Source organism: Ambystoma mexicanum, chromosome 3q (assembly GCF_040938575.1).
Source record: "Ambystoma mexicanum isolate Mex_15411 chromosome 3q, UKY_AmexF1_1, whole genome shotgun sequence".
Classification (NCBI taxonomy): Eukaryota; Metazoa; Chordata; class Amphibia; order Caudata; family Ambystomatidae; genus Ambystoma; species Ambystoma mexicanum.
The window spans coordinates 1,306,760,868-1,306,832,956 of NC_090926.1; positions in this window are offsets into that span (position 1 = coordinate 1,306,760,868).

The following is a 72,089-nucleotide window of genomic DNA, read 5'->3' on the forward strand; positions in this document are numbered from 1 at the left end:
GGCCATGCCCTCCACTGTTACCCACCTACTCTCTGCTTGACATTTCTAATGAAATCTTTACTGGCCATACCCCCACTGTTACTCACCTACTCTCTGCATGACATTTCTAATGATATCTTTACTGGCCATGCCCTCCACTGTTACCCACCTACAGTCTGCGTAACATTTCTATTGATATCTTTACTGGTCATGGCCCCCACTGTTACCCACCTACTCTCTGTGACTTTTCTAATTACATACTTACTGGTCATGCCCCCAATGTTACTCACCTACTCTCTGCGTGACATTTCTAATGATATCTTTACTGGCCATGCACTCCACTATTACCCACCTACTCTCTGCGTGACATTTCTAATGACATCTTTACTGGCTATACCCCCACTGTTACCCATCTACTCTCTGTGTGACATTTCCAATGACATTGTTACTAGCCATGCCCTCCACTGTTGCCCACCTACTCTCTTCATGGCATTTCTAATGACATCTTTACTGGTCACGCACCCACTGTTACCCACATAGTCTCTGCATGACATTTCTAATGACATATTTACTGGTCACGCCCTCGACTGTTACCCGTGTACTCTGTGTGACATTTCTAATGACATCTTTACTGGCCATACCCCCACTGTTACCCACCTACTCTCTGAATGACAATTCTAATGACCTCTTTACTGGTCATGGCCCCACTGTTACCCACCTACTCTCTGCATGACATTTCTAATGACATCTTTACTGTTCATGCCCCCACTGTTACCCACCTACTCACTGTGTGACATTTCCAATGACATTGTTACTAGCCATGCCCTCCACTGTTGCCCACCTACTCTCTTCATGGCATTTCTAATGACATCTTTACTGGTCACGCACCCACTGTTACCCACGTACTCTCTGCGTGACATTTCTAATTACATCTTTACTGGTCATGCCTTCCGATGTTACCCACCTACTCTCTGCGTGACATTTCTAATGACATCTTTACAGGTCACGCCCCCACTGTTACCCACCTACTCTCTGCGTGAAATTTCTAATGAAATCTTTACTGGCCATGCCTTCCACTGTTACCCACCTACTGTCTGCATGACATTTCTAATTACATATTTACTGGTTATGCTCCCACTGTTACCCACCTACTCTCTGCATACCAATTCTAATGACATCTTTACTGGTCATGGCCCCCACTGTTACCCACCTACTCTCTGCATGACATTTCTAAAGACATCTATACTGGTCCTGCCTTCTGCTGTTACCCACCTACTCTCTGCGTGACATTTCTAATTACATATTTACTGGTTATGCTCCCACTGTTACCCACCTACTCTCTGCATGACATTTCTAATGACATCTTTACTGGTCATGCCCCCCACTGTTACCCACCTACTCTCTGCGTGACATTTCTAATGAAATCTTTACTGGCCATACCCCAACTGTTACTCACCTACTCTCTGCATGGCATTTCTAATGACATCTGTACTGGTCATGCCCCTCATTGTTACCCACCTACTCTCTGCATGAAATTTCGAATGACATCTGTACTGGTCATGCCCACCACTGTTACCCACCTACTCTCTGCGTGACATTTCTAATGACATATTTACTGGTCATGCCCTCGACTGTTACCCATGTACTCTATGCATGGCATTTCTAATGACATCTTTACTGGCCATGCCCACCACTTTTACTCACCTACTCTCTGTGACTTTTCCAAATAGATCTTTACTGGCCATGCCCTCCACTGTTACCCGTCTACTCTCTGTGTGACATGTCTAATGACATCTTTACTGGTCATGCCCCCCACTGTTACCCACCTACTCTCTGTGACTTTTCTAATGACATCTTTACTGGTCATGCCCCCACTGTTACCCACCTAGTCTCTCCTTGACATTTCTAATGATATCTTACTGGCCATGCCCTCCACTGTTACCCACCTACTCTCTGCTTGACATTTCTAATGAAATCTTTACTGGCCATAGCCCCACTGTTACTCACCTACTCTCTGCATGGCATTTCTAATGACATCTTTACTGGTTATGCCCCCACTGTTACCCACCTACTCTCTGCATGACATTTCTAATGATATCTTTACTGGCCATGCCCTCCACTGTTACCCACCTACAGTCTGCGTAACATTTCTATTGATATCTTTAGTGGTCATGGCCCCCACTGTTACCCACCTACTCTCTGCGTGACATTTCTAATGATATCTTTACTGGCCATGCACTCCACTATTACCCACCTACTCTCTGCGTGACATTTCTAATGACATCTTTACTGGCTATACCCCCACTGTAACTCACCGACTCTCTGCATGGCATTTCTAATGACATCTTTACTGGTATCGCCCTCGACTGTTACCCATGTACTCTCTGCATGACATTCCTAATGACATCTTTACTGGTCATGCCCTCCACTGTTACCCATCTACTCTCTGTGTGACATTTCTAATGACATCTTTACTGGCCATACCCCCACTTTTACCCACATAGTCTCTGCATGACATTTCTAATGACATATTTACTGGTCATGCCCTCGACTGTTACCCATGTACTCTGTGAATGACAATTCTAATGACCTCTTTACTGGTCATGGCCCCCACTGTTACCCACCTACTCTCTGCATGACATTTCTAATGACATCTTTACTGTTCATGCCCCCACTGTTACCCACCTACTCTCTGTGTGACATTTCCAATGACATTGTTACTAGCCATGCCCTCCACTGTTGCCCACCTACTCTCTTCATGGCATTTCTAATGACATCTTTACTGGTCACGCACCCACTGTTACCCACCTACTCTCTGCGTGACATTTCTAATTACATCTTTACTGGTCATGCCTTCCGATGTTACCCACCTACTCTCTGCGTGACATTTCTAATGACATCTTTACTGGCCATGCCCTCCACTGTTACCCACCTACTCTCTGCATGACATTTCTAATGACATCTTTACTGGTCACACACCCACTGTTACCCACCTACTCTCTGTGTGACATTTCTAATGACATCATTACTGGCCATACCCCCACTGTTACCCACCTACTGTCTGCATGACATTTCTAATGACATATTTACCTGTCACACCCTCAACTGTTACCCATGTACTCTCTGCATGACATTTCTAATGACATCTTTACTGATCATCCCCCACTGTTACCCACCTACTCTCTGCGTTACATTTCTAATGACATCTTTACTGTCCATATCCCCACTGTTACTCACCTACTCTCTGCATGGCATTTCTAGTGACATATTTACTGGTCATGCCCTCGACTGTTACCCATGTACTCTCTGCATGACATTTCTAATGACATCTTTACTGGTCATGCCCTCCACTGTTACCCACCTACTCTCTGTGTGACATTTCTAATGACATATTTACTGGTCATGCCCTCGACTGTTACCCATATACTCTCTGCATGACATTACTAATGACATCTTTACTGGTCATGCCCTCCACTGTTACCCACCTACTCTCTGTGTGACATTTCTAATGACATATTTACTGGTCATGTCTTCCGCTGCTACCCACCTACTCTCTGCATGACATTTCTAATGACATCTTTACTGGTCATGCCCCCACTGTTACCCACCTACTCTCTGTGACATTTCTAATTACATATTTACTGGTTATGCCCCCAATGTTACTCACCTACTCTCTGTGTGACATTTCTAATGACATCTTTACTGTTCATGCCCCCCAATGTTACCCACCTACACTCTGTGTGACATTTCCAATGACATCTTTACTGGCCATGCCCTCCACTGTTGCCCACCTACTCTCTTCATGGCATTTCTAATGACATCTCTACTGGTCACGCACCCACTGTTACCCACCTACTCTTTGGCTGACATTTCTAATGACATATTTACTGGTCATGTCCTCGACTGTTACCCACCTACTCTCTGTGTGACATTTCTAACGACACATTTACTGGCCATGCCCTCCACTGTTACCCACCTACTCTCTGTGTGACATTTCTAATGACATCTGTACGGGCTATACCCCCACTGTTACCCACCTACTCTCTGCGTGACATTCCTAATAACATCTGTACTGGTCATGCCTTCCACTGTTACCCACCAACGCTCTGTGACATTTCTAATGACATATTTACTGGTCATGCCCTCGACTGTCACCCATGTACTCTCCGCATGACATTTCTAATGGCATATTTACTGGTCATGCCCTCGACTGTTACCCATGTACTCTCTGCGTGACATTTCTAATTGCATATTTACTGGTTATGCCCCCACTGTTACCCACCTACTCTCTGCATGACAATTCTAATGACATCTTTACTGGTCATGGCCCCCACTTTTACCCACCTACTGTCTGTGTGACATTTCTAATGACATCTTTACTGTTCATGCACCCCACTGTTACCCACCTACTCTCTTCATGACATTTCTAATGACATCTTTACTGGTCACACACCCACTGTTACCCACCTACTCTCTGTGTGACATTTCTAATGACATCTTTAATGGCCATACCCCCACTGTTACCCACCTACTCTCTGCATGACATTTCTAATGACATCTGCACTGGTCATGCCTTCTGCTGTTACCCACCTACTCTCTGTGTGACATTTTCTAATGACATTGTTACTGGCCATGCCCACCACTGTTGCCCACCTACACTCTTCATGACATTTCTAATGACATCTTTACTGGTCACACACCCACTGTCACCCACCTACTCTCTGTGTGACATTTATAATGTCATCTTTACTGGCCATACCCCCACTGTTACCCACCTACTGTCTGCATGACATTTCTAATGACATATTTACCTGTCACGCCCTCGACTGTTACCCATGTACTCTCTGCATGACATTTCTAATGACATCTTTACTGATCATCCCCCACTGTTACCCACCTACTCTCTGCGTTACATTTCTAATGACATCTTTACTGTCCATACCCCCACTGTTACTCACCTACTCTCTGCATGGCATTTCTAGTGACATTTTTACTGGTCATGCCCTCAACTGTTACCCATGTACTCTCTGCATGACATTTCTAATGACATATTTACTGGTCATGCCCTCCACTGTTACCCACCTACTCTCTGCATGACATTTCTAATGACATCTCTACTGGTCATGCCCCCACTGTTACCCACCTACTCACTGTGACTTTTCCAATTGGATCTTTACTGTCCATGCCCTCCACTGTTACTCGTCTAATCTCTGCGTGACATGTCTAATGACATCTTTACTGGCCATGCCCTTCATTGTTACCCACCTACTCTCTGCATGAAATTTCTAATGACATCTTTACTGGTCATGCACCCACTGTTACCCACCTACTCTCTGACATTTCTAATTACATATTTACTGGCAATGCCCCCACTGTTACCCACCTACTGTCTGTGTGACATTTCTAATGACATCTTTACTGTTCATGCACCCCACTGTTACCCACCTACTCTCTGTGACATTTCTAATGACATCTTTAGTGGTCATGCCCCCACTGTTACCCACCTACTCTCTGTGACATTTCTAATTACATATTTACTGGTTATGCCCCCACTGTTACCCACTTATTCTCTGCATGACATTTCTAATGACTTCTTTACTGGTCATGCCCCCCACTGTTACCCACCTACTGTCTGTGTGACATTTCTAATGTCATATTTACTGGTCATGCCCTCGACTGTTACCCATATACTCTCTGCATGACATTACTAATGACATCTTTACTGGTCATGCCCTCCACTGTTACCCACCTACTCTCTGCGTGACATTTCTAATGACATATTTACTGGTCATGTCTTCCGCTGTTACCCACCTACTCTCTGCGTTACATTTCTAATGACATCTTTACTGTCCATACCCCCACTGTTACTCACCTACTCTCTGCATGGCATTTCTAGTGACATTTTTACTGGTCATGCCCTCAACTGTTACCCATGTACTCTCTGCATGACTTTTCTAATGACATATTTACTGGTCATGCCCTCGACTGTTACCCATATACTCTCTGCATGACATTACTAATGACATCTTTACTGGTCATGCCCTCCACTGTTACCCACCTACTCTCTGCATGACATTTCTAATGACATCTCTACTGGTCATGCCCCCACTGTTACCCACCTACTCTCTGTGACTTTTCCAATTTGATCTTTACTGTCCATGCCCTCCACTGTTACTCGTCTAATCTCTGCGTGACATGTCTAATGACATCTTTACTGGCCATGCCCTTCATTGTTACCCACCTACTCTCTGCATGAAATTTCTAATGACATCTTTACTGGTCATGCCCCCACTGTTACCCACCTACTCTCTGTGACATTTCTAATGACATCTTTAGTGGTCATGCCCCCACTGTTACCCACCTACTCTCTGTGACATTTCTAATTACATATTTACTGGTTATGCCCCCACTGTTACCCACTTATTCTCTGCATGACATTTCTAATGACTTCTTTACTGGTCATGCCCCCCACTGTTACCCACCTACTGTCTGTGTGACATTTCTAATGTCATATTTACTGGTCATGCCCTCGACTGTTACCCATATACTCTCTGCATGACATTACTAATGACATCTTTACTGGTCATGTCTTCCGCTGTTACCCACCTACTCTCTGCATGACATTTCTAATGACATCTCTACTGGTCATGCCCCCACTGTTACCCGCCTACTCTGTGACTTTTCCAATTGGATCTTTACTGTCCATGCCCTCCACTGTTACTCGTCTAATCTCTGGGTGACATGTCTAATAACATCTTTACTGGCCATATCCCCCACTGTTACCCACCTACTCTCTGTGACATTTCTAATGACATCTTTACTGGCCATACCCCCACTGTTACCCACCTACTGTCTGCATGACATTTCTAATGACATCTTTACTGGTCATGCCCCCACTGTTACCCACCTACTCGCTGCATGACATTTCTAATTACATCTTTATTGGTCATGCCTTCCGATGTTACCCACCTACTCTCTGCATGACATTTCTAATGACATCTGTACTGGTCATGCCTTCTGCTGTTACCCACCTACTCTCTGTGTGACATTTCTAATGACATTGTTACTGGCCATGCCCACCACTGTTGCCCACCTACTCTCTTCATGACATTTCTAATGACATCTTTACTGGTCACACACCCACTGTTACCCACCTACTCTCTGTGTGACATTTCTAATGACATATTTACTGGCCATACCCCCACTGTTACCCACCTACTGTCTGCATGACATTTCTAATGACATCTTTACTGATCATCCCCCACTGTTACCCACCTACTCTCTGCGTTACATTTCTAATGACATCTTTACTGTCCATACCCCCACTGTTACTCACCTACTCTCTGCATGGCAATTCTAGTGACATATTTACTGGTCATGCCCTCAACTGTTACCCATGTACTCTCTGCATGACATTTCTAATGACATATTTACTGGTCATGCCCTCGACTGTTACCCATATACTCTCTGCATGACATTACTAATGACATCTTTACTGGTCATGCCCTCCACTGTTACCCACCTACTCTCTGCGTGACATTTCTAATGACATATTTACTGGTCATGCCCTCCACTGTTACCCACCTACTCTCTGCGTGACATTTCTAATGACATATTTACTGGTCATGTCTTCCGCTGTTACCCACCTACTCTCTGCATGGCATTTCTAATGACATCTGTACTGGTCATGCCTTCCGCTGTTACCCATGTACACTCTGCATGACATTTCTAATGACATCTTTACTGGTCATGCCCTCCACTGTTACCCACCTACTCTCTGCGTGACATTTCGAATTACATATTTACTGGTCATGCCCTCAACAGTTACCCATGTACTCTCTGCATGACATTTCTAATGACATCTTTACTGGCCATGCCTTCTGCTGTTACCCACCTACTCTCTGTGTGACATTTCCAATGACATTGTTACTGGCCATGCCCTCCACTGTTGTCCTCCTACTCTCTTCATGACATTTCCAATTACATCTTTATTGGTCATGCCTTCCGATGTTACCCACCTACTCTCTGCATGACATTTCTAATGACATCTGTACTGGTCATGCCTTCTGCTGTTACCCACCTACTCTCTGTGTGACATTTCTAATGACATCTTTACTGGCCCTATCCCCACTTTTACCCACCTACTGTCTGCATGAAATGTTTAATGACATCTTTACTGGCCATGCCCCCACTGTTACCCACCTACTCTCTGCGTGACATTTCTAATGATACCTTTACTGGCCATGCCCTTCACTGTTACCCACCTACTCTCTGCATGGCATTTCTAATGACATCTTTACTGGTCATGCCTTCCGCTGTTACCCACCTACTCTCTGTGTGACATTTCTAATGACATATTTACTGGTCATGCCCCCACTGTTACACACCTTCTCTCTGCGTGACATTTCTAATGACATCTTTACTGGCCATACCACCACTGTTACTCACCTACTCTCTGCATGGCATTTCTAATGACATATTTACTGGTCATGCCCTCGACTGTAACCCATGTACTCTCTGCATGACATTTCTAATGACATCTTTACTGGTCATGCCCTCCACTGTTACCTACCTACTCTGTGTGTGACATTTCTAATGACATATTTACTTGTTAAGCCCTCGACTGTTACCCATGTACTCTCTGCATGACATTTCTAATGACATCTGTACTGGTCATGCCCTCCACTGTTACCCACCTACTCTCTGTGTGTCATTTCTAATGACATCTTTACGGGCCATACGCCCACTGTTACTCACCTACTCTCTGCATGGCATTTCTAATGAGATCTCTACTGGTCATGCCCCCACTGTTACCCACCTACTGTCTGTGACTTTTCCAATTAGATCTTTACTGGCCATGCCTTCCACTGTTACCCGTCTATTCTCTGCGTGACATGTCTAATGACATCTTTACTGGCCATGCCCCTCACTGTTACCCACCTACTCTCTGCATGAAATTTCTAATGACATCTTTACTGGTCATGCCCCACTGTTACCCACCTACTCTCTGTGACATTTCTAATGACATCTTTACTGGTCATGCCCCCCACTGTTACCCACCTACTCTCTGCTTGACATTTCTAATGAAATCTTTACTGGCCATACCCCCACTGTTACTCACCTACTCTCTGCATGGCATTTCTAATGACATCTTTACTGGTTATGCCCCCACTGTTACCCACCTACTCTCTGCATGACATTTCTAATGATATCTTTACTGGCCATGCCCTCCACTGTTACCCACCTACAGTCTGCGTAACATTTCTATTGATATCTTTACTGGTCATGGCCCCCACTGTTACCCACCTACTCTCTGTGACTTTTCTAATTACATACTTACTGGTCATGCCCCCACTGTTACTCACCTACTCTCTGTGTGACATTTCTAATGATATCTTTACTGGCCATGCACTCCAATATTACCCACCTACTCTCTGCGTGACATTTCTAATGACATCTTTACTGGCTATACCCCCACTGTTACTCACCGACTCTCTGCATGGCATTTCTATTGACATCTTTACTGGTTATGTCCCCCACTGTTATGCACCTACTCTCTGCATGACATTTCTAATGACATCTTTACTGGCTATACCCCCACTGTTACTCACCGACTCTCTGCATGGCATTTCTAATGACTTCTTTGCTGGTTATGTTCCCCACTGTTATGCACCTACTCTCTGCATGACATTCCTAATGACATCTTTACTGGTCATGCCCTCCACTGTTACCCATCTACTCTCTGTGTGACATTTCTAATGACATATTTACTGGCCATACCCCCACTGTTACCCACCTACTCTCTGAATGACAATTCTAATGACCTCTTTACTGGTCATGGCCCCCACTGTTACCCACCTACTCTCTGCATGACATTTCTAATGACATCTTTACTGTTCATGCCCCCACTGTTACCCACCTACTCTCTGTGTGATATTTCTAATTACATCTTTACTGGTCATGCCTTCCGATGTTACCCACCTACTCTCTGCGTGACATTTCTAATGACATCTTTACAGGTCACGCCCCCACTGTTACCCACCTACTCTCTGTGTGACATTTCTAATGAAATCTTTACTGGCCATGCCCTCCACTGTTACCCACCTACTCTCTGCATGACATTTCTAATTACATATTTACTGGTTATGCTCCCACTGTTACCCACCTACTCTCTGCATACCAATTCTAATGACATCTTTACTGGTCATGGCCCCCACTGTTACCCACCTACTCTCTGCATGACATTTCTAAAGACATCTGTACTGGTCCTGCCTTCTGCTGTTACCCACCTACTCTCTGCGTGACATTTCTAATTACATATTTACTGGTTATGCTCCCACTGTTACCCACCTACTCTCTGCATGACATTTCTAATGACATCTTTACTGGCCATACCCCAACTGTTACTCACCTACTCTCTGCATGGCATTTCTAATGACATCTGTACTGGTCATGCCCCTCATTGTTACCCACCTACTCTCTGCATGAAATTTCGAATGACATCTGTACTGGTCATGCCCACCACTGTTACCCACCTACTCTCTGCGTGACATTTCTAATGACATATTTACTGGTCATGCCCTCGACTGTTACCCATGTACTCTATGCATGGCATTTCTAATGACATCTTTACTGGCCATGCCCACCACTTTTACTCACATACTCTCTGTGACTTTTCCAAATAGATCTTTACTGGTCATGGCCTCCACTGTTACCCACCTACTCTCTGCATGACATTTCTAAAGACATCTGTACTGGTCCTGCCTTCTGCTGTTACCCACCTACTCTCTGCGTGACATTTCTAATGACATATTTACTGGTCATGCCCTCGACTGTTACCCATGTACTCTCTGCATGAAATTTCGAATGACATCTGTACTGGTCATGCCCACCACTGTTACCCACCTACTCTCTGTGTGACATGTCTAATGACTTCTTTACTGGTCATGCCCCTCACTGTTACCCACCTACTCTCTGCATGACATTTCTAATGACATCTTTACTGGTCATGCCCCCACGGTTACCCACCTACTCTCTGTGACTTTTCTAATGACATCTCTACTGGTCATGCCCCCACTGTTACCCACCTGTTACCCATCTACTCTCTGTGACATTTCTAATTACATATTTACTGGTTATGCCCCCACTGTTACCCACTTAATCTCTGCATGACATTTCTAATGACTTCTTTACTGATCATGCCCCCCACTGTTACCCACCTACTCTCTGCGAGACATTTCTAATGACATATTTACTGGTCATGTCTTCCGCTGTTACCCACCTACTCTCTGTGACATTTCTAATTACATATTTACTGGTTATGCCCCCACTGTTACCCACCTATTCTCTGCATGACATTTCTAATGACTTCTTTACTGGCCATACCCCCCACTGTTACCCACCTACTCTCTGTGACATTTCTAATGACATCTTTACTGGCCATACCCCCACTGTTACCCACCTACTGTCTGCATGACATTTCTAATGACATCTTTACTGGTCATGCCCCCACTGTTACCCACCTACTCGCTGCATGACATTTATAATGACATCTGTACTGGTCATGCCTTCTGCTGTTACCCACCTACTCTCTGCATGACATTTCCAATGACATCTCTACTGGTCATGCCCCCACTGTTACCCACCTACTCTGTGACTTTTCCAATTGGATCTTTACTGTCCATGCCCTCCACTGTTACTCGTCTAATCTCTGCGTGACATGTCTAATAACATCTTTACTAGCCATACCCCCCACTGTTACCCACCTACTCTCTGTGACATTTCTAATGGCATCTTTACTGGCCATACCCCCACTGTTACCCACCTACTGTCTGCATGACATTTCTAATGACATCTTTACTGGTCATGCCCCCACTGTTACCCACCTACTCGCTGCATGACATTTCTAATTACATCTTTATTGGTCATGCCTTCCGATGTTACCCACCTACTCTCTGCATGACATTTCTAATGACATTGTTACTGGCCATGCCCACCACTGTTGCCCACCTACTCTCTTCATGACATTTCTAATGACATCTTTACTGGTCACACACCCACTGTTACCCACCTACTCTCTGTGTGACATTTCAAATGACATCTTTACTGGCCATGCCCCCACTGTTACCCACCTACTGTCTGCATGACATTTCTAATGACATCTTTACTGATCATCCCACACTGTTACCCACCTACTCTCTGCGTTACATTTCTAATGACATCTTTACTGTCCATACCCCCACTGTTACTCACCTACTCTCTGCATGGCATTTCTAGTGACATATTTACTGGTCATGCCCTCAACTGTTACCCATGTACTCTCTGCATGACATTTCTAATGACATATTTACTGGTCATGCCCTCGACTGTTACCCATATACTCTCTGCATGACATTACTAATGACATCTTTACTGGTCATGCCCTCCACTGTTACCCACCTACTCTCTGCGTGACATTTCTAATGACATATTTACTGGTCATGTCTTCCGCTGTTACCCACCTACTCTCTGCATGACATTTCTAATGACATCTCTACTGGTCATGCCCCCACTGTTACCCACCTACTCTCTGTGACTTTTCCAATTGGATCTTTACTGTCCATGCCCTCCACTGTTACTCGTCTTATCTCTGCGTGACATGTCTAATAACATCTTTACTGGCCATAACCCCACTGTTATCCACCTGTCTGCATGACATTTCTAATGACATCTTTACTGGTCATGCCCTCCACTGTTACCCACCTACTCTCTGCATGACATTTCTAATGACATATTTACTGGTCATGCCCTCGACTGTTACCCATATACTCTCTGCATGACATTACTAATGACATCTTTACTGGTCATGCCCTCCACTGTTACCCACCTACTCTCTGCGTGACATTTCTAATGACATATTTACTGGTCATGTCTTCCGCTGTTACCCACCTACTCTCTGCATGACATTTCTAATGACATCTTTACTGGTCACACACCCACTGTTACCCACCTACTCTCTGTGACATTTCTAATGACATCTCTACTGGTCATGCCCCCACTGTTACCCACCTACTCTCTGTGACTTTTCCAATTGGATCTTTACTGTCCATGCCCTCCACTGTTACTCGTCTAATCTCTGCGTGACATGTCTAATGACATCTTTACTGGCCATGCCCTTCATTGTTACCCACCTACTCTCTGCATGAAATTTCTAATGACATCTTTACTGGTCATGCCCCCACTGTTACCCACCTACTCTCTGTGACATTTCTAATTACATATTTACTGGTCATGCCCCCACTGTTACCCACCTACTCTCTGTGACATTTCTAATGACATCTTTACTGGCCATACCCCCACTGTTACCCACCTACTCTCTGCATGACATTTCTAATTACATCTTTATTGGTCTTGCCTTCCGATGTTACCCACCTACTCTCTGCATGACATTTCTAATGACATCTGTACTGGGCATGCCTTCTGCTGTTACCCACCTACTCTCTGTGTGACATTTCTAATGACATTGTTACTGGCCAGGCCCACCACTGTTGCCCACCTACTCTCTTCATGACATTTCTAATGACATCTTTACTGGTCACACACCCACTGTTACCCACCTACTCTCTGTGTGACATTTCTAATGACATCTTTACTGGCCATACCCCCACTGTTACCCACCTACTGTCTGCATGACATTTCTAATGACATCTTTACTGGTCATGCCCCCACTGTTACCCACCTACTCTCTGCATGACATTTCTAATGATACCTTTACTGACCATGCCCCTTACTGTTACCCACCTACTCTCTGTGACTTTTCCAATTGGATCTTTACTGTCCATGCCCTCCACTATTACTCTTCTAATCTCTGCGTGACATGTCTAATGACATCTTTACTGGCCATGCCCTTCATTGTTACCCACCTACTCTCTGCATGAAATTTCTAATGACAGCTTTACTGGTCATGCCCCCACTGTTACCCACCTACTCTCTGTGACATTTCTAATTACATATTTACTGGTTATGCCCCCACTGTTACCCACCTACTGTCTGTGTGACATTTCTAATGACATCTTTACTGTTCATGCACCCCACTGTTACCCACCTACTCTCTGTGACATTTCTAATGACATCTTTACTGGTCATGCCCCCACTGTTACCCACCTGCTCTCTGTGACATTTCTAATGACATCTTTACTGGCCATACCCCCACTGTTACCCACCTGTCTGCATGACATTTCTAATGACATCTTTACTGGTCATGCCCCCACTGTTACCCACCTACTCTCTGCATGACATTTCTAATGACATCTTTATTGGTCATGCCTTCCGATGTTACCCACCTACTCTCTGCATGACATTTCTAATGACATCTGTACTGGTCATGCCTTCTGCTGTTACCCACCTACTCTCTGTGTGACATTTCTAATGACATTGTTACTGGCCATGCCCACCACTGTTGCCCACCTACTCTCTTCATGACATTTCTAATGACATCTTTACTGGTCACACACCCACTGTTACCCACCTACTCTCTGTGTGACATTTCTAATGACATCTTTACTGGCCATACCCCCACTGTTACCCACCTACTCTGCGTGACATTTCTAATGATACCTTTACTGACCATGCCCCTTACTGTTACCCACCTACTCTCTGCATGGCATTTCTAATGACATCTTTACTGGTCATGCCTTCCGCTATTACCCACCTACTCTCTGTGTGACATTTCTAATGACATATTTACCGGTCACGCCCTCGACTGTTACCCATGTACTCTCTGCATGACATTTCTAATGACATCTTTACTGATCATTCCCCCACTGTTACCCACCTACTCTCTGCGTTACATTTCTAATGACATCTTTACTGTCCATACCTCCACTGTTACTGACCTACTCTCTGCATGGCATTTCTAGTGACATATTTACTGGTCATGCCCTCGACTGTTACCCATGTACTCTCTGCATGACATTTCTAATGACATCTTTACTGGTCATGCCCTCCACTGTTACCCACCTACTCTCTGCAAGACATTTCTAATGACATATTTACTGGTCATGCCCTCGACTGTTACCCATGTGCTCTCTGCTTGACATTTCTAATGACATCTTTACTGATCATTCCCCCATTGTTACCCACCTACTCTCTGCGTTACATTTCTAATGACACCTTTACTGGTCATGCCCTCCACTATTACCCACCTACTCTCTGCATGACATTTCTAATGACATATTTACTGGTCATGCCCTCGACTGTTACCCATATACTCTCTGCATGACATTACTAATGACATCTTTACTGATCATTCCCCCACTGTTACCCACCTACTCTCTGCGTGACATTTCTAATGATATATTTACTGGTCATGTCTTCCGCTGTTACCCACCTACTCTCTGCATGACATTTCTAATGACATCTTTACTGGTCATGCCCCATTGTTACCCACCTACTCTCTGCGTGACATATCTAATGACATTGTTACTGGCCATGCCCACCACTGGTGCCCACCTACTCTCTTCATGATATTTCTAATGACATCTTTACTGGTCACACACCTACTGTTACCCACCTACTCTCTGTGTGACATTTCTAATGACATCTTTACTGGCCATACCCCCACTGTTACCCACCTACTGTCTGCATGACATTTCTAATGACATCTTTACTGGTTATGCCCCCACTGTTACCCACCTACTCTCTGCGTGACATTTCTAATGATACCTTTACTGACCATGCCCTTCACTGTTACCCACCTACTCTGTGCATGGAATTTCTAATGACATCATTACTGGTCATGCCTTCCGCTGTTACCCACCTACTCTCTGTGTGACATTTCTAATGACATATTTACCGGTCACGCCCTCGACTGTTACCCATGTACTCTCTGCATGACATTTCTAATGACATCTTTACTGATCATTCCCCCACTGTTACCCACCTACTCTCTGGGTGACATTTCTAATGACATATTTACTGGTCATGCCCTCGACTGTTACCCATATACTTTCTGCATTACATTACTAATGACATCTTTACTGGTCATGCCCTCCACTGTTACCCACCTACTCTCTGCGTGACTTTTCTAATGACATATTTACTGGTCATGCTTTCCGCTGTTACCCACCTACTCTCTGCATGACATTTCTAATGACATCTCTACTGGTCATGCCCCCACTGTTACTCACCTACTCTCTGTGACTTTTCCAATTGGATCTTTACTGGCCATACCCCCACTGTTACCCACCTGTCTGCATGACATTTCTAATGACATCTTTACTGGTCATGCCCTCCACTGTTACCCACCTACTCTCTGCATGACATTTCTAATGACATATTTACTGGTCATGCCCTCGACTGTTACCCATATACTCTCTGCATGACATGACTAATGACATCTTTACTGGTCATGCCCTCCACTGTTACCCACCTACTCTCTGCGTGACATTTCTAATGACATATTTACTGGTCATGTCTTCCGCTGTTACCCACCTACTCTCTGCATGACATTTCTAATGACATCTCTACTGGTCATGCCCCCACTGTTACCCACCTACTCTCTGTGACTTTTCCAATTGGATCTTTACTGTCCATGCCCTCCACTGTTACTCGTCTAATCTCTGTGTGACATGTCTAATGACATCTTTACTGTTTATGCACCCCACTGTTACCCACCTACTCTCTGTGACATTTCTAATGACATCTTTACTGGTCATGCCCCCACTGTTACCCACCTACTCTGTGACATTTCTAATGACATCTTTACTGGCCATACCCCCACTGTTACCCACCTGTCTGCATGACATTTCTAATGACATCTTTACTGGTCATGCCCCCACTGTTACCCACCTACTCTCTGCATGACATTTCTAATTACATCTTTATTGGTCATGCCTTCCGATGTTACCCACCTACTCTCTGCATGACATTTCTAATGACATCTGTACTGGTCATGCCTTCTGCTGTTACCCACCTACTCTCTGTGTGACATTTCTAATGACATTGTTACTGGCCAGGCCCACCACTGTTGCCCACCTACTCTCTTCATGACATTTCTAATGACATCTTTACTGGTCACACACCCACTGTTACCCACCTACTCTCTGTGTGACATTTCTAATGACATCTTTACTGGCCATACCCCCCCTGTTACCCACCTACTGTCTGCATGACATTTCTAATGACATCTTTACTGGTCATGCCCCCACTGTTACCCACCTACTCTCTGTGACTTTTCCAATTAGATCTTTACTGGCCATGCCCTCCACTGTTACCCGTCTAATCTCTGCGTGACATGTCTAATGACATCTTTACTGGCCATGCCCCTCATTGTTACCCACCTACTGTCTGCATGAAATTTCTAATGACATCTTTACTGGTCATGCCCCCACTGTTACCCACCTACTCTCTGCGTGACATTTCTAATGATATCTTTACTGGCCATGCCCTTCACTGTTACCCACCTACTCTCTGCATGGCATTTCAAATTACATCTTTACTGGTCATGCCTTCCGCTGTTACCCACCTACTCTCTGCATGGCATTTCTAATGACATATTTACTGGTCACGCCCTCGACTGTTACCCACCTACTCTCTGCATCACATTTCTAATGACATCTGTACTGGTCATGCCTTCTGCTGTTACCCACCTACTCTCTGTGTGACATTTCTAATGACATTGTTACTGGCCAGGCCCACCACTGTTGCCCACCTACTCTCTTCATGACATTTCTAATGACATCTTTACTGGTCACACACCCACTGTTACCCACCTACTCTCTGTGTGACATTTCTAATGACATCTTTACTGATTATTCCCCCACTGTTACCCACCTACTCTCTGCGTTACATTTCTAATGACATCTTTACTGTCCATACCCCCACTGTTACTCACCTACTCTCTGCATGGCATTTCTAGTGACATATTTACTGGTCATGCCCTCGACTGTTACCCATGTACTCTCTGCATGACATTTCTAATGACATCTTTACTGGTCATGCCCTCCACTGTTATCCAACTACTCTCTGCATGACATTTCTAATGACATATTTACTGGTCATGCCCTCGACTGTTACCCATGTGCTCTCTGCATGACATTTCTAATGACATCTTTACTGATCATTCCCCCACTGTTACCCACCTACTCTCTGCGTGACATTTCTAATGATATATTTACTGGTCATGTCTTCCGCTGTTACCCACCTACTCTCTGCATGACATTTCTAATGACATCTCTACTGGTCATGCCCCCACTGTTACCCACCTACTCTCTGTGACTTTTCCAATTGGATCTTTACTGGCCATGCCCTCCACTGTTACTCGTCTAATCTCTGCGTGACATGTCTAATGACATCTTCACTGGCCATGCCCTTCATTGTTACCCACCTACTCTCTGCATGAAATTTCTAATGACATCTTTACTGGTCATGCCCCCACTGTTACCCACCTACTCTCTGTGACATTTCTAATGACATCTTTACTGGTCATGCCCCCCACTGTTACCCACCTACTCTATGTGACATTTCGAATGACATCTTTACTGGTCATGCCCCCCACTGTTATTCACTTACTCTCTGCGTGACATTTCTAATGACCTCTTTACTGGTCATGCCCCCACTGCTACCCACCTACTCTCTGTGACTTTTCTAATGACATACTTACTGGTCATGCCCCCCCACTGATACCCACCTACTCTCTGCCTGACATTTCTAATGAATCTTTAGTGGTCATGCCCCCCACTGTTACCCACCTACTCTCTGTGACTTTTCTAATGACATACTTAAAGGTCATGCCCCCCACTGTTACTCATCTATTCTCTGCATGACATTTCTAATGACATCTTTACTGGTCATGCCCCATTGTTACCCACCTACTCTCTGCGTGACATTTCTAATGATATCTTTCCTGGCCATGCCCTCCACTGTTGTCCTCCTACTCTCTTCATGACATTTCTAATTACATCTTTATTGGTCATGCCTTCCGATGTTTCCCACCTACTCTCTGCATGACATTTCTAATGACATCTGTACTGGTCATGCCTTCTGCTGTTACCCACCTACTCTCTGTGTGACATTTCTAATGACATTGTTACTGGCCATGCCCACCACTGGTGCCCACCTACTCTCTTCATGACATTTCTAATGACATCTTTACTGGTCACACACCCACTGTTACCCACCTACTCTCTGTGTGACATTTCTAATGACATCTTTACTGGCCATACCCCCACTGTTACCCACCTACTGTCTGCATGACATTTCTAATGACATCTTTACTGGTTATGCCCCCACTGTTACCCACCTACTCTCTGCGTGACATTTCTAATGATACCTTTACTGACCATGCCCTTCACTGTTACCCACCTACTCTCTGCATGGAATTTCTAATGACATCTTTACTGGTCATGCCTTCCGCTGTTACCCACCTACTCTCTGTGTGACATTTCTAATGACATATTTACCGGTCATGCCCTCGACTGTTACCCATGTACTCTCTGCATGACATTTCTAATGACATCTTTACTGATCATTCCCCCACTGTTACCCACCTACTCTCTGCATGGCATTTCTAATGACATATTTACTGGTCACGCCCTCGACTGTTACCCATGTACTCTCTGCATGACATTTCTAATGACATCTGTACTGGTCATGCCTTCTGCTGTTACCCACCTACTCTCTGTGTGACATTTCTAATGACATTGTTACTGGCCAGGCCCACCACTGTTGCCCACCTACTCTCTTCATGACATTTCTAATGACATCTTTACTGGTCACACACCCACTGTTACCCACCTACTCTCTGTGTGACATTTCTAATGACATCTTTACTGGCCATACCCCCACTGTTACCCACCTACTCTCTGCGTGACATTTCTAATGATACCTTTACTGACCATGCCCCTTACTGTTACCCACCTACTCTCTGCATGGCATTTCTAATGACAACTTTACTGGTCATGCCTTCCGCTATTACCCACCTACTCTCTGTGTGACATTTCTAATGACATATTTACCGGTCACGCCCTCGACTGTTACCCATGTACTCTCTGCATCACATTTCTAATGACATCTTTACTGATTATTCCCCCACTGTTACCCACCTACTCTCTGCGTTACATTTCTAATGACATCTTTACTGTCCATACCCCCACTGTTACTCACCTACTCTCTGCATGGCATTTCTAGTGACATATTTACTGGTCATGCCCTCGACTGTTACCCATGTACTCTCTGCATGACATTTCTAATGACATCTTTACTGGTCATGCCCTCCACTGTTATCCAACTACTCTCTGCATGACATTTCTAATGACATATTTACTGGTCATGCCCTCGACTGTTACCCATGTGCTCTCTGCATGACATTTCTAATGACATCTTTACTGATCATTCCCCCACTGTTACCCACCTACTCTCTGCGTGACATTTCTAATGATATATTTACTGGTCATGTCTTCCGCTGTTACCCACCTACTCTCTGCATGACATTTCTAATGACATCTCTACTGGTCATGCCCCCACTGTTACCCACCTACTCTCTGTGACTTTTCCAATTGGATCTTTACTGGCCATGCCCTCCACTGTTACTCGTCTAATCTCTGCGTGACATGTCTAATGACATCTTCACTGGCCATGCCCTTCATTGTTACCCACCTACTCTCTGCATGAAATTTCTAATGACATCTTTACTGGTCATGCCCCCACTGTTACCCACCTACTCTCTGTGACATTTCTAATGACATCTTTACTGGTCATGCCCCCCACTGTTACCCACCTACTCTATGTGACATTTCGAATGACATCTTTACTGGTCATGCCCCCCACTGTTATTCACTTACTCTCTGCGTGACATTTCTAATGACCTCTTTACTGGTCATGCCCCCACTGCTACCCACCTACTCTCTGTGACTTTTCTAATGACATACTTACTGGTCATGCCCCCCCACTGATACCCACCTACTCTCTGCCTGACATTTCTAATGAATCTTTAGTGGTCATGCCCCCCACTGTTACCCACCTACTCTCTGTGACTTTTCTAATGACATACTTAAAGGTCATGCCCCCCACTGTTACTCATCTATTCTCTGCATGACATTTCTAATGACATCTTTACTGGTCATGCCCCATTGTTACCCACCTACTCTCTGCGTGACATTTCTAATGATATCTTTCCTGGCCATGCCCTCCACTGTTGTCCTCCTACTCTCTTCATGACATTTCTAATTACATCTTTATTGGTCATGCCTTCCGATGTTTCCCACCTACTCTCTGCATGACATTTCTAATGACATCTGTACTGGTCATGCCTTCTGCTGTTACCCACCTACTCTCTGTGTGACATTTCTAATGACATTGTTACTGGCCATGCCCACCACTGGTGTCCACCTACTCTCTTCATGACATTTCTAATGACATCTTTACTGGTCACACACCCACTGTTACCCACCTACTCTCTGTGTGACATTTCTAATGACATCTTTACTGGCCATACCCCCACTGTTACCCACCTACTGTCTGCATGACATTTCTAATGACATCTTTACTGGTTATGCCCCCACTGTTACCCACCTACTCTCTGCGTGACATTTCTAATGATACCTTTACTGACCATGCCCTTCACTGTTACCCACCTACTCTCTGCATGGAATTTCTAATGACATCTTTACTGGTCATGCCTTCCGCTGTTACCCACCTACTCTCTGTGTGACATTTCTAATGACATATTTACCGGTCATGCCCTCGACTGTTACCCATGTACTCTCTGCATGACATTTCTAATGACATCTTTACTGATCATTCCCCCACTGTTACCCACCTACTCTCTGTGTTACATTTCTAATGACATCTTTACTGTCCATACCCCCACTGTTACTCACCTACTCTCTGCATATCATTTCTAGTGACTTATTTACTGGTCATGCCCTCGACTGTTACCCATGTACTCTCTGCATGACATTTCTAATGACATCTTTACTGGTCATGCCCTCCACTGTTACCCACCTACTCTCTGCAGACATTTCTAATGACATATTTACTGGTCATGCCCTCGACTGTTACCCATATACTTTCTGCATTACATTACTAATGACATCTTTACTGGTCATGCCCTCCACTGTTACCCACCTACTCTCTGCGTGACTTTTCTAATGACATATTTACTGGTCATGTCTTCCGCTGTTACCCACCTACTCTCTGCATGACATTTCTAATGACATCTCTACTGGTCATGCCCCCCACTGTTACCCACCTACTCTCTGTGACATTTCGAATGACATCTTTACTGGTCATGCCCCCCACTGTTATTCACTTACTCTCTGCGTGACATTTCTAATGACATCTTTACTGGTCATGCCCCCACTGCTACCCACCTACTCTCTGTGACTTTTCTAATGACATACTTACTGGTCATGCCCCCCCACTGATACCCACCTACTCTCTGCCTGACATTTCTAATGACATCTTTACTGGTCATGCCTCCACTGTTACCCACCTACTCTCTGTGACATTTCTAATTACATATTTACTGGTTATGCCCCCACTGTTACCCACTTATTCTCTGCATGACATTTCTAATGACTTCTTTACTGGTCATGCCCCCCACTGTTACCCACCTACTGTCTGTGTGACATTTCTAATGTCATATTTACTGGTCATGCCCTCGACTGTTACCCATATACTCTCTGCATGACATTACTAATGACATCTTTACTGGTCATACCCTCCACTGTTACCCACCTACTCTCTGCGTGACATTTCTAATGACATATTTACTGGTCATGTCTTCCGCTGTTACCCACCTACTCTCTGCATGACATTTCTAATGACATCTCTACTGGTCATGCCCCCACTGTTACCCACCTACTCTCTGTGACTTTTCCAATTGGATCTTTACTGTCCATGCCCTCCACTGTTACTCGTCTAATCTCTGCGTGACATGTCTAATGACATCTTTACTGGCCATGCCCTTCATTGTTACCCACCTACTCTCTGCATGAAATTTCTAATGACATCTTTACTGGTCATGCCCCCGCTGTTACCCACCTACTCTCTGTGACATTTCTAATTACATATTTACTGGTTATGCCCCCACTGTTACCCACCTACTGTCTGTGTGACATTTCTAATGACATCTTTACTGTTCATGCACCCCACTGTTACCCACCTACTCTCTGTGACATTTCTAATGACATCTTTACTGGTCATGCCCCCACTGTTACCCACCTACTCTCTGTGACATTTCTAATGACATCTTTACTGGCCATACCCCCACTGTTACCCACCTGTCTGCATGACATTTCTAATGACATCTTTACTGGTCATGCCCCCACTGTTACCCACCTACTCTCTGCATGACATTTCTAATTACATCTTTATTGGTCATGCCTTCCGATGTTACCCACCTACTCTCTGCATGACATTTCTAATGACATCTGTACTGGTCATGCCTTCTGCTGTTACCCACCTACTCTCTGTGTGACATTTCTAATGACATTGTTACTGGCCATGCCCACCACTGTTGCCCACCTACTCTCTTCATGACATTTCTAATGACATCTTTACTGGTCACACACCCACTGTTACCCACCTACTCTCTGTGTGACATTTCTAATGACATCTTTACTGGCCATACCCCCACTGTTACCCACCTACTGTCTGCATGACATTTCTAATGACATCTTTACTGGTCATGCCCCCACTGTTACCCACCTACTCTCTGCATGACATTTCTAATGATACCTTTACTGACCATGCCCCTTACTGTTACCCACCTACTCTCTGCATGGCATTTCTAATGACATCTTTACTGGTCATGCCTTCCGCTATTACCCACCTACTCTCTGTGTGACATTTCTAATGACATATTTACCTGTCACGCCCTGGCCTGTTACCCATGTACTCTCTGCATGACATTTCTAATGACATCTTTACTGATCATTCCCATACTGTTACCCACCTACTCTCAGCGTTACATTTCTAATGACATCTTTACTATCCATACCCCCACTCTTACTCACCTACTCTCTGCATGGCATTTCTAGTGACATATTTACTGGTCATGCCCTCGACTGTTACCCATGTACTCTCTGCATGACATTTCTAATGACATCTTTACTGGTCATGCCCTCCACTGTTACCCACCTACTCTCTGCATGACATTTCTAATGACATATTTACTGGTCATGCCCTCGACTGTTACCCATGTGCTCTCTGCATGACATTTCTAATGACATCTTTACTGATCATTCCCCCACTGTTACCCACCTACTCTCTGCGTTACATTTCTAATGACATCTTTACTGGTCATGCCCTCCACTATTACCCACCTACTCTCTGCATGACATTTCTAATGACATATTTACTGGTCATGCCCTCGACTGTTACCCATATACTCTCTGCATGACATTACTAATGACATCTTTACTGGTCATGCCCTCCACTGTTACCCACCTACTCTCTGCGTGACATTTCTAATGATATCTTTACTGGCCATGCCCTCCACTGTTACCCACCTACTCTCTGCGTGACATTTCTAATGATATATTTACTGGTCATGTCTTCCGCTGTTACCCACCTATTCTCTGCATGACATTTCTAATGACATCTCTACTGGTCATGCCCCCACTGTTACCCACCTACTCTCTGTGACTTTTCCAATTAGATCTTTACTGGCCATGCCCTCCACTGTTACTCGTCTAATCTCTGCGTGACATGTCTAATGACATCTTCACTGGCCATGCCCTTCATTGTTACCCACCTACTCTCTGCATGAAATTTCTAATGACATCTTTACTGGTCATGCCCCCCACTGTTACCCACCTACTCTCTGTGACATTTCGAATGACATCTTTACTGGTCATGCCCCCCACTGTTATTCACTTACTCTCTGCGTGACATTTTTAATGACATCTTTACTGGTCATGCCCCCACTGCTACCCACCTACTCTCTGTGACTTTTCTAATGACATACTTACTGGTCATGCCCCCCCACTGATACCCACCTACTCTCTGCCTGACATTTCTAATGAATCTTTACTGGTCATGCCCCCCACTGTTACCCACCTACTCTCTGTGACTTTTCTAATGACATACTTACTGGTCATGCCCCCCACTGTTACTCATCTATTCTCTGCATGACATTTCTAATGACATCTTTACTGGTCATGCCCCATTGTTACCCACCTACTCTCTGCGTGACATTTCTAATGATATCTTTCCTGGCCATGCCCTCCACTGTTGTCCTCCTACTCTCTTCATGACATTTCTAATTACATCTTTATTGGTCATGCCTTCCGATGTTACCCACCTACTCTCTGCATGACATTTCTAATGACATCTGTACTGGTCATGCCTTCTGCTGTTACCCACCTACTCTCTGTGTGACATTTCTAATGACATTGTTACTGGCCATGCCCACCACTGGTGCCCACCTACTCTCTTCATGACATTTCTAATGACATCTTTACTGGTCACACACCCACTGTTACCCACCTACTCTCTGTGTGACATTTCTAATGACATCTTTACTGGCCATACCCCCACTGTTACCCACCTACTGTCTGCATGACATTTCTAATGACATCTTTACTGGTTATGCCCCCACTGTTACCCACCTACTCTCTGCGTGACATTTCTAATGATACCTTTACTGACCATGCCCTTCACTGTTACCCACCTACTCTCTGCATGGAATTTCTAATGACATCATTACTGGTCATGCCCTCCACTGTTACCCACCTACTCTCTGCGTGACTTTTCTAATGACATATTTACTGGTCATGTCTTCCGCTGTTACCCACCTACTCTCTGCATGACATTTCTAATGACATCTCTACTGGTCATGCCCCCACTGTTACTCACCTACTCTCTGTGACTTTTCCAATTGGATCTTTACTGGCCATACCCCCACTGTTACCCACCTGTCTGCATGACATTTCTAATGACATCTTTACTGGTCATGCCCTCCACTGTTACCCACCTACTCTCTGCATGACATTTCTAATGACATATTTACTGGTCATGCCCTCGACTATTACCCATATACTCTCTGCATGACATTACTAATGACATCTTTACTGGTCATGCCCTCCACTGTTACCCACCTACTCTCTGCGTGACATTTCTAATGACATATTTACTGGTCATGTCTTCCGCTGTTACCCACCTACTCTCTGCATGACATTTCTAATGACATCTCTACTGGTCATGCCCCCACTGTTACTCACCTACTCTCTGTGACTTTTCCAATTGGATCTTTACTGTCCATGCCCTCCACTGTTACTCGTCTAATCTCTGCGTGACATGTCTAATGACATCTTTACTGGTCATGCCCCCACTGTTACCCACCTACTCTCTGTGACATTTCTAATGACATCTTTACTGGCCATACCCCCACTGTTACCCACCTGTCTGCATGACATTTCTAATGACATCTTTACTGGTCATGCCCCCACTGTTACCCACCTACTCTCTGCATGACATTTCTAATTACATCTTTATTGGTCATGCCTTCCGATGTTACCCACCTACTCTCTGCATGACATTTCTAATGACATCTGTACTGGTCATGCCTTCTGCTGTTACCCACCTACTCTCTGTGTGACATTTCTAATGACATTGTTACTGGCCATACCCACCACTGTTGCCCACCTACTCTCTTCATGACATTTCTAATGACATCTTTACTGGTCACACACCCACTGTTACCCACCTACTCTCTGTGTGACATTTCTAATGACATCTTTACTGGCCATACCCCCACTGTTACCCACCTACTGTCTGCATGACATTTCTAATGACATCTTTACTGGCCATACCCCCACTGTTACCCACCTACTGTCTGCGTGACATTTCTAATGATACCTTTACTGACCATGCCCCTTACTGTTACCCGCCTACTCTCTGCATGGCATTTCTAATGACATCTTTACTGGTCATGCCTTCCGCTATTACCCACCTACTCTCTGTGACTTTTCTAATGACATCTTTACTGGTCATGCCCCCCACTGTTACCCACCTACTCTCTGTGACATTTCTAATGACATCTTTACTGGTCATGCATTCCGCTGTTACCCACCTACTCTCTGTGTGACATTTCTAATGACATATTTACCGGTCACGCCCTCGACTGTTACCCATGTACTCTCTGCATGACATTTCTAATGACATCTTTACTGATTATTCCCCCACTGTTACCCACCTACTCTCTGCGTTACATTTCTAATGACATCTTTACTGTCCATACCCCCACTGTTACTCACCTACTCTCTGCATGGCATTTCTAGTGACATATTTACTGGTCATGCCCTCGGCTGTTACCCATGTACTCTCTGCATGACATTTCTAATAACATCTATACTGGTCATGCCCTCCACTGTTACCCACCTACTCTCTGCATGACATTTCTAATGACATATTTACTGGTCATGCCCTCGACTGTTACCCATGTGCTCTCTGCGTGATATTTCTACTGACATCTTTACTGATCATTCCCCCACTGTTACCCACCTACTCTCTGCGTTACATTTCTAATGACATCTTTACTGGTCATGCCCTCCACTGTTACCCATATACTCTCTGCATGACATGACTTATGACATCTTTACTGATCATGCCCTCCACTGTTACCCAAATACTCTCTGCGTGACATTTCTAATGATATCTTTACTGGCCGTGCCCTCCACTATTACCCACCTACTCTCTGCGTGACATTTCTAATGATATATTTACTGGTCATGTCTTCCGCTGTTACCCACCTACTCTCTGCATGACATTTCTAATGACATCTTTACTGGTCATGCCCCCCCACTGTTATTCACTTACTCTCTGCATGACATTTCTAATGACCTCTTTACTGGTCATGCCCCCACTGCTACCCACCTACTCTCTGTGACTTTTCTAATGACATACTTACTGGTCATGCCCCCCACTGATACCCACCTACTCTCTGCCTGACATTTCTAATGATATCTTTACTGGCCATGCCCCCCACTGTTACCCACCTACTCTCTGTTACTTTTCTAATGACATACTTACTGGTCATGCCCCCCACTGATACCCACCTACTCTCTGCATGACATTTCTAATGATATCTTTCCTGGCCATGCCCTCCACTGTTGTCCTCCTACTCTCTCTTCATGACATTTCTAATTACATCTTTATTGGTCATGCCTTCCGATGTTACCCACCTACTCTCTGCATGACATCTCTAATGACATCTGTACTGGTCATGCCTTCTGCTGTTACCCACCTACTCTCTGTGTGACATTTCTAATGACATTGTTACTGGCCATGCCCACCACTGGTGCCCACCTACTCTTTTCATGACATTTCTAATGACATCTTTACTGGTCACACACCCACTGTTACCCACCTACTCTCTGTGTGACATTTCTAATGACATCTTTACTGGCCATACCCCCACTGTTACCCACCTACTGTCTGCATGACATTTCTAATGACATCTTTACTGGTTATGCCCCCACTGTTACCCACCTACTCTCTGCGTGACATTTCTAATGATACCTTTACTGACCATGCCCTTCACTGTTACCCACCTACTCTCTGCATGGAATTTCTAATGACATCTTTACTGGTCATGCCTTCCGCTGTTACCCACCTACTCTCTGTGTGACATTTCTAATGACATATTTACCGGTCATGCCCTCGACTGTTACCCATGTACTCTCTGCATGACATTTCTAATGACATCTTTACTGATCATTCCCCCACTGTTACCCACCTACTCTCTGTGTTACATTTCTAATGACATCTTTACTGTCCATACCCCCACTGTTACTCACCTACTCTCTGCATATCATTTCTAGTGACATATTTACTGGTCATGCCCTCGACTGTTACCCATGTACTCTCTGCATGACATTTCTAATGACATCTTTACTGGTCATGCCCTCCACTGTTACCCACCTACTCTCTGCATGACATTTCTAATGACATATTTACTGGTCATGCCCTCGACTGTTACCCATATACTTTCTGCATTACATTACTAATGACATCTTTACTGGTCATGCCCTCCGCTGTTACCCACCTACTCTCTGCGTGACTTTTCTAATGACATATTTACTGGTCATGTCTTCCGCTGTTACCCACCTACTCTCTGCATGACATTTCTAATGACATCTCTACTGGTCATGCCCCCCACTGTTACCCACCTACTCTCTGTGACATTTCAAATGACATCTTTACTGGTCATGCCCCCCACTGTTATTCACTTACTCTCTGCGTGACATTTCTAATGACATCTTTACTGGTCATGACCCCACTGCTACCCACCTACTCTCTGTGACTTTTCTAATGACATACTTACTGGTCATGCCCCCCCACTGATACCCACCTACTCTCTGCCTGACATTTCTAATGACATCTTTACTGGTCATGCCCCCCACTGTTACCCACCTACTCTCTGTGACATTTCTAATGACATACTTACTGGTCATGCCCCCCACTGTTACTCACCTATTCTCTGCATGACATTTCTAATGACATCTTTACAGGTCACGCCCCCACTGTTACCCACCTACTCTCTGCGTGACATTTCTAATGACATCTTTACTGGTCATGCCCCCACTGTTACCCACCTACTCTCTGCGTGACATTTATAATGATATCTTTCCTGGCCATGCCCTCCATTGTTACCCACCTACTCTCTTCATGACATTTCTAATTACATCTTTATTGGTCATGCCTTCCGATGTTACCCACCTACTCTCTGCATGACATTTCTAATGACATCTGTACTGGTCATGCCTTCTGCTGTTACCAACCTACTCTCTGTGTGACATTTCTAATGACATTGTTACTGGCCATACCCACCACTGTTGCCCACCTACTCTCTTCATGACATTTCTAATGACATCTTTACTGGTCACACACCCACTGTTACCCACCTACTCTCTGTGTGACATTTCTAATGACATCTTTACTGGCCATACCCCCACTGTTACCCACCTACTGTCTGCATGACATTTCTAATGACATCTTTACTGGTCATGCCTTCCGCTGTTACACACCTACTCTCTGGGTTACATTTCTAATGACATATTTACCGGTCACGCCCTCGACTGTTACCCATGTACTCTCTGCATGACACTGTTACCCACCTACTCTATGTGACATTTCGAATGACATCTTTACTGGTCATGCCCCCCACTGTTATTCACTTACTCTCTGCGTGACATTTCTAATGACATCTTTACTGGTCATGCCTCCGCTGTTACCCACCTACTTTCTGTGTGACATTTCTAATGACATATTTACTGGTCATGCCCTCGACTGTTACCCATGTACTCTCTGCATGACACTGTTACCCACCTACTCTATGTGACATTTCGAATGACATCTTTACTGGTCATGCCCTCCACTGTTACCCACCTACTCTCTGTGACTTTTCCAATTAGATCTTTACTGGCCATGCCTTCCACTGTTACCCGTCTACTCTCTGCGTGACATGTCTAATGACATCTTTACTGGCCATGCCCCCCACTGTTACCCACCTACTCTCTGCATGAAATTTCTAATGACATCTTTACTGGTCATGCCCCACTGTTACCCACCTACTCTCTGTGACATTTCTAATGACATCTTTACTGGTCATGCCCCCCACTGTTACCCACCTACTCTCTGTGACTTTTCTAATGACATCTTTACTGGTCATGCCCCCACTGTTACCCACCTACTCTCTGCGTGACATTTCTAATGAAATCTTTACTGGCCATACCCCCACTGTTACTCACCTACTCTCTGCATGGCATTTCTAATGACATCTTTACTGGTTATGCCCCCACTGTTACCCACCTAGTCTCTGCATAACATTTCTAATGATATCTTTACTGGCCATGCCCTCCACTGTTACCCACCTACTCTCTGCGTGACATTTCTAATGAAATCTTTACTGGCCATACCCCCACTGTTACTCACCTACTCTCTGCATGGCATTTCTAATGACATCTTTACTGGTTATGCCCCCACTGTTACCCACCTAGTCTCTGCGTAACATTTCTAATGATATCTTTACTGGCCATGCCCTCCACTGTTACCCACCTACTCTCTGCGTGACATTTCTAATGATATCTTTACTGGCCATGCCCTCCACTGTTACCCACCTACAGTCTGCGTAACATTTCTATTGATATCTTTACTAGTCATGGCCCCCACTGTTACCCACCTACTCTCTGTGACTTTTCTAATTACATACTTACTGGTCATGCCCCCCACTGTTACTCACCTACTCTCTGCGTGACATTTCTAATGATATCTTTACTGGCCATGCCCTCCACTGTTATCCACCTACTCTCTGCGTGACATTTGCAATGACATCTTTACTGTCTATACCCCCACTGTTACTCACCGACTCTCTGCATGGCATTTCTATTGACATCTTTACTGATTATGTCCCCCACTGTTATGCACCTACTCTCTGCATGACATTTCTAATGACATCTTTACTGGCTATACCCCCACTGTTACTCACCGACTCTCTGCATGGCCTTTCTAATGACATCTTTGCTGGTTATGTCCCCCACTGTTATGCACCTACTCTCTGCATGACATTTCTAATGACATCTTTACTGGCTATACCCCCACTGTTACTCAGACTCTCTGCATGGCATTTCTAATCACATCTGTACTGGTCATGCCTTCCGCTGTTACCCACATACTCTCTGTGTGACATTTCTAATGACATTTTTACTGGTATCGCCCTCGACTGTTACCCATGTACTCTCTGCATGACATTTCTAATGACATCTTTACTGGTCATGCCCTCCACTGTTACCCACCTACTCTCTGTGTGACATTTCTAATGACATATTTACTGATCACGCCCTCAACCGTTACCCATGTACTCTCTGCATGACATTTCTAATGACATCTCTACTGGTCATGCCCCCCACTGTTACCCACCTACTCTCTGTGACATTTCGAATGACATCTTTACTGGTCATGCCCCCCACTGTTATTCACTTACTCTCTGCGTGACATTTCTAATGACATCTTTACTGGTCATGCCCCCACTGCTACCCACCTACTCTCTGTGACTTTTCTAATGACATACTTACTGGTCATGCCCCCCCACTGATACCCACCTACTCTCTGCCTGACATTTCTAATGACATCTTTACTGGTCATGCCTCCACTGTTACCCACCTACTCTCTGTGACATTTCTAATTACATATTTACTGGTTATGCCCCCACTGTTACCCACTTATTCTCTGCATGACATTTCTAATGACTTCTTTACTGGTCATGCCCCCCACTGTTACCCACCTACTGTCTGTGTGACATTTCTAATGTCATATTTACTGGTCATGCCCTCGACTGTTACCCATATACTCTCTGCATGACATTACTAATGACATCTTTACTGGTCATACCCTCCACTGTTACCCACCTACTCTCTGCGTGACATTTCTAATGACATATTTACTGGTCATGTCTTCCGCTGTTACCCACCTACTCTCTGCATGACATTTCTAATGACATCTCTACTGGTCATGCCCCCACTGTTACCCACCTACTCTCTGTGACTTTTCCAATTGGATCTTTACTGTCCATGCCCTCCACTGTTACTCGTCTAATCTCTGCGTGACATGTCTAATGACATCTTTACTGGCCATGCCCTTCATTGTTACCCACCTACTCTCTGCATGAAATTTCTAATGACATCTTTACTGGTCATGCCCCCGCTGTTACCCACCTACTCTCTGTGACATTTCTAATTACATATTTACTGGTTATGCCCCCACTGTTACCCACCTACTGTCTGTGTGACATTTCTAATGACATCTTTACTGTTCATGCACCCCACTGTTACCCACCTACTCTCTGTGACATTTCTAATGACATCTTTACTGGTCATGCCCCCACTGTTACCCACCTACTCTCTGTGACATTTCTAATGACATCTTTACTGGCCATACCCCCACTGTTACCCACCTGTCTGCATGACATTTCTAATGACATCTTTACTGGTCATGCCCCCACTGTTACCCACCTACTCTCTGCATGACATTTCTAATTACATCTTTATTGGTCATGCCTTCCGATGTTACCCACCTACTCTCTGCATGACATTTCTAATGACATCTGTACTGGTCATGCCTTCTGCTGTTACCCACCTACTCTCTGTGTGACATTTCTAATGACATTGTTACTGGCCATGCCCACCACTGTTGCCCACCTACTCTCTTCATGACATTTCTAATGACATCTTTACTGGTCACACACCCACTGTTACCCACCTACTCTCTGTGTGACATTTCTAATGACATCTTTACTGGCCATACCCCCACTGTTACCCACCTACTGTCTGCATGACATTTCTAATGACATCTTTACTGGTCATGCCCCCACTGTTACCCACCTACTCTCTGCATGACATTTCTAATGATACCTTTACTGACCATGCCCCTTACTGTTACCCACCTACTCTCTGCATGGCATTTCTAATGACATCTTTACTGGTCATGCCTTCCGCTATTACCCACCTACTCTCTGTGTGACATTTCTAATGACATATTTACCTGTCACGCCCTGGCCTGTTACCCATGTACTCTCTGCATGACATTTCTAATGACATCTTTACTGATCATTCCCATACTGTTACCCACCTACTCTCAGCGTTACATTTCTAATGACATCTTTACTATCCATACCCCCACTCTTACTCACCTACTCTCTGCATGGCATTTCTAGTGACATATTTACTGGTCATGCCCTCGACTGTTACCCATGTACTCTCTGCATGACATTTCTAATGACATCTTTACTGGTCATGCCCTCCACTGTTACCCACCTACTCTCTGCATGACATTTCTAATGACATATTTACTGGTCATGCCCTCGACTGTTACCCATGTGCTCTCTGCATGACATTTCTAATGACATCTTTACTGATCATTCCCCCACTGTTACCCACCTACTCTCTGCGTTACATTTCTAATGACATCTTTACTGGTCATGCCCTCCACTATTACCCACCTACTCTCTGCATGACATTTCTAATGACATATTTACTGGTCATGCCCTCGACTGTTACCCATATACTCTCTGCATGACATTACTAATGACATCTTTACTGGTCATGCCCTCCACTGTTACCCACCTACTCTCTGCGTGACATTTCTAATGATATCTTTACTGGCCATGCCCTCCACTGTTACCCACCTACTCTCTGCGTGACATTTCTAATGATATATTTACTGGTCATGTCTTCCGCTGTTACCCACCTATTCTCTGCATGACATTTCTAATGACATCTCTACTGGTCATGCCCCCACTGTTACCCACCTACTCTCTGTGACTTTTCCAATTAGATCTTTACTGGCCATGCCCTCCACTGTTACTCGTCTAATCTCTGCGTGACATGTCTAATGACATCTTCACTGGCCATGCCCTTCATTGTTACCCACCTACTCTCTGCATGAAATTTCTAATGACATCTTTACTGGTCATGCCCCCCACTGTTACCCACCTACTCTCTGTGACATTTCGAATGACATCTTTACTGGTCATGCCCCCCACTGTTATTCACTTACTCTCTGCGTGACATTTTTAATGACATCTTTACTGGTCATGCCCCCACTGCTACCCACCTACTCTCTGTGACTTTTCTAATGACATACTTACTGGTCATGCCCCCCCACTGATACCCACCTACTCTCTGCCTGACATTTCTAATGAATCTTTACTGGTCATGCCCCCCACTGTTACCCACCTACTCTCTGTGACTTTTCTAATGACATACTTACTGGTCATGCCCCCCACTGTTACTCATCTATTCTCTGCATGACATTTCTAATGACATCTTTACTGGTCATGCCCCATTGTTACCCACCTACTCTCTGCGTGACATTTCTAATGATATCTTTCCTGGCCATGCCCTCCACTGTTGTCCTCCTACTCTCTTCATGACATTTCTAATTACATCTTTATTGGTCATGCCTTCCGATGTTACCCACCTACTCTCTGCATGACATTTCTAATGACATCTGTACTGGTCATGCCTTCTGCTGTTACCCACCTACTCTCTGTGTGACATTTCTAATGACATTGTTACTGGCCATGCCCACCACTGGTGCCCACCTACTCTCTTCATGACATTTCTAATGACATCTTTACTGGTCACACACCCACTGTTACCCACCTACTCTCTGTGTGACATTTCTAATGACATCTTTACTGGCCATACCCCCACTGTTACCCACCTACTGTCTGCATGACATTTCTAATGACATCTTTACTGGTTATGCCCCCACTGTTACCCACCTACTCTCTGCGTGACATTTCTAATGATACCTTTACTGACCATGCCCTTCACTGTTACCCACCTACTCTCTGCATGGAATTTCTAATGACATCATTACTGGTCATGCCCTCCACTGTTACCCACCTACTCTCTGCGTGACTTTTCTAATGACATATTTACTGGTCATGTCTTCCGCTGTTACCCACCTACTCTCTGCATGACATTTCTAATGACATCTCTACTGGTCATGCCCCCACTGTTACTCACCTACTCTCTGTGACTTTTCCAATTGGATCTTTACTGGCCATACCCCCACTGTTACCCACCTGTCTGCATGACATTTCTAATGACATCTTTACTGGTCATGCCCTCCACTGTTACCCACCTACTCTCTGCATGACATTTCTAATGACATATTTACTGGTCATGCCCTCGACTATTACCCATATACTCTCTGCATGACATTACTAATGACATCTTTACTGGTCATGCCCTCCACTGTTACCCACCTACTCTCTGCGTGACATTTCTAATGACATATTTACTGGTCATGTCTTCCGCTGTTACCCACCTACTCTCTGCATGACATTTCTAATGACATCTCTACTGGTCATGCCCCCACTGTTACTCACCTACTCTCTGTGACTTTTCCAATTGGATCTTTACTGTCCATGCCCTCCACTGTTACTCGTCTAATCTCTGCGTGACATGTCTAATGACATCTTTACTGGTCATGCCCCCACTGTTACCCACCTACTCTCTGTGACATTTCTAATGACATCTTTACTGGCCATACCCCCACTGTTACCCACCTGTCTGCATGACATTTCTAATGACATCTTTACTGGTCATGCCCCCACTGTTACCCACCTACTCTCTGCATGACATTTCTAATTACATCTTTATTGGTCATGCCTTCCGATGTTACCCACCTACTCTCTGCATGACATTTCTAATGACATCTGTACTGGTCATGCCTTCTGCTGTTACCCACCTACTCTCTGTGTGACATTTCTAATGACATTGTTACTGGCCATACCCACCACTGTTGCCCACCTACTCTCTTCATGACATTTCTAATGACATCTTTACTGGTCACACACCCACTGTTACCCACCTACTCTCTGTGTGACATTTCTAATGACATCTTTACTGGCCATACCCCCACTGTTACCCACCTACTGTCTGCATGACATTTCTAATGACATCTTTACTGGCCATACCCCCACTGTTACCCACCTACTGTCTGCGTGACATTTCTAATGATACCTTTACTGACCATGCCCCTTACTGTTACCCGCCTACTCTCTGCATGGCATTTCTAATGACATCTTTACTGGTCATGCCTTCCGCTATTACCCACCTACTCTCTGTGACTTTTCTAATGACATCTTTACTGGTCATGCCCCCCACTGTTACCCACCTACTCTCTGTGACATTTCTAATGACATCTTTACTGGTCATGCATTCCGCTGTTACCCACCTACTCTCTGTGTGACATTTCTAATGACATATTTACCGGTCACGCCCTCGACTGTTACCCATGTACTCTCTGCATGACATTTCTAATGACATCTTTACTGATTATTCCCCCACTGTTACCCACCTACTCTCTGCGTTACATTTCTAATGACATCTTTACTGTCCATACCCCCACTGTTACTCACCTACTCTCTGCATGGCATTTCTAGTGACATATTTACTGGTCATGCCCTCGGCTGTTACCCATGTACTCTCTGCATGACATTTCTAATAACATCTATACTGGTCATGCCCTCCACTGTTACCCACCTACTCTCTGCATGACATTTCTAATGACATATTTACTGGTCATGCCCTCGACTGTTACCCATGTGCTCTCTGCGTGATATTTCTACTGACATCTTTACTGATCATTCCCCCACTGTTACCCACCTACTCTCTGCGTTACATTTCTAATGACATCTTTACTGGTCATGCCCTCCACTGTTACCCATATACTCTCTGCATGACATGACTTATGACATCTTTACTGATCATGCCCTCCACTGTTACCCAAATACTCTCTGCGTGACATTTCTAATGATATCTTTACTGGCCGTGCCCTCCACTATTACCCACCTACTCTCTGCGTGACATTTCTAATGATATATTTACTGGTCATGTCTTCCGCTGTTACCCACCTACTCTCTGCATGACATTTCTAATGACATCTTTACTGGTCATGCCCCCCCACTGTTATTCACTTACTCTCTGCATGACATTTCTAATGACCTCTTTACTGGTCATGCCCCCACTGCTACCCACCTACTCTCTGTGACTTTTCTAATGACATACTTACTGGTCATGCCCCCCACTGATACCCACCTACTCTCTGCCTGACATTTCTAATGATATCTTTACTGGCCATGCCCCCCACTGTTACCCACCTACTCTCTGTTACTTTTCTAATGACATACTTACTGGTCATGCCCCCCACTGATACCCACCTACTCTCTGCATGACATTTCTAATGATATCTTTCCTGGCCATGCCCTCCACTGTTGTCCTCCTACTCTCTCTTCATGACATTTCTAATTACATCTTTATTGGTCATGCCTTCCGATGTTACCCACCTACTCTCTGCATGACATCTCTAATGACATCTGTACTGGTCATGCCTTCTGCTGTTACCCACCTACTCTCTGTGTGACATTTCTAATGACATTGTTACTGGCCATGCCCACCACTGGTGCCCACCTACTCTTTTCATGACATTTCTAATGACATCTTTACTGGTCACACACCCACTGTTACCCACCTACTCTCTGTGTGACATTTCTAATGACATCTTTACTGGCCATACCCCCACTGTTACCCACCTACTGTCTGCATGACATTTCTAATGACATCTTTACTGGTTATGCCCCCACTGTTACCCACCTACTCTCTGCGTGACATTTCTAATGATACCTTTACTGACCATGCCCTTCACTGTTACCCACCTACTCTCTGCATGGAATTTCTAATGACATCTTTACTGGTCATGCCTTCCGCTGTTACCCACCTACTCTCTGTGTGACATTTCTAATGACATATTTACCGGTCATGCCCTCGACTGTTACCCATGTACTCTCTGCATGACATTTCTAATGACATCTTTACTGATCATTCCCCCACTGTTACCCACCTACTCTCTGTGTTACATTTCTAATGACATCTTTACTGTCCATACCCCCACTGTTACTCACCTACTCTCTGCATATCATTTCTAGTGACATATTTACTGGTCATGCCCTCGACTGTTACCCATGTACTCTCTGCATGACATTTCTAATGACATCTTTACTGGTCATGCCCTCCACTGTTACCCACCTACTCTCTGCATGACATTTCTAATGACATATTTACTGGTCATGCCCTCGACTGTTACCCATATACTTTCTGCATTACATTACTAATGACATCTTTACTGGTCATGCCCTCCGCTGTTACCCACCTACTCTCTGCGTGACTTTTCTAATGACATATTTACTGGTCATGTCTTCCGCTGTTACCCACCTACTCTCTGCATGACATTTCTAATGACATCTCTACTGGTCATGCCCCCCACTGTTACCCACCTACTCTCTGTGACATTTCAAATGACATCTTTACTGGTCATGCCCCCCACTGTTATTCACTTACTCTCTGCGTGACATTTCTAATGACATCTTTACTGGTCATGACCCCACTGCTACCCACCTACTCTCTGTGACTTTTCTAATGACATACTTACTGGTCATGCCCCCCCACTGATACCCACCTACTCTCTGCCTGACATTTCTAATGACATCTTTACTGGTCATGCCCCCCACTGTTACCCACCTACTCTCTGTGACATTTCTAATGACATACTTACTGGTCATGCCCCCCACTGTTACTCACCTATTCTCTGCATGACATTTCTAATGACATCTTTACAGGTCACGCCCCCACTGTTACCCACCTACTCTCTGCGTGACATTTCTAATGACATCTTTACTGGTCATGCCCCCACTGTTACCCACCTACTCTCTGCGTGACATTTATAATGATATCTTTCCTGGCCATGCCCTCCATTGTTACCCACCTACTCTCTTCATGACATTTCTAATTACATCTTTATTGGTCATGCCTTCCGATGTTACCCACCTACTCTCTGCATGACATTTCTAATGACATCTGTACTGGTCATGCCTTCTGCTGTTACCAACCTACTCTCTGTGTGACATTTCTAATGACATTGTTACTGGCCATACCCACCACTGTTGCCCACCTACTCTCTTCATGACATTTCTAATGACATCTTTACTGGTCACACACCCACTGTTACCCACCTACTCTCTGTGTGACATTTCTAATGACATCTTTACTGGCCATACCCCCACTGTTACCCACCTACTGTCTGCATGACATTTCTAATGACATCTTTACTGGTCATGCCTTCCGCTGTTACACACCTACTCTCTGGGTTACATTTCTAATGACATATTTACCGGTCACGCCCTCGACTGTTACCCATGTACTCTCTGCATGACACTGTTACCCACCTACTCTATGTGACATTTCGAATGACATCTTTACTGGTCATGCCCCCCACTGTTATTCACTTACTCTCTGCGTGACATTTCTAATGACATCTTTACTGGTCATGCCTCCGCTGTTACCCACCTACTTTCTGTGTGACATTTCTAATGACATATTTACTGGTCATGCCCTCGACTGTTACCCATGTACTCTCTGCATGACACTGTTACCCACCTACTCTATGTGACATTTCGAATGACATCTTTACTGGTCATGCCCTCCACTGTTACCCACCTACTCTCTGTGACTTTTCCAATTAGATCTTTACTGGCCATGCCTTCCACTGTTACCCGTCTACTCTCTGCGTGACATGTCTAATGACATCTTTACTGGCCATGCCCCCCACTGTTACCCACCTACTCTCTGCATGAAATTTCTAATGACATCTTTACTGGTCATGCCCCACTGTTACCCACCTACTCTCTGTGACATTTCTAATGACATCTTTACTGGTCATGCCCCCCACTGTTACCCACCTACTCTCTGTGACTTTTCTAATGACATCTTTACTGGTCATGCCCCCACTGTTACCCACCTACTCTCTGCGTGACATTTCTAATGAAATCTTTACTGGCCATACCCCCACTGTTACTCACCTACTCTCTGCATGGCATTTCTAATGACATCTTTACTGGTTATGCCCCCACTGTTACCCACCTAGTCTCTGCATAACATTTCTAATGATATCTTTACTGGCCATGCCCTCCACTGTTACCCACCTACTCTCTGCGTGACATTTCTAATGAAATCTTTACTGGCCATACCCCCACTGTTACTCACCTACTCTCTGCATGGCATTTCTAATGACATCTTTACTGGTTATGCCCCCACTGTTACCCACCTAGTCTCTGCGTAACATTTCTAATGATATCTTTACTGGCCATGCCCTCCACTGTTACCCACCTACTCTCTGCGTGACATTTCTAATGATATCTTTACTGGCCATGCCCTCCACTGTTACCCACCTACAGTCTGCGTAACATTTCTATTGATATCTTTACTAGTCATGGCCCCCACTGTTACCCACCTACTCTCTGTGACTTTTCTAATTACATACTTACTGGTCATGCCCCCCACTGTTACTCACCTACTCTCTGCGTGACATTTCTAATGATATCTTTACTGGCCATGCCCTCCACTGTTATCCACCTACTCTCTGCGTGACATTTGCAATGACATCTTTACTGTCTATACCCCCACTGTTACTCACCGACTCTCTGCATGGCATTTCTATTGACATCTTTACTGATTATGTCCCCCACTGTTATGCACCTACTCTCTGCATGACATTTCTAATGACATCTTTACTGGCTATACCCCCACTGTTACTCACCGACTCTCTGCATGGCCTTTCTAATGACATCTTTGCTGGTTATGTCCCCCACTGTTATGCACCTACTCTCTGCATGACATTTCTAATGACATCTTTACTGGCTATACCCCCACTGTTACTCAGACTCTCTGCATGGCATTTCTAATCACATCTGTACTGGTCATGCCTTCCGCTGTTACCCACATACTCTCTGTGTGACATTTCTAATGACATTTTTACTGGTATCGCCCTCGACTGTTACCCATGTACTCTCTGCATGACATTTCTAATGACATCTTTACTGGTCATGCCCTCCACTGTTACCCACCTACTCTCTGTGTGACATTTCTAATGACATATTTACTGATCACGCCCTCAACCGTTACCCATGTACTCTCTGCATGACATTTCTAATGACATCTTTACTGGCCATGCCTTCCTCTGTTACCCATCTACTCTCTGTGTGACATTTCTAATGACATCTTTACTGGCCATACCCCCACTGTTACTCACCTACTCTCTGCATGACATTTCTAATTACATACTTACTGGTCATGCCCCCCACTGTTACCCACCTACTCTCTGAATGACAATTCTAATGACCTCTTTACTGGTCATGGCCCCCACTGTTACCCACCAACTCTCTGCATGACATTTCTAATGACATCTTTACTGGTCATGCCCCCCACTGTTACCCACCTACTGTCTGTGTGACATTTCTAATGACATCTTTACTGTTCATGCCCCCCACTGTTACCCACCTACTCTCTGTGTGACATTTCCAATGACATTGTTACTAGCCATGCCCTCCACTGTTGCCCACCTACTCTCTTCATGGCATTTCTAATGACATCTTTACTGGTCACGCACCCACTGTTACCCACCTACTCTCTGCGTGACATTTCTAATTACATCTTTACTGGTCATGCCTTCCGATGTTACCCACCTACTCTCTGCATGACATTTCTAATGACATCTTTACTGGTCATGCCCCCACTGTTACCCACCTACTCTCTGTGACATTTCTAATTACATATTTACTGGTTATGCCCCCACTGTTACTCACCTACTCTCTGTGTGACATTTCTAATGATATCTTTACTGGCCATGCCCTCCACTGTTACCCACCTACTCTCTGCGTGACATTTCTAATGACATCTGTACTGGTCATGCTTTCCTCTGTTACCCACCTACTGTCTGTGTGACATTTCTAATGACATCTTTACTGTTCATGCCCCCCAATGTTACCCACCTACACTCTGCATGGCATTTCTAATGACATATTTACTGGTCATGCCCTCCACTGTTACCCACCTACTCTCTGCGTGACATTTCTAATGACATATTTACTTGTCAAGCCCTCGACTGTTACCCATGTACTCTCTGCATGACATTTCTAATGACATCTTTACTGGTCGTGCCCTCCAATGTTACCCACCTACTCTTTGCCTGACATTTGTAATGACATATTTACTGGTCATGCCGTCGACTGTTACCCATGTACTCTCTGCATGACATTTCTAATGACATCTGTACTGGTCATGCCCTCCACTGTTACTCACCTACTCTCTGTGACTTTTCCAATTAGATCTTTACTGGCCATGCCTTCCACTGTTACCCGTCTACTCTCTGCATGACATGTCTAATCACATCTTTACTGGCCATGCCCCTCACTGTTACCCACCTACTCTCTGCATGAAATTTCTAATGACATCTTTACTGGTCATGCCCCATTGTTACCCACCTACTCTCTGTGACTTTTCTAATGACATCTTTACTGGTCATGCCCCCACTGTTACTCACCTACTCTCTGCATGGCATTTCTAATGACATCTTTACTGGTTATGCCCCCACTGTTACCCACCTAGACTCTGCGTAACATTTCTAATGATATCTTTACTGGCCATGCCCTCCACTGTTACCCACCTACTCTCTGCGTACTGGTCATGCCTCACCTACTCTCTGCGTGACATTTCTAATGATATCTTTACTGGCAATGCCCTCCACTGTTACCCACCTACAGTCCGCGTAACATTTCTATTGATATCTTTACTAGTCATGGCCCCCACTGTTACCCACCTACTCTCTGTGACATTTCTAATGACATCTTTACTGGCCATACCCCCACTTTTACCCATGTACTCTGTGTGACATTTCTAATGACATCTTTACTGGCCATACCCCCACTGTTACTCACCTACTCTCTGCATGACATTTCTAATGACATCTTTACTGGTCACGCACCCACTGTTACCCACCTACTCTCTGCGTGACATTTCTAATTACATCTTTACTGGTCATGCCTTCCGATGTTACCCACCTACTCTCTGCATGACATTTCTAATGACATTTTTACAGGTCACGCCCCCACTGTTACCCACCTACTCTCTGTGTGACATTTCTAATGAAATCTTTACTGGCCATGCCCTCCACTGTTACCCACCTACTCTCTGCATGACATTTCTAAAGACATCTGTACTGGTCATGCCTTCTGCTGTTACCCACCTACTCTCTGCATGACATTTCTAATGACATCTTTACTGGTCATGCCCCCCACTGTTACCCACCTACTCTCTGCGTGACATTTCTAATGAAATCTTTACTGGCCATACCCCAACTGTTAGTCACCTACTCTCTGCATGGCATTTCTAATGACATCTGTACTGGTCATGCCTTTGACTGTTACCCACCTACTCTCTGCATGACATTTCTAATGACATCTTTACTGGTCATGCCCCTCATTGTTACTCACCTGCTCTCTGCATGAAATTTTGAATGACATCTGTACTGGTCATGCCCACCACTGTTACCCACCTACTCTCTGCGTGACATTTCTAATGACATCTTTACTGGCCATACCCCAACTGTTACTCACCTTATCTCTGCATGGCATTTCTAATGACATCTTTACTGGCCATGCCCACCACTTTTACTCACCTACTCTCTGTGACTTTTCCAAATAGATCTTTACTGGCCATGCCCTCCACTGTTACCCGTCTACTCTCTGTGTGACATGTCTAATGACATCTTTACTGGTCATGCCCCTCACTGTTACCCACCTACTCTCTGCGTGAAATTTCTAATGACATCTTTACTGGCCATGCCCCCACTGTTACCCACCTAATCTCTGTGACATTTCTAATGACATACTTACTGTTCATGCCCCCCACTGTTAACCATCTACTCTGTGCCTGACATTTCTAATGACATCCTTACTGGTCATGCCCCCCACTGTTACCCACCTACTCTCTGTGACTTTTCTAATTACATACTTACTGGTCATGCCCCACACTGTTACTCACCTACTCTCTGTGTGACATTTCTAATGATATCTTTACTGGCCATGCCCTCCACTGTTACCCACCTACTCTCTGCGTGACATTTCTAATGACATCTATACTGGTCATGCTTTCCTCTGTTACCCACCTACTCTCTGTGTGACATTTCTAATGGCATATTTATTGGTCACGCCCTCGACTGTTACCCATGCACTCTCTGCATGACATTTCTAATGACATCTTTACTGTTCATGCCCCCCAATGTTACCCACCTACTCTCTGTGTGACATTTTCAATGACATCTTTACTGGCCATGCCCTCCACTGTTGCCCACCTACTCTCTTCATGGCATTTCTAATGACATCTTTACTGGTCACGCACCCACTGTTACCCACCTACTCTTTGGCTGACATTTCTAATGACATATTTACTGGTCATGCCCTCGACTGTTACCCACCTACTCTCTGTGTGACATTTCTAATGACACATTTACTGGCCATGCCCTCCACTGTTACCCACCTACTCTCTGTGTGACATTTCTAATGACATATGTACGGGCCATACCCCCACTGTTACCCACCTACTCTCTGCCTGACATTCCTAATGACATCTGTACTGGTCATGCCTTCCACTGTTACCCACCTACTCTCTGCGTGACATTTCTAATGGCATATTTACTGGTCCTGCCCTCGACTGTTACCCATATACTTTCTGCATTACATTACTAATGACATCTTTACTGGTCATGCCCTCCACTGTTACCCACCTACTCTCTGTGTGACATTTCTAATTACATATTTACTGGTTATGCCCCCACTGTTACCCACCTACTCTCTGCATGACAATTATAATGACATCTTTACTGGTCATGGCCCCCACTTTTACCCACCTACTGTCTGTGTGACATTTCTAATGACATCTTTACTGTTCATGCACCCCACTGTTACCCACCTACTCTCTTCATGACATTTCTAATGACATCTTTACTGGTCACACACCCACTGTTACCCACCTACTCTCTGCATGACATTTCTAATGACATATTTACCTGTCACGCCCTCGACTGTTACCCATGTACTCTCTGCATGACATTTCTAATGACATCTTTACTGATCATCCCCCACTGTTACCCACCTACTCTCTGCGTTACATTTCGAATGACATCTTTACTGGTCATGCCCCCCACTGTTATTCACTTACTCTCTGCGTGACATTTCTAATGACATCTTTACTGGTCATGCCCCCCACTGTTACCCACCTACTCTCTGTGACATTTCGAATGACATCTTTACTGGTCATGCCCCCCACTGTTATTCACTTACTCTCTGCGTGACATTTCTAATGACATCTTTACTGGTCATGCCCCCACTGCTACCCACCTACTCTCTGTGACTTTTCTAATGACATACTTACTGGTCATGCCCCCCCACTGATACCCACCTACTCTCTGCCTGACATTTCTAATGACATCTTTACTGGTCATGCCTCCACTGTTACCCACCTACTCTCTGTGACATTTCTAATTACATATTTACTGGTTATGCCCCCACTGTTACCCACTTATTCTCTGCATGACATTTCTAATGACTTCTTTACTGGTCATGCCCCCCACTGTTACCCACCTACTGTCTGTGTGACATTTCTAATGTCATATTTACTGGTCATGCCCTCGACTGTTACCCATATACTCTCTGCATGACATTACTAATGACATCTTTACTGGTCATACCCTCCACTGTTACCCACCTACTCTCTGCGTGACATTTCTAATGACATATTTACTGGTCATGTCTTCCGCTGTTACCCACCTACTCTCTGCATGACATTTCTAATGACATCTCTACTGGTCATGCCCCCACTGTTACCCACCTACTCTCTGTGACTTTTCCAATTGGATCTTTACTGTCCATGCCCTCCACTGTTACTCGTCTAATCTCTGCGTGACATGTCTAATGACATCTTTACTGGCCATGCCCTTCATTGTTACCCACCTACTCTCTGCATGAAATTTCTAATGACATCTTTACTGGTCATGCCCCCGCTGTTACCCACCTACTCTCTGTGACATTTCTAATTACATATTTACTGGTTATGCCCCCACTGTTACCCACCTACTGTCTGTGTGACATTTCTAATGACATCTTTACTGTTCATGCACCCCACTGTTACCCACCTACTCTCTGTGACATTTCTAATGACATCTTTACTGGTCATGCCCCCACTGTTACCCACCTACTCTCTGTGACATTTCTAATGACATCTTTACTGGCCATACCCCCACTGTTACCCACCTGTCTGCATGACATTTCTAATGACATCTTTACTGGTCATGCCCCCACTGTTACCCACCTACTCTCTGCATGACATTTCTAATTACATCTTTATTGGTCATGCCTTCCGATGTTACCCACCTACTCTCTGCATGACATTTCTAATGACATCTGTACTGGTCATGCCTTCTGCTGTTACCCACCTACTCTCTGTGTGACATTTCTAATGACATTGTTACTGGCCATGCCCACCACTGTTGCCCACCTACTCTCTTCATGACATTTCTAATGACATCTTTACTGGTCACACACCCACTGTTACCCACCTACTCTCTGTGTGACATTTCTAATGACATCTTTACTGGCCATACCCCCACTGTTACCCACCTACTGTCTGCATGACATTTCTAATGACATCTTTACTGGTCATGCCCCCACTGTTACCCACCTACTCTCTGCATGACATTTCTAATGATACCTTTACTGACCATGCCCCTTACTGTTACCCACCTACTCTCTGCATGGCATTTCTAATGACATCTTTACTGGTCATGCCTTCCGCTATTACCCACCTACTCTCTGTGTGACATTTCTAATGACATATTTACCTGTCACGCCCTGGCCTGTTACCCATGTACTCTCTGCATGACATTTCTAATGACATCTTTACTGATCATTCCCATACTGTTACCCACCTACTCTCAGCGTTACATTTCTAATGACATCTTTACTATCCATACCCCCACTCTTACTCACCTACTCTCTGCATGGCATTTCTAGTGACATATTTACTGGTCATGCCCTCGACTGTTACCCATGTACTCTCTGCATGACATTTCTAATGACATCTTTACTGGTCATGCCCTCCACTGTTACCCACCTACTCTCTGCATGACATTTCTAATGACATATTTACTGGTCATGCCCTCGACTGTTACCCATGTGCTCTCTGCATGACATTTCTAATGACATCTTTACTGATCATTCCCCCACTGTTACCCACCTACTCTCTGCGTTACATTTCTAATGACATCTTTACTGGTCATGCCCTCCACTATTACCCACCTACTCTCTGCATGACATTTCTAATGACATATTTACTGGTCATGCCCTCGACTGTTACCCATATACTCTCTGCATGACATTACTAATGACATCTTTACTGGTCATGCCCTCCACTGTTACCCACCTACTCTCTGCGTGACATTTCTAATGATATCTTTACTGGCCATGCCCTCCACTGTTACCCACCTACTCTCTGCGTGACATTTCTAATGATATATTTACTGGTCATGTCTTCCGCTGTTACCCACCTATTCTCTGCATGACATTTCTAATGACATCTCTACTGGTCATGCCCCCACTGTTACCCACCTACTCTCTGTGACTTTTCCAATTAGATCTTTACTGGCCATGCCCTCCACTGTTACTCGTCTAATCTCTGCGTGACATGTCTAATGACATCTTCACTGGCCATGCCCTTCATTGTTACCCACCTACTCTCTGCATGAAATTTCTAATGACATCTTTACTGGTCATGCCCCCCACTGTTACCCACCTACTCTCTGTGACATTTCGAATGACATCTTTACTGGTCATGCCCCCCACTGTTATTCACTTACTCTCTGCGTGACATTTTTAATGACATCTTTACTGGTCATGCCCCCACTGCTACCCACCTACTCTCTGTGACTTTTCTAATGACATACTTACTGGTCATGCCCCCCCACTGATACCCACCTACTCTCTGCCTGACATTTCTAATGAATCTTTACTGGTCATGCCCCCCACTGTTACCCACCTACTCTCTGTGACTTTTCTAATGACATACTTACTGGTCATGCCCCCCACTGTTACTCATCTATTCTCTGCATGACATTTCTAATGACATCTTTACTGGTCATGCCCCATTGTTACCCACCTACTCTCTGCGTGACATTTCTAATGATATCTTTCCTGGCCATGCCCTCCACTGTTGTCCTCCTACTCTCTTCATGACATTTCTAATTACATCTTTATTGGTCATGCCTTCCGATGTTACCCACCTACTCTCTGCATGACATTTCTAATGACATCTGTACTGGTCATGCCTTCTGCTGTTACCCACCTACTCTCTGTGTGACATTTCTAATGACATTGTTACTGGCCATGCCCACCACTGGTGCCCACCTACTCTCTTCATGACATTTCTAATGACATCTTTACTGGTCACACACCCACTGTTACCCACCTACTCTCTGTGTGACATTTCTAATGACATCTTTACTGGCCATACCCCCACTGTTACCCACCTACTGTCTGCATGACATTTCTAATGACATCTTTACTGGTTATGCCCCCACTGTTACCCACCTACTCTCTGCGTGACATTTCTAATGATACCTTTACTGACCATGCCCTTCACTGTTACCCACCTACTCTCTGCATGGAATTTCTAATGACATCATTACTGGTCATGCCCTCCACTGTTACCCACCTACTCTCTGCGTGACTTTTCTAATGACATATTTACTGGTCATGTCTTCCGCTGTTACCCACCTACTCTCTGCATGACATTTCTAATGACATCTCTACTGGTCATGCCCCCACTGTTACTCACCTACTCTCTGTGACTTTTCCAATTGGATCTTTACTGGCCATACCCCCACTGTTACCCACCTGTCTGCATGACATTTCTAATGACATCTTTACTGGTCATGCCCTCCACTGTTACCCACCTACTCTCTGCATGACATTTCTAATGACATATTTACTGGTCATGCCCTCGACTATTACCCATATACTCTCTGCATGACATTACTAATGACATCTTTACTGGTCATGCCCTCCACTGTTACCCACCTACTCTCTGCGTGACATTTCTAATGACATATTTACTGGTCATGTCTTCCGCTGTTACCCACCTACTCTCTGCATGACATTTCTAATGACATCTCTACTGGTCATGCCCCCACTGTTACTCACCTACTCTCTGTGACTTTTCCAATTGGATCTTTACTGTCCATGCCCTCCACTGTTACTCGTCTAATCTCTGCGTGACATGTCTAATGACATCTTTACTGTTTATGCACCCCACTGTTACCCACCTACTCTCTCTGACATTTCTAATGACATCTTTACTGGTCATGCCCCCACTGTTACCCACCTACTCTCTGTGACATTTCTAATGACATCTTTACTGGCCATACCCCCACTGTTACCCACCTGTCTGCATGACATTTCTAATGACATCTTTACTGGTCATGCCCCCACTGTTACCCACCTACTCTCTGCATGACATTTCTAATTACATCTTTATTGGTCATGCCTTCCGATGTTACCCACCTACTCTCTGCATGACATTTCTAATGACATCTGTACTGGTCATGCCTTCTGCTGTTACCCACCTACTCTCTGTGTGACATTTCTAATGACATTGTTACTGGCCATACCCACCACTGTTGCCCACCTACTCTCTTCATGACATTTCTAATGACATCTTTACTGGTCACACACCCACTGTTACCCACCTACTCTCTGTGTGACATTTCTAATGACATCTTTACTGGCCATACCCCCACTGTTACCCACCTACTGTCTGCATGACATTTCTAATGACATCTTTACTGGCCATACCCCCACTGTTACCCACCTACTGTCTGCGTGACATTTCTAATGATACCTTTACTGACCATGCCCCTTACTGTTACCCGCCTACTCTCTGCATGGCATTTCTAATGACATCTTTACTGGTCATGCCTTCCGCTATTACCCACCTACTCTCTGTGACTTTTCTAATGACATCTTTACTGGTCATGCCCCCCACTGTTACCCACCTACTCTCTGTGACATTTCTAATGACATCTTTACTGGTCATGCATTCCGCTGTTACCCACCTACTCTCTGTGTGACATTTCTAATGACATATTTACCGGTCACGCCCTCGACTGTTACCCATGTACTCTCTGCATGACATTTCTAATGACATCTTTACTGATTATTCCCCCACTGTTACCCACCTACTCTCTGCGTTACATTTCTAATGACATCTTTACTGTCCATACCCCCACTGTTACTCACCTACTCTCTGCATGGCATTTCTAGTGACATATTTACTGGTCATGCCCTCGGCTGTTACCCATGTACTCTCTGCATGACATTTCTAATAACATCTATACTGGTCATGCCCTCCACTGTTACCCACCTACTCTCTGCATGACATTTCTAATGACATATTTACTGGTCATGCCCTCGACTGTTACCCATGTGCTCTCTGCGTGATATTTCTACTGACATCTTTACTGATCATTCCCCCACTGTTACCCACCTACTCTCTGCGTTACATTTCTAATGACATCTTTACTGGTCATGCCCTCCACTGTTACCCACCTACTCTCTGCATGACATTTCTAATGACATATTTACTGGTCATGCCCTCGACTGTTACCCATATACTCTCTGCATGACATTACTTATGACATCTTTACTGATCATGCCCTCCACTGTTACCCAAATACTCTCTGCGTGACATTTCTAATGATATCTTTACTGGCCGTGCCCTCCACTATTACCCACCTACTCTCTGCGTGACATTTCTAATGATATATTTACTGGTCATGTCTTCCGCTGTTACCCACCTACTCTCTGCATGACATTTCTAATGACATCTTTACTGGTCATGCCCCCCCACTGTTATTCACTTACTCTCTGCATGACATTTCTAATTACCTCTTTACTGGTCATGCCCCCACTGCTACCCACCTACTCTCTGTGACTTTTCTAATGACATACTTACTGGTCATGCCCCCCACTGATACCCACCTACTCTCTGCCTGACATTTCTAATGATATCTTTACTGGCCATGCCCCCCACTGTTACCCACCTACTCTCTGTTACTTTTCTAATGACATACTTACTGGTCATGCCCCCCACTGATACCCACCTACTCTCTGCATGACATTTCTAATGATATCTTTCCTGGCCATGCCCTCCACTGTTGTCCTCCTACTCTCTCTTCATGACATTTCTAATTACATCTTTATTGGTCATGCCTTCCGATGTTACCCACCTACTCTCTGCATGACATCTCTAATGACATCTGTACTGGTCATGCCTTCTGCTGTTACCCACCTACTCTCTGTGTGACATTTCTAATGACATTGTTACTGGCCATGCCCACCACTGGTGCCCACCTACTCTTTTCATGACATTTCTAATGACATCTTTACTGGTCACACACCCACTGTTACCCACCTACTCTCTGTGTGACATTTCTAATGACATCTTTACTGGCCATACCCCCACTGTTACCCACCTACTGTCTGCATGACATTTCTAATGACATCTTTACTGGTTATGCCCCCACTGTTACCCACCTACTCTCTGCGTGACATTTCTAATGATACCTTTACTGACCATGCCCTTCACTGTTACCCACCTACTCTCTGCATGGAATTTCTAATGACATCTTTACTGGTCATGCCTTCCGCTGTTACCCACCTACTCTCTGTGTGACATTTCTAATGACATATTTACCGGTCATGCCCTCGACTGTTACCCATGTACTCTCTGCATGACATTTCTAATGACATCTTTACTGATCATTCCCCCACTGTTACCCACCTACTCTCTGTGTTACATTTCTAATGACATCTTTACTGTCCATACCCCCACTGTTACTCACCTACTCTCTGCATATCATTTCTAGTGACATATTTACTGGTCATGCCCTCGACTGTTACCCATGTACTCTCTGCATGACATTTCTAATGACATCTTTACTGGTCATGCCCTCCACTGTTACCCACCTACTCTCTGCATGACATTTCTAATGACATATTTACTGGTCATGCCCTCGACTGTTACCCATATACTTTCTGCATTACATTACTAATGACATCTTTACTGGTCATGCCCTCCGCTGTTACCCACCTACTCTCTGCGTGACTTTTCTAATGACATATTTACTGGTCATGTCTTCCGCTGTTACCCACCTACTCTCTGCATGACATTTCTAATGACATCTCTACTGGTCATGCCCCCCACTGTTACCCACCTACTCTCTGTGACATTTCAAATGACATCTTTACTGGTCATGCCCCCCACTGTTATTCACTTACTCTCTGCGTGACATTTCTAATGACATCTTTACTGGTCATGACCCCACTGCTACCCACCTACTCTCTGTGACTTTTCTAATGACATACTTACTGGTCATGCCCCCCCACTGATACCCACCTACTCTCTGCCTGACATTTCTAATGACATCTTTACTGGTCATGCCCCCCACTGTTACCCACCTACTCTCTGTGACATTTCTAATGACATACTTACTGGTCATGCCCCCCACTGTTACTCACCTATTCTCTGCATGACATTTCTAATGACATCTTTACAGGTCACGCCCCCACTGTTACCCACCTACTCTCTGCGTGACATTTCTAATGACATCTTTACTGGTCATGCCCCCACTGTTACCCACCTACTCTCTGCGTGACATTTATAATGATATCTTTCCTGGCCATGCCCTCCATTGTTACCCACCTACTCTCTTCATGACATTTCTAATTACATCTTTATTGGTCATGCCTTCCGATGTTACCCACCTACTCTCTGCATGACATTTCTAATGACATCTGTACTGGTCATGCCTTCTGCTGTTACCAACCTACTCTCTGTGTAACATTTCTAATGACATTGTTACTGGCCATACCCACCACTGTTGCCCACCTACTCTCTTCATGACATTTCTAATGACATCTTTACTGGTCACACACCCACTGTTACCCACCTACTCTCTGTGTGACATTTCTAATGACATCTTTACTGGCCATACCCCCACTGTTACCCACCTACTGTCTGCATGACATTTCTAATGACATCTTTACTGGTCATGCCTTCCGCTGTTACACACCTACTCTCTGGGTTACATTTCTAATGACATATTTACCGGTCACGCCCTCGACTGTTACCCATGTACTCTCTGCATGACACTGTTACCCACCTACTCTATGTGACATTTCGAATGAAATCTTTACTGGTCATGCCCCCCACTGTTATTCACTTACTCTCTGCGTGACATTTCTAATGACATCTTTACTGGTCATGCCTCCGCTGTTACCCACCTACTTTCTGTGTGACATTTCTAATGACATATTTACTGGTCATGCCCTCGACTGTTACCCATGTACTCTCTGCATGACACTGTTACCCACCTACTCTATGTGACATTTCGAATGACATCTTTACTGGTCATGCCCTCCACTGTTACCCACCTACTCTCTGTGACTTTTCCAATTAGATCTTTACTGGCCATGCCTTCCACTGTTACCCGTCTACTCTCTGCGTGACATGTCTAATGACATCTTTACTGGCCATGCCCCCCACTGTTACCCACCTACTCTCTGCATGAAATTTCTAATGACATCTTTACTGGTCATGCCCCACTGTTACCCACCTACTCTCTGTGACATTTCTAATGACATCTTTACTGGTCATGCCCCCCACTGTTACCCACCTACTCTCTGTGACTTTTCTAATGACATCTTTACTGGTCATGCCCCCACTGTTACCCACCTACTCTCTGCGTGACATTTCTAATGAAATCTTTACTGGCCATACCCCCACTGTTACTCACCTACTCTCTGCATGGCATTTCTAATGACATCTTTACTGGTTATGCCCCCACTGTTACCCACCTAGTCTCTGCATAACATTTCTAATGATATCTTTACTGGCCATGCCCTCCACTGTTACCCACCTACTCTCTGCGTGACATTTCTAATGAAATCTTTACTGGCCATACCCCCACTGTTACTCACCTACTCTCTGCATGGCATTTCTAATGACATCTTTACTGGTTATGCCCCCACTGTTACCCACCTAGTCTCTGCGTAACATTTCTAATGATATCTTTACTGGCCATGCCCTCCACTGTTACCCACCTACTCTCTGCGTGACATTTCTAATGATATCTTTACTGGCCATGCCCTCCACTGTTACCCACCTACAGTCTGCGTAACATTTCTATTGATATCTTTACTAGTCATGGCCCCCACTGTTACCCACCTACTCTCTGTGACTTTTCTAATTACATACTTACTGGTCATGCCCCCCACTGTTACTCACCTACTCTCTGCGTGACATTTCTAATGATATCTTTACTGGCCATGCCCTCCACTGTTATCCACCTACTCTCTGCGTGACATTTGTAATGACATCTTTACTGTCTATACCCCCACTGTTACTCACCGACTCTCTGCATGGCATTTCTATTGACATCTTTACTGATTATGTCCCCCACTGTTATGCACCTACTCTCTGCATGACATTTCTAATGACATCTTTACTGGCTATACCCCCACTGTTACTCACCGACTCTCTGCATGGCCTTTCTAATGACATCTTTGCTGGTTATGTCCCCCACTGTTATGCACCTACTCTCTGCATGACATTTCTAATGACATCTTTACTGGCTATACCCCCACTGTTACTCAGACTCTCTGCATGGCATTTCTAATCACATCTGTACTGGTCATGCCTTCCGCTGTTACCCACATACTCTCTGTGTGACATTTCTAATGACATTTTTACTGGTATCGCCCTCGACTGTTACCCATGTACTCTCTGCATGACATTTCTAATGACATCTTTACTGGTCATGCCCTCCACTGTTACCCACCTACTCTCTGTGTGACATTTCTAATGACATATTTACTGATCACGCCCTCAACCGTTACCCATGTACTCTCTGCATGACATTTCTAATGACATCTTTACTGGCCATGCCTTCCTCTGTTACCCATCTACTCTCTGTGTGACATTTCTAATGACATCTTTACTGGCCATACCCCCACTGTTACTCACCTACTCTCTGCATGACATTTCTAATTACATACTTACTGGTCATGCCCCCCACTGTTACCCACCTACTCTCTGAATGACAATTCTAATGACCTCTTTACTGGTCATGGCCCCCACTGTTACCCACCAACTCTCTGCATGACATTTCTAATGACATCTTTACTGGTCATGCCCCCCACTGTTACCCACCTACTGTCTGTGTGACATTTCTAATGACATCTTTACTGTTCATGCCCCCCACTGTTACCCACCTACTCTCTGTGTGACATTTCCAATGACATTGTTACTAGCCATGCCCTCCACTGTTGCCCACCTACTCTCTTCATGGCATTTCTAATGACATCTTTACTGGTCACGCACCCACTGTTACCCACCTACTCTCTGCGTGACATTTCTAATTACATCTTTACTGGTCATGCCTTCCGATGTTACCCACCTACTCTCTGCATGACATTTCTAATGAAATCTTTACTGGCCATGCCCTCCACTGTTACCCACCTACTCTCTGCATGACATTTCTAAAGACATCTGTACTGGTCATGCCTTCTGCTGTTACCCACCTACTCTCTGCGTGACATTTCTAATTACATATTTACTGGTCATGCCCCCCACTGTTACCCACCTACTCTCTGCGTGACATTTCTAATGAAATCTTTACTGGCCATACCCCAACTGTTAGTCACCTACTCTCTGCATGGCATTTCTAATGACATCTGTACTGGTCATGCCTTCCGCTGTTACCCATCTACTCTCTGTGTGACATTTCTAATGGCATATTTACTGGTCCTGCCCTCGACTGTTACCCATATACTTTCTGCATTACATTACTAATGACATATTTACTGGTCACGCCCTTGACTGTTACTCACCTACTCTCTGCATGACATTTCTAATGACATCTTTACTGGTCATGCCCTCCACTGTAACCCACCTACTCTCTGCATGACATTTCTAATGACATATTTACTGGTCATGCCCTCGACTGTTACCCATATACTCTCTGCATGGCATTTCTAATGACATCTGTACTGGTCATGCCTTCCGCTGTTACCCATGTACTCTCTGCATGACATTTCTAATGACATCTTTACTGGTTATGCCATCCACTGTTACCCACCTACTCTCTGCGTGACATTTCGAATGACATATTTACTGGTCACGCCCTCAACAGTTACCCATGTACTCTCTGCATGACATTTCTAATGACATCTTTACTGGCCATGCCTTCTGCTGTTACCCACCTACTCTCTGTGTGACATTTCTAATGACATCTTTACTGGCCATACCCCCACTGTTACCCACCTACTCTCTGCATGACATTTCTAATGACATCTTTACTGTTCATGCATCCCACTGTTACCCACCTACTCTCTGTGTGACATTTCAAATGACATTGTTACTGGCCATGCCCTTCACTGTTGTCCTCCTACTCTCTTCATGACATTTCTAATGACATCTTTATTGGTCATGCCTTCCGATGTTACCCATCTACTCTCTGTGTGACATTTCTAATGACATCTTTACTGGCCATACCCCCACTGTTACCCACCTACTCTCTGTGACTTTTCCAATTGGATCTTTACTGTCAATGCCCTCCACTGTTACTCGTCTAAACTCTGCGTGACATGTCTAATGACATCTTTACTGGCCATGCCCTTCATTGTTACCCACCTACTCTCTGCATGAAATTTCTAATGACATCTTTACTGGTCATGCCCCCACTGTTACCCACCTACTCTCTGTGACATTTCTAATTACATATTTACTGGTTATGCCCCCACTGTTACTCACCTACTCTCTGTGTGACATTTCTAATGATATCTTTACTGGCCATGCCCTCCACTGTTACCCACCTACTCTCTGCGTGACATTTCTAATGACATCTGTACTGGTCATGCTTTCCTCTGTTACCCACCTACTGTCTGTGTGACATTTCTAATGACATCTTTACTGTTCATGCCCCCCAATGTTACCCACCTACACTCTGCATGGCATTTCTAATGACATATTTACTGGTCATGCCCTCCACTGTTACCCACCTACTCTCTGCGTGACATTTCTAATGACATATTTACTTGTCAAGCCCTCGACTGTTACCCATGTACTCTCTGCATGACATTTCTAATGACATCTTTACTGGTCGTGCCCTCCAATGTTACCCACCTACTCTTTGCCTGACATTTGTAATGACATATTTACTGGTCATGCCGTCGACTGTTACCCATGTACTCTCTGCATGACATTTCTAATGACATCTGTACTGGTCATGCCCTCCACTGTTACTCACCTACTCTCTGTGACTTTTCCAATTAGATCTTTACTGGCCATGCCTTCCACTGTTACCCGTCTACTCTCTGCATGACATGTCTAATCACATCTTTACTGGCCATGCCCCTCACTGTTACCCACCTACTCTCTGCATGAAATTTCTAATGACATCTTTACTGGTCATGCCCCATTGTTACCCACCTACTCTCTGTGACTTTTCTAATGACATCTTTACTGGTCATGCCCCCACTGTTACTCACCTACTCTCTGCATGGCATTTCTAATGACATCTTTACTGGTTATGCCCCCACTGTTACCCACCTAGACTCTGCGTAACATTTCTAATGATATCTTTACTGGCCATGCCCTCCACTGTTACCCACCTACTCTCTGCGTACTGGTCATGCCTCACCTACTCTCTGCGTGACATTTCTAATGATATCTTTACTGGCAATGCCCTCCACTGTTACCCACCTACAGTCCGCGTAACATTTCTATTGATATCTTTACTAGTCATGGCCCCCACTGTTACCCACCTACTCTCTGTGACATTTCTAATGACATCTTTACTGGCCATACCCCCACTTTTACCCATGTACTCTGTGTGACATTTCTAATGACATCTTTACTGGCCATACCCCCACTGTTACTCACCTACTCTCTGCATGACATTTCTAATGACATCTTTACTGGTCACGCACCCACTGTTACCCACCTACTCTCTGCGTGACATTTCTAATTACATCTTTACTGGTCATGCCTTCCGATGTTACCCACCTACTCTCTGCATGACATTTCTAATGACATTTTTACAGGTCACGCCCCCACTGTTACCCACCTACTCTCTGTGTGACATTTCTAATGAAATCTTTACTGGCCATGCCCTCCACTGTTACCCACCTACTCTCTGCATGACATTTCTAAAGACATCTGTACTGGTCATGCCTTCTGCTGTTACCCACCTACTCTCTGCATGACATTTCTAATGACATCTTTACTGGTCATGCCCCCCACTGTTACCCACCTACTCTCTGCGTGACATTTCTAATGAAATCTTTACTGGCCATACCCCAACTGTTAGTCACCTACTCTCTGCATGGCATTTCTAATGACATCTGTACTGGTCATGCCTTTGACTGTTACCCACCTACTCTCTGCATGACATTTCTAATGACATCTTTACTGGTCATGCCCCTCATTGTTACTCACCTACTCTCTGCATGAAATTTTGAATGACATCTGTACTGGTCATGCCCACCACTGTTACCCACCTACTCTCTGCGTGACATTTCTAATGACATCTTTACTGGCCATACCCCAACTGTTACTCACCTTATCTCTGCATGGCATTTCTAATGACATCTTTACTGGCCATGCCCACCACTTTTACTCACCTACTCTCTGTGACTTTTCCAAATAGATCTTTACTGGCCATGCCCTCCACTGTTACCCGTCTACTCTCTGTGTGACATGTCTAATGACATCTTTACTGGTCATGCCCCTCACTGTTACCCACCTACTCTCTGCGTGAAATTTCTAATGACATCTTTACTGGCCATGCCCCCACTGTTACCCACCTAATCTCTGTGACATTTCTAATGACATACTTACTGTTCATGCCCCCCACTGTTAACCATCTACTCTGTGCCTGACATTTCTAATGACATCCTTACTGGTCATGCCCCCCACTGTTACCCACCTACTCTCTGTGACTTTTCTAATTACATACTTACTGGTCATGCCCCACACTGTTACTCACCTACTCTCTGTGTGACATTTCTAATGATATCTTTACTGGCCATGCCCTCCACTGTTACCCACCTACTCTCTGCGTGACATTTCTAATGACATCTATACTGGTCATGCTTTCCTCTGTTACCCACCTACTCTCTGTGTGACATTTCTAATGGCATATTTATTGGTCACGCCCTCGACTGTTACCCATGCACTCTCTGCATGACATTTCTAATGACATCTTTACTGTTCATGCCCCCCAATGTTACCCACCTACTCTCTGTGTGACATTTTCAATGACATCTTTACTGGCCATGCCCTCCACTGTTGCCCACCTACTCTCTTCATGGCATTTCTAATGACATCTTTACTGGTCACGCACCCACTGTTACCCACCTACTCTTTGGCTGACATTTCTAATGACATATTTACTGGTCATGCCCTCGACTGTTACCCACCTACTCTCTGTGTGACATTTCTAATGACACATTTACTGGCCATGCCCTCCACTGTTACCCACCTACTCTCTGTGTGACATTTCTAATGACATATGTACGGGCCATACCCCCACTGTTACCCACCTACTCTCTGCCTGACATTCCTAATGACATCTGTACTGGTCATGCCTTCCACTGTTACCCACCTACTCTCTGCGTGACATTTCTAATGGCATATTTACTGGTCCTGCCCTCGACTGTTACCCATATACTTTCTGCATTACATTACTAATGACATCTTTACTGGTCATGCCCTCCACTGTTACCCACCTACTCTCTGTGTGACATTTCTAATTACATATTTACTGGTTATGCCCCCACTGTTACCCACCTACTCTCTGCATGACAATTATAATGACATCTTTACTGGTCATGGCCCCCACTTTTACCCACCTACTGTCTGTGTGACATTTCTAATGACATCTTTACTGTTCATGCACCCCACTGTTACCCACCTACTCTCTTCATGACATTTCTAATGACATCTTTACTGGTCACACACCCACTGTTACCAAACTACTCTCTGTGTGACATTTCTAATGACATCTTTACTGGCCATACCCCCACTGTTACCCACCTACTCTCTGCATGACATTTCTAATGACATATTTACCTGTCACGCCCTCGACTGTTACCCATGTACTCTCTGCATGACATTTCTAATGACATCTTTACTGATCATCCCCCACTGTTACCCACCTACTCTCTGCGTTACATTTCTAATGACATCTTTACTGTCCATATCCCCACTGTTACTCACCTACTCTCTGCATGGCATTTCTAGTGACATATTTACTGGTCATGCCCTCGACTGTTACCCATGTACTCTCTGCATGACATTTCTAATGACATATTTACTGGTCATGCCCTCGACTGTTACCCATATACTCTCTGCATGACATTACTAATGACATATGTACGGGCCATACCCCCACTGTTACCCACCTACTCTCTGTGTGACATTCCTAATGACATCTGTACTGGTCATGCCTTCCACTGTTACCCACCTACTCTCTGCGTGACATTTCTAATGGCATATTTACTGGTCATGCCCTCAACTGTTACCCATGTACTCTCTGCAGGACATTTCTAATTACAACTTTACTGGTCATGCCCTCCACTGTTACCCACCTACTCTCTGTGTGACATTTCTAATTACATATTTACTGGTTATGCCCCCACTGTTACCCACTTACTCTCTGCATGACAATTCCAATGACATCTTTACTGGTCATGGCCCCCACTTTTACCCACCTACTGTCTGTGTGACATTTCTAATGACATCTTTACTGTTCATGCACCCCACTGTTACCCACCTACTCTCTTCATGACATTTCTAATGACATCTTTACTGGTCACACACCCACTGTTACCCACCTACTCTCTGTGTGACATTTCTAATGACATCTTTACTGGCCATACCCCCACTGTTACCCACCTACTGTCTGCATGACATTTCTAATGACATCTTTACTGGTCATGCCCCCACTGTTACCCACCTACTCGCTGCATGACATTTCTAATTACATCTTTATTGGTCATGCCTTCCGATGTTACCCACCTACTCTCTGCATGACATTTCTAATGACATCTGTACTGGTCATGCCTTCTGCTGTTACCCACCTACTCTCTGTGTGACATTTCTAATGACATTGTTACTGGCCATGCCCACCACTGTTGCCCACCTACTCTCTTCATGACATTTCTAATGACATCTTTACTGGTTACACACCCACTGTTACCCACCTACTCTCTGTGTGACATTTCTAATGACATCTTTACTGGCCATACCCCCACTGTTACCCACCTACTCTCTGTGACTTTTCCAATTGGATCTTTACTGTCCATGCCCTCCACTGTTACTCGTATAATCTCTGCGTGACATGTCTAATGACATCTTTACTGGCCATGCCCTTCATTGTTACCCACCTACTCTCTGCATGAAATTTCTAATGACATCTTTACTGGTCATGCCCCCACTGTTACCCACCTACTCTCTGTGACATTTCTAATTACATATTTACTGGCTATGCCCCCACTGTTACCCACCTACTGTCTGTGTGACATTTCTAATGACATCTTTACTGTTCATGCACCCCACTGTTACCCACCTACTCTCTGTGACATTTCTAATGACATCTTTTCTGGTCATGCCCCCACTGTTACCCACCTACTCTCTGTGACATTTCTAATTACATATTTACTGGTTATGCCCCCACTGTTACCCACTTATTCTCTGCATGACATTTCTAATGACTTCTTTACTGGTCATGCCCCCCACTGTTACCCACCTACTGTCTGTGTGACATTTCTAATGTCATATTTACTGGTCATGCCCTCGACTGTTACCCATATACTCTCTGCATGACATTACTAATGACATCTTTACTGGTCATGCCCTCCACTGTTACCCACCTACTCTCTGCATGACATTTCTAATGACATCTCTACTGGTCATGCCCCCACTGTTACCCACCTACTCTGTGACTTTTACAATTGGATCTTTACTGTCCATGCCCTCCACTGTTACTCGTCTAATCTCTGCGTGACATGTCTAATAACATCTTTACTGGCCATACCCCCCACTGTTACCCACCTACTCTCTGTGACATTTCTAATGACATCTTTACTGGTCATGCCCCTCACTGTTACCCACCTACTCTCTGCGTGAAATTTCTAATGACATCTTTACTGGCCATGCCCCCACTGTTACCCACCTAATCTCTGTGACATTTCTAATGACATACTTACTGTTCATGCCCCCCACTGTTAACCATCTACTCTGTGCCTGACATTTCTAATGACATCCTTACTGGTCATGCCCCCCACTGTTACCCACCTACTCTCTGTGACTTTTCTAATTACATACTTACTGGTCATGCCCCACACTGTTACTCACCTACTCTCTGTGTGACATTTCTAATGATATCTTTACTGGCCATGCCCTCCACTGTTACCCACCTACTCTCTGCGTGACATTTCTAATGACATCTATACTGGTCATGCTTTCCTCTGTTACCCACCTACTCTCTGTGTGACATTTCTAATGGCATATTTATTGGTCACGCCCTCGACTGTTACCCATGCACTCTCTGCATGACATTTCTAATGACATCTTTACTGTTCATGCCCCCCAATGTTACCCACCTACTCTCTGTGTGACATTTTCAATGACATCTTTACTGGCCATGCCCTCCACTGTTGCCCACCTACTCTCTTCATGGCATTTCTAATGACATCTTTACTGGTCACGCACCCACTGTTACCCACCTACTCTTTGGCTGACATTTCTAATGACATATTTACTGGTCATGCCCTCGACTGTTACCCACCTACTCTCTGTGTGACATTTCTAATGACACATTTACTGGCCATGCCCTCCACTGTTACCCACCTACTCTCTGTGTGACATTTCTAATGACATATGTACGGGCCATACCCCCACTGTTACCCACCTACTCTCTGCCTGACATTCCTAATGACATCTGTACTGGTCATGCCTTCCACTGTTACCCACCTACTCTCTGCGTGACATTTCTAATGGCATATTTACTGGTCCTGCCCTCGACTGTTACCCATATACTTTCTGCATTACATTACTAATGACATCTTTACTGGTCATGCCCTCCACTGTTACCCACCTACTCTCTGTGTGACATTTCTAATTACATATTTACTGGTTATGCCCCCACTGTTACCCACCTACTCTCTGCATGACAATTATAATGACATCTTTACTGGTCATGGCCCCCACTTTTACCCACCTACTGTCTGTGTGACATTTCTAATGACATCTTTACTGTTCATGCACCCCACTGTTACCCACCTACTCTCTTCATGACATTTCTAATGACATATTTACCTGTCACGCCCTCGACTGTTACCCATGTACTCTCTGCATGACATTTCTAATGACATCTTTACTGATCATCCCCCACTGTTACCCACCTACTCTCTGCGTTACATTTCTAATGACATCTTTACTGTCCATATCCCCACTGTTACTCACCTACTCTCTGCATGGCATTTCTAGTGACATATTTACTGGTCATGCCCTCGACTGTTACCCATGTACTCTCTGCATGACATTTCTAATGACATATTTACTGGTCATGCCCTCGACTGTTACCCATATACTCTCTGCATGACATTACTAATGACATATGTACGGGCCATACCCCCACTGTTACCCACTTACTCTCTGTGTGACATTCCTAATGACATCTGTACTGGTCATGCCTTCCACTGTTACCCACCTACTCTCTGCGTGACATTTCTAATGGCATATTTACTGGTCATGCCCTCAACTGTTACCCATGTACTCTCTGCAGGACATTTCTAATTACAACTTTACTGGTCATGCCCTCCACTGTTACCCACCTACTCTCTGTGTGACATTTCTAATTACATATTTACTGGTTATGCCCCCACTGTTACCCACTTACTCTCTGCATGACAATTCCAATGACATCTTTACTGGTCATGGCCCCCACTTTTACCCACCTACTGTCTGTGTGACATTTCTAATGACATCTTTACTGTTCATGCACCCCACTGTTACCCACCTACTCTCTTCATGACATTTCTAATGACATCTTTACTGGTCACACACCCACTGTTACCCACCTACTCTCTGTGTGACATTTCTAATGACATCTTTACTGGCCATACCCCCACTGTTACCCACCTACTGTCTGCATGACATTTCTAATGACATCTTTACTGGTCATGCCCCCACTGTTACCCACCTACTCGCTGCATGACATTTCTAATTACATCTTTATTGGTCATGCCTTCCGATGTTACCCACCTACTCTCTGCATGACATTTCTAATGACATCTGTACTGGTCATGCCTTCTGCTGTTACCCACCTACTCTCTGTGTGACATTTCTAATGACATTGTTACTGGCCATGCCCACCACTGTTGCCCACCTACTCTCTTCATGACATTTCTAATGACATCTTTACTGGTTACACACCCACTGTTACCCACCTACTCTCTGTGTGACATTTCTAATGACATCTTTACTGGCCATACCCCCACTGTTACCCACCTACTCTCTGTGACTTTTCCAATTGGATCTTTACTGTCCATGCCCTCCACTGTTACTCGTATAATCTCTGCGTGACATGTCTAATGACATCTTTACTGGCCATGCCCTTCATTGTTACCCACCTACTCTCTGCATGAAATTTCTAATGACATCTTTACTGGTCATGCCCCCACTGTTACCCACCTACTCTCTGTGACATTTCTAATTACATATTTACTGGCTATGCCCCCACTGTTACCCACCTACTGTCTGTGTGACATTTCTAATGACATCTTTACTGTTCATGCACCCCACTGTTACCCACCTACTCTCTGTGACATTTCTAATGACATCTTTACTGGTCATGCCCCCACTGTTACCCACCTACTCTCTGTGACATTTCTAATTACATATTTACTGGTTATGCCCCCACTGTTACCCACTTATTCTCTGCATGACATTTCTAATGACTTCTTTACTGGTCATGCCCCCCACTGTTACCCACCTACTGTCTGTGTGACATTTCTAATGTCATATTTACTGGTCATGCCCTCGACTGTTACCCATATACTCTCTGCATGACATTACTAATGACATCTTTACTGGTCATGCCCTCCACTGTTACCCACCTACTCTCTGCATGACATTTCTAATGACATCTCTACTGGTCATGCCCCCACTGTTACCCACCTACTCTGTGACTTTTACAATTGGATCTTTACTGTCCATGCCCTCCACTGTTACTCGTCTAATCTCTGTGTGACATGTCTAATAACATCTTTACTGGCCATACCCCCCACTGTTACCCACCTACTCTCTGTGACATTTCTAATGACATCTTTACTGGCCATACCCCCACTGTTACCCACCTACTGTCTGCATGACATTTCTAATGACATCTTTACTGGTCATGCCCCCACTGTTACCCACCTACTCGCTGCATGACATTTCTAATTACATCTTTATTGGTCATGCCTTCCGATGTTACCCACCTACTCTCTGTGTGACATTTCTAATGACATCTTTACTGGCCATACCCCCACTGTTACCCACCTACTGTCTGCATGACATTTCTAATGACATCTTTACTGATCATCCCCCACTGTTACCCACCTACTCTCTGCGTTACATTTCTAATGACATCTTTACTGTCCATACCCCCACTGTTACTCACCTACTCTCTGCATGGCATTTCTAGTGACATATTTACTGGTCATGCCCTCAACTGTTACCCATGTACTCTCTGCATGACATTTCTAATGACATATTTACTGGTCATGCCCTCGACTGTTACCCATATACTCTCTGCATGACATTACTAATGACATCTTTACTGGTCATGCCCTCCACTGTTACCCACCTACTCTCTGCGTGACATTTCTAATGACATATTTACTGGTCATGTCTTCCGCTGTTACCCACCTACTCTCTGCATGACATTTCTAATGACATCTCTACTGGTCATGCCCTCCACTGTTACCCACCTACTCTCTGCGTGACATTTCTAATGACATATTTACTGGTCATGTCTTCCGCTGTTACCCACCTACTCTCTGCATGGCATTTCTAATGACATCTGTACTGGTCATGCCTTCCGCTGTTACCCATGTACTCTCTGCATGACATTTCTAATGACATCTTTACTGGTCATGCCCTCCACTGTTACCCACCTACTGTCTGTGTGACATTTCTAATGACATATTTACTGGCCATACCCCCACTGTTACCCACCTGTCTGCATGACATTTCTAATGACATCTTTACTGGTCATGCCCCCACTGTTACCCACCTACTCTCTGCATGGCATTTCTAATTACATCTTTATTGGTCATGCCTTCCGATGTTACCCACCTACTCTCTGCATGACATTTCTAATGACATCTGTACTGGTCATGCCTTCTGCTGTTACCCACCTACTGTCTGTGTGACATTTCTAATGACATTGTTACTGGCCATGCCCACCACTGTTGCCCACCTACTCTCTTCATGACATTTCTAATGACATCTTTACTGGTCACACACCCACTGTTACCCACCTACTCTCCGTGTGACATTTCTAATGACATCTTTACTGGCCATACCCCCACTGTTACCCACCTACTGTCTGCATGACATTTCTAATGACACCTTTACTGGTCATGCCCCCACTGTTACCCACCTACTCTCTGCATGGCATTTCTAATGACATCTTTACTGGTCATGCCTTCCGCTATTACCCACCTACTCTCTGTGTGACATTTCTAATGACATATTTACCGGTCACGCCCTCGACTGTTACCCATGTACTCTCTGCATGACATTTCTAATGACATCTTTACTGATCATTCCCCCACTGTTACCCACCTACTCTCTGCGTTACATTTCTAATGACATCTTTACTGTCCATACCCCCACTGTTACTCACCTACTCTCTGCATGGCATTTCTAGTGACATATTTACTGGTCATGCCCTCGACTGTTACCCATGTGCTCTCTGCATGATATTGCTACTGACATCTTTACTGATCATTCCCCCACTGTTACCCACCTACTCTCTGCGTTACATTTCTAATGACATCTTTACTGGTCATGCCCTCCACTGTTACCCACCTACTCTCTGCATGACATTTCTAATGACATATTTACTGGTCATGCCCTCGACTGTTACCCATATACTCTCTGCCTGACATTACTTATGACATCTTTACTGATCATGCCCTCCACTGTTACCCACCTACTCTCTGCGTGACATTTCTAATATCTTTACTGGCCATGCCCTCCACTATTACCCACCTACTCTCTGCGTGACATTTCTAATGATATATTTACTGGTCATGTCTTCCGCTGTTACCCACCTACTCTCTGCATGACATTTCTAATGACATCTTTACTGGTCATGCCCCCCCACTGTTATTCACTTACTCTCTGCATGACATTTCTAATGACCTCTTTACTGGTCATGCCCCCACTGCTACCCACCTACTCTCTGTGACTTTTCTAATGACATACTTACTGGTCATGCCCCCCCACTGATACCCACCTACTCTCTGCCTGACATTTCTAATGAATCTTTAGTGGTCATGCCCCCCACTGTTACCCACCTACTCTCTGTGACTTTTCTAATGACATACTTACTGGTCATGCCCCCCACTGTTACTCATCTATTCTCTGCATGACATTTCTAATGATATCTTTCCTGGCCATGCCCTCCACTGTTGTCCTCCTACTGTCTGCATGACATTTCTAATGACATCTTTACTGGTCACACACCCACTGTTACCCACCTACTCTCTGTGTGACATTTCTAATGACATCTTTACTGGCCATACCCCCACTGTTACCCACCTACTGTCTGCATGACATTTCTAATGACATCTTTACTGGTTATGCCCCCACTGTTACCCACCTACTCTCTTCGTGACATTTCTAATGATACCTTTACTGACCATGCCCTTCACTGTTACCCACCTACTCTCTGCATGGAATTTCTAATGACATCTTTATTGGTCATGCCTTCCGATGTTACCCACCTACTCTCTGCATGACATCTCTAATGACATCTGTACTGGTCATGCCTTCTGCTGTTACCCACCTACTCTCTGTGTGACATTTCTAATGACATTGTTACTGGCCATGCCCACCACTGGTGCCCACCTACTCTCTTCATGACATTTCTAATGACATCTTTACTGGTCACACACCCACTGTTACCCACCTACTCTCTGTGTGACATTTCTAATGACATCTTTACTGGCCATACCCCCACTGTTACCCACCTACTGTCTGCATGACATTTCTAATGACATCTTTACTGGTTATGCCCCCACTGTTACCCACCTACTCTCTGCGTGACATTTCTAATGATACCTTTACTGACCATGCCCTTCACTGTTACCCACCTACTCTCTGCATGGAATTTCTAATGACATCTTTACTGGTCATGCCTTCCGCTGTTACCCACCTACTCTCTGTGTGACATTTCTAATGACATATTTACCGGTCATGCCCTCGACTGTTACCCATGTACTCTCTGCATGACATTTCTAACGACATCTTTACTGATCATTCCCCCACTGTTACCCACCTACTCTCTGTGTTACATTTCTAATGACATCTTTACTGTCCATACCCCCACTGTTACTCACCTACTCTCTGCATATCATTTCTAGTGACATATTTACTGGTCATGCCCTCGACTGTTACCCATGTACTCTCTGCATGACATTTCTAATGACATCTTTACTGGTCATGCCCTCCACTGTTACCCACCTACTCTCTGCATGACATTTCTAATGACATATTTACTGGTCATGCCCTCGACTGTTACCCATATACTTTCTGCATTACATTACTAATGACATCTTTACTGGTCATGCCCTCCGCTGTTACCCACCTACTCTCTGCGTGACTTTTCTAATGACATATTTACTGGTCATGTCTTCCGCTGTTACCCACCTACTCTCTGCATGACATTTCAAATGACATCTTTACTGGTCATGCCCCCCACTGTTATTCACTTACTCTCTGCGTGACATTTCTAATGACATCTTTACTGGTCATGACCCCACTGCTACCCACCTACTCTCTGTGACTTTTCTAATGACATACTTACTGGTCATGCCCCCCCACTGATACCCACCTACTCTCTGCCTGACATTTCTAATGACATCTTTACTGGTCATGCCCCCCACTGTTACCCACCTACTCTCTGTGACATTTCTAATGACATACTTACTGGTCATGCCCCCCACTGTTACTCACCTATTCTCTGCATGACATTTCTAATGACATCTTTACAGGTCACGCCCCCACTGTTACCCACCTACTCTCTGCGTGACATTTATAATGATATCTTTCCTGGCCATGCCCTCCATTGTTACCCACCTACTCTCTTCATGACATTTCTAATTACATCTTTATTGGTCATGCCTTCCGATGTTACCCACCTACTCTCTGCATGACATTTCTAATAACATCTGTACTGGTCATGCCTTCTGCTGTTACCAACCTACTCTCTGTGTGACATTTCTAATGACATTGTTACTGGCCATGCCCACCACTGTTGCCCACCTACTCTCTTCATGACATTTCTAATGACATCTTTACTGGTCACACACCCACTGTTACCCACCTACTCTCTGTGTGACATTTCTAATGACATCTTTACGGGCCATAACCCCACTGTTACCCACCTACTGTCTGCATGACATTTCTAATGACATCTTTACTGGTCATGCCTTCCGCTGTTACACACCTACTCTCTGGGTTACATTTCTAATGACATATTTACCGGTCACGCCCTCGACTGTTACCCATGTACTCTCTGCATGACACTGTTACCCACCTACTCTATGTGACATTTCGAATGACATCTTTACTGGTCATGCCCCCCACTGTTATTCATTTACTCTCTGCGTGACATTTCTAATGACATCTTTACTGGTCATGCCTTCCGCTGTTACCCACCTACTTTCTGTGTGACATTTCTAATGACATATTTACTGGTCATGCCCTCGACTGTTACCCATGTACTCTCTGCATGACACTGTTACCCACCTACTCTATGTGACATTTCGAATGACATCTTTACTGGTCATGCCCTCCACGGTTACCCACCTAATCTCTGTGACTTTTCCAATTAGATCTTTACTGGCCATGCCTTCCACTGTTACCCGTCTACTCTCTGCGTGACATGTCTAATGACATCTTTACTGGCCATGCCCCCCACTGTTACCCACCTACTCTCTGCATGAAATTTCTAATGACATCTTTACTGGTCATGCCCCACTGTTACCCACCTACTCTCTGTGACATTTCTAATGACATCTTTACTGGTCATGCCCCCCACTGTTACCCACCTACTCTCTGTGACTTTTCTAATGACATCTTTACTGGTCATGCCCCCACTGTTACCCACCTACTCTCTGCGTGACATTTCTAATGAAATCTTTACTGGCCATACCCCCACTGTTACTCACCTACTCTCTGCATGGCATTTCTAATGACATCTTTACTGGTTATGCCCCCACTGTTACCCACCTAGTCTCTGCATACCATTTCTAATGATATCTTTACTGGCCATGCCCTCCACTGTTACCCACCTACTCTCTGCGTGACATTTCTAATGAAATCTTTACTGGCCATACCCCCACTGTTACTCACCTACTCTCTGCATGGCATTTCTAATGACATCTTTACTGGTTATACCCCCACTGTTACCCACCTAGTCTCTGCGTAACATTTCTAATGATATCTTTACTGGCCATGCCCTCTACTGTTACCCACCTACTCTCTGCGTGACATTTCTAATGATATCTTTACTGGCCATGCCCTCCACTGTTACCCACCTACAGTCTGCGTAACATTTCTATTGATATCTTTACTAGTCATGGCCCCCACTGTTACCCACCTACTCTCTGTGACTTTTCTAATTACATACTTACTGGTCATGCCCCCCACTGTTACTCACCTACTCTCTGCGTGACATTTCTAATGATATCTTTACTGGCCATGCCCTCCACTGTTATCCACCTACTCTCTGCGTGACATTTGTAATGACATCTTTACTGTCTATACCCCCACTGTTACTCACCGACTCTCTGCATGGCATTTCTATTGACATCTTTACTGATTATGTCCCCCACTGTTATGCACCTACTCTCTGCATGACATTTCTAATGACATCTTTACTGGCTATACCCCCACTGTTACTCACCGACTCTCTGCATGGCATTTCTAATGACATCTTTGCTGGTTATGTCCCCCACTGTTATGCACCTACTCTCTGCATGACATTTCTAATGACATCTTTACTGGCTATACCCCCACTGTTACTCAGACTCTCTGCATGGCATTTCTAATGACATCTGTACTGGTCATGCCTTCCGCTGTTACCCACATACTCTCTGTGTGACATTTCTAATGACATTTTTACTGATATCGCCCTCGACTGTTACCCATGTACTCTCTGCATGACATTTCTAATGACATCTTTACTGGTCATGCCCTCCACTGTTACCCACCTACTCTGTGTGTGACATTTCTAATGACATATTTACTGGTCACGCCCTCAACCGTTACCCA